General features: G+C 37.6%; 2 protein-coding genes and 2 pseudogenes across 2 annotated transcripts; 1 reads left to right on the top strand and 3 right to left on the bottom strand.

Moving 5' to 3' along the window:
* Positions 1-23,301: 23,301 nt before the first annotated feature.
* LOC100673329 (olfactory receptor 51V1-like) lies at positions 23,302-24,917 on the bottom strand. Its single transcript, XM_003421481.3, has one exon. The coding sequence runs from the start codon at positions 24,244-24,246 to the stop codon at positions 23,302-23,304; it is 945 nt and encodes a 314-aa protein (XP_003421529.1). The 5' UTR covers positions 24,247-24,917.
* A 22,490-nt stretch (positions 24,918-47,407) lies between these two features.
* Positions 47,408-49,194, top strand: LOC100673622 (olfactory receptor 51V1-like). Its single transcript, XM_003421482.3, has one exon. The coding sequence runs from the start codon at positions 48,183-48,185 to the stop codon at positions 49,125-49,127; it is 945 nt and encodes a 314-aa protein (XP_003421530.1). The 5' UTR covers positions 47,408-48,182; the 3' UTR covers positions 49,128-49,194.
* Positions 49,195-55,954: 6,760 nt separating this feature from the next.
* Positions 55,955-57,436, bottom strand: LOC104847056 (olfactory receptor 52A1-like; annotated as a pseudogene).
* Positions 57,437-66,795: 9,359 nt separating this feature from the next.
* LOC100673908 (olfactory receptor 52P1-like) lies at positions 66,796-67,991 on the bottom strand (annotated as a pseudogene).
* Between the last annotated feature and the right edge of the window lie 4,098 nt (positions 67,992-72,089).

Here is a 72,089-nt window from a genome sequence, read left to right as displayed (position 1 = left end):
TTCCAACTACCATTCCTTCTTTGTTTTCCACTTTGGCATTCCAATTGACAGTAATTATCAATGGGTCTTGATTGCATGTTTGATCAATTTCATACTCCAGAAGTTGGTAAAATTCGTCAATTTCATCAGCTTTGGAGTTAGTGGTTGTTGTGTAAATTTGAATAGTAGTTTTAATAAATTATCTGCCTTGTAAGTGTATGGATATTATCCTATCACTGATGGCATTGTACTTCAGCATAGATCTTGAAATGTTCTTTTTGATGATGAATGTCTGACACCATTCCTCTTCATTTGTCATTCTCATCATAGTAGACCATATGATTGTCTGATTTCAAAATGGCCAATATCCATCCACTTTAGCTTACTAATGCCTAGGATATTGAGTGTGGAATAGAGTTACGTTTTATTACCTTTTCATATCAGACGGAGAGCTACCTTCAGTATTTTTTGTGGGAAAGACTTGCTAGCAAAAATTTGCTCTTTATTTGTTCATCTGGAAATGCTTAAAGGGGTATTTTATGGATATAAAATTCTTGACTGACAGTCCCTTTCTTTTAGAATTTTGCATACATTATCTTCATGCTTTATGTGTGTGTGTGTGTGTATGTGCGTGTATCTATAGTCTCAAATCTTGCTGAAGATTCCACGAATGTAATTAATCAGTTTTTCTCTTGCTGTTTTGAAAATTCTCTTTTTCTTTGGCTTTGACAATTTGGCTGTGATGTGTATAGATATGGATATCTTACTCTTATCTTACTTCCTCTTTTTTGAAGTCTTGGATATCTAGATTAAAATGTTTCATTAAACGGGAAATTTTCTGCCTTTATATTTTCAGATCTTTTTTCTGTTTATTTTCCTCTTTCCACTCCTTCTGGAAATCCCATTAGCTGAAATGCTTGATGGTGTCCCACACGTCTCTGAGTATTCTTTCATTTTTATCCATTCTTTTCTCTCTCTGTTCCTCAGAAAGGAAAAACCTAGTTGACTTAATTTCATATTTACTGGTTACTTTTTACTAGCTGAAAACTTCTGTTGAGCCAATCTAGTCGTTTTTAACTTTGAGTTATTTTTCTTTCAAATTCCAAAATTTTAATAAAAATTATTCTCTTTATTGATATTCTACCATTTTTTAATATTTTTAAAATGACTCATTCTATTATTTCATTTGAATTTTTATTATATTTTGACTTAAAAATTTCTATAGATTAAACTTAAAAGTTCATCATACTGTTGTAACTTGCATGTTGCTGTGATGCTAGACACTATGCTAATGTCATTTCAAATACCAGTAGGGTAGCTCTTGGTGGACAGGCTTCAGCAGAGCTTCCAGGCTAAGACAAGCTAGGAAGAAGGACCTGAGATTTTCTTCTGAAAACACTGACTGGTGAAAACCTTATGAATAGCAGCAGAACATTGTCAGATATAGTGTTGGAAGATGACCCACTTAGGTTGGAAGGCACTCAGAATATGACTGAGGAAGAGCTACCTCCTCAAAGTGGAGTCAGTCTTAATGATGTGGATGGAGCAAAGCTCTTGAAAGCCTCATTTCCTGATGTGGAACATCTCAAAATGAGAACAGTTACAAACATTAGCAATCAGAATACAGAATGTATGAAGTATAAATCTAGGAAACTGGAAATCATCAAAAATGAAGTGAAACAAATATTAATATCTTATGCATTAAAAAAAATTTTTTTTTATATGCATTAGTGAGCTGAAATGAACAGCTGTCGGCCATTTGAGTGGGACAGTCATATGGTCTACTATGCTAGGAATGATAAATTGAAGAGAAATGGAGTTGTATTAATGGTCATAAAAAACATTTCAAGATCTATTACCGAAATATAATGCTGTCAGGGATAGGATAGTATCCGTACACTTACAAGGAACACAATTTATTAAAACTACTATTCAAATTTACACACCAACCACTAATTAAAAGCTAATGAAATTGACAATTTTTACCAACTTCTGAAGTATGAAATTGATCAAACATGCAATCAAGATGCACTGATAATTACTGGTCATTGGATTGTGAAAGGTGGAAACAAAGAAGGAGGATAAGCAGTTGGAAAATATGGCCTTAGTGATGGAAATGATGCTGGAGATCCAATGATAGAATTTTGCAAAGCAAGGGCTTACTCATTGCAGATAGCTTTTTACAACAACATAAACAGCAAATATACACATGGACCTCACTGATGGAATACACAGGAATAAAATTGACTACATCTGTGAAGATAGACAATGGAGAAGCTCAATATCATCAGTCAGAGCAAGGCCAGGGGCTGACTGTGGAACAGACCATCAATTGCTCATATGCAGGTTCAAGTTGAAACCGAAGAAAATTAGAACAACTCCATGACAGCCAAAGCATGACCTTGAGCATAGCCCACCTTTATTTAGAAACCATATCAAGAATAGATTTGACCCACTGAATGCTAATGACTAAAGACCAGACAATTTGTGGAATGACATCAAGGACATCATACATGAAGAAAGCAAAAGTTCATTAAAAAAGACAGGAAAGAAAGAAAAGACCAAAATGGATGTCAGAAGAGATTCTGAAACTTCCTCTCTAACGTAGAGTAGCTAAAGTGAAAGGAAGAAATGATGAAGTAAAACAGCTGGACAGAAGATTTTAAAGCACAACTCCAGAAGACAAAGTAAAGTATTATCATGAAATGTGCAAACGCCTGGAGATAGAAAACCAAAAGGAAAAAACATACTCCACTTGACATTTCTCAAGGTGAAAGAACTGAAGAAAAAATTCAGGCCTCTAGTTTCAATGTTGAAGAATTCTTTTGGCAAAATATTGAACAATGCATGAAGCATTAAAAGAAGGTGGCAAGTATACACAGAGTCACTCTTCCAAAAATAATTGATCAACATTTGACCATTTCGGGAGGTAACATAAGACCAAGAACTGATTCTACCGAGGGAAGAAGCCCAAGCTGCACTGAAGGCATTAGTGAATCACAAGGCTCCAGGAATTGATGGAATATCAATTAAGATTATTCAACAAAGGGATACAACTCTGGAAGTACTCACTAGTGGTCTATGCTAAGAACTTTGGAAGACAATTACCTGGGCAGCCAACTGGAAGAGATCCATATTTGTGCCTACTCTAAAGAAAGGTGATCTAAGAGAATAAGGAAATTATTGAACAGTATCATTAATATCACACACAAGTAAAATTTTGCTGAAGGTCATTCAAAAGCAGTTGCAGCCTTACATTGATGGGGAACTGCCAGAAGTTCAATCTGGATTCAGAAGAGGATGTGGAACAAGGGATATCATTGTTGACATAAGATGGATCTTGACTGGAAACAGAGAATATTAGAAATTTGTTTACCTGCTTATTGTCTATGCACAGATATTCAACCACTTGGATCATAAGAAATTATGGATAACATTGTGAAGAATGGGAATTCCTAAACACTTAATTGTGCTCATGAGGAAACTGAACATAGACCAAAAGGTACCCATTCAAACCAAACGAGGGTGTACTACATGGTTTAAAATCAGGAAAGGTGTGTGTCAGGGTTATATCTTTTCACAGTAATTTTTTTTTTTTATTTTTCAATCTGTATGATGAGTGAATATCCCAAGAAGCTGGGATATATGAAGAAGACCAGGGCATCAGGATTGGAGGAAGACTCATTAACAACCTGCAACATGCAGATGACACAAACCTGTTACTCAAAAGTGAAGAGAATTTGAAGAACTTATTAGTGAAAATCAAACACTACAGGCTTCAATAGAGATTACATATCAATATAACCCCCAAAAAAACAATATAAAGAAAACAAAAATCCTCACAGCTGGATCAGTAAGCAATATCATGATAAACTGAGAAAATACTGAAGTTGTCAAGGATTTTATTTTACTTGGATCCACAATCAATGTCCATGAAAGAAACAGTCAAGAAACCAAATGACATATTGCATATGGGCTAATCTACCAGAAAACACCTCTTTAAAGTGTTAAAAAGCAAAGATGTCACCACCAGGACTAACTCAAGCCTGACCCAAGCCATGGTATTTTCAACTGCCTCATGTGCATGGAAAAGCGGACAATGAAAGGAAGACCAAAGAAGAGTTGATTCCTTTGAATTATGGTGTTGGTGAAGAATAATGAATCTATAATGTGGACTACCAGAAAACAAACAAATCTCTCTTGGAAGAAGTACAGCCAGAATGTTCCTTAGAAGGGTGGATGGCAGGACTTTGTCTCATGAACTTTGTACATGTTATCGAGAGGAAACAGTTTCTGGCAAAGGACATCATGTTTGATAAAGTGTCAGTAAAATAGAGGAAGACACTCAAAGGGATGGATTAACACAGTGACTGCAATATTGAGTTTGTAGCAAAGATTGTGAGGATAGCACAGAATCAGGCAGTGTTTGTTTCTGTCGAACATAGGGTCGCTATGAGTCAGAACAGACCTGATGGCACACAACAACCATAACAACAACAAACTTTTTCCATGATAGCCTCCAAATTTCTTTACTCACTTATTTCCACTACATATTTGTAATCACAGTGCCTTCACTATCATTTAACAATTTCGTTTCATCCTTTTTCTTTATCTGTGACTCGTTCCTTGGCCCACTTTTTCTATTACTACTAAACTCCTGTGAAACTGCTCTTGCCTATATAGCACTTGGTATTGATCTGTAATTATTTGTTTTTATATCACTTTCCTTCTGTAGAATGTGAGCTCTTAAATAAATGCATTGAATTATACAAATGTCTCCATAAATTTTGAGTGAGTGTTGGCAGTCTTTATTAGAGAAAAATTTCACAGATTTGCTTTCTATTCTTCAAGCTACGTTCTCATTAGAAACAGTCAGCGTATTGTCATATGACACTAAATTGTTGATTCCTTCAACTCTCTTTTAGAGTATGTCCTTTTAATTTTTTTATTACTATGTTAGATAAAGACTATGATCACTAAATGTTTTATTTTTGAATTTAGTTTCTTGCCACTCTTGTTCCATGGTACTCTATTTTCTTATTAACTCTACTATATATAAATATATAGTAGAGTTTATTTACTTACAAATCAATCCAGGGCAAGAATTACTAGCTAGCCACTGAAAAGTCACACACCTGTTAAAATATGTGTGTTCCACTGGAAAGTGGATGGGCAACTATGGACAATGTTTCCTAGATATTTCCCCCTTGAGTTCAGATGTTACCATGACTTGAGTAGAAGTAATGTATGTCTCTTTTAGGCAACAGACTTTAAAAAGAGGTTAGTGTTTCTTCATATTCTTTTTTCTTTTGTTGTCATGCCAAATCTAAGGGTTCTAAGTTTTGACAAAAAAGCAGATCCACAAGATGGAAGAAGTATGTTTCCCTAAACAAGAATATGGAAGAACACCTATATTTCATTGTTATGTATTTAAGAAAATAAATTTGTGTAATTTAAATACACTGTAATATGAATTTATTGTTAATAGTAGTTAATGTTGGCTTAAATAAGAGATTGTTTTTCCTGATATTCTTTCATCAATTTTAATTTATCTTTTTTAGTTGATTCATTTCTGATCATGATAAAGTGCAATACAGTATCCACTATCTTCACAATTCACTTTACTGTAGACAGTGTCTAGTTTCAGGCACTTATGGTCAAAATATATGAGATCATTGGCTATGAGGCTGTGAGCTATCTGTGGATAAAGCTGATGTGGAAGAATTTTCTAACTTCCAGAAGACACTAAAGTCCAAGGCTTGCTTTTGGAAGACAATGAAGAGAGGTAAAGCAAGCCTAGGATAAGGACAGTGCCTAGAGGTGCACTGGTGACTCCTGAAGCAGCTACTTCATGACACACATCTCCAGATATTTTAGGTGAACAAAGATCTTCTGTTTCTCTTGTGTGAAAGGCAGCCTTTCAAAACAGTTCCGTTGTGCAATTGAAACTGAGATGCTAAGTAAGTAAGTGCATACAAAGCAGAAAATGCCTTGTAAGACATTCAAGAGGTTAAATGGGCTCAGGGTTAATATGTTAACTGAAATTACATTCTTTAATGTCCTGGTTACCAGCTTTGAATTTCTACTTAGGACCATGGGCAAAAATAAAAGCATAGACTGGAAAATGTAAAAGTATATTTCAGACACCCTATCTTCTTCATGGCAGAGCCCTGGCTGCACAGTGGTTGAGAGCTCTGCTGCTAACAAAAAGGTCAGCAGTTCAAATCCACTACCTTCTCCTTGGAAACCCTATGGAGCAGCTCTACTCTGTCTTATAGAGCTGCTAAGAATCAAAATCAACTTGATGACAACAAGTTGGTTGATTGGTATCCTCTTCGTTAATCTGTACTTCTTTTCTCCATTTGTTTTTTAAATGTGCTTAAGTAACTCTCATTTTAAACACAAAGAAACAACCTGAATTAATGGTTTCCTCATAATTAATGTTAAACAATACCCACTCACAAAGTGCTGATAGCCACTATATGCCCTCTGTTGGCCTTAAGATGAGCTGTGTTTATTAAGAAATACCAGAACTCATTTCAAAGTTATAATGTGGTTAGGGTTGGTAACCATGTCTGAAAAAAAAAAATTCTTATCTTCAGGAAATAAAATATAAATAGTTAAATCTTATACAGTCTTAACTAAGCTCCAAAATTTTTATAAGCATGCAATTTGTGCTGACTTATTTAATCCTAGTATTAACCTTACAAATCAGCTCTTTATAATCTACTTTTATAGATAAGAAAACTTATGACACACAACTAGTAAGTGGTGGTGTCAGATTTTAAACCTCATGATTATTCCTTCACATACATTCCTAGACTATATTCTTTCAACATCATGACTATCATGAGATTCAAAACAAGAAACTCCCCTGTAACAGAAACTTCTGAGTTTCTTACATACAGAGTAAGATGGTGGTGGAGCCAACATGGTATTATAGACAGAAGCATCATGCTGTTCCTCTACAGAAAAGACCCAAAGAACTAAGTAAAACAGATATAAACATCAATCCTGGAACCCTAAGTGTCAAATTAAGGTATAAAGAATTCAGCCAAGCACTGAATGGAATAAGAAACTGAGAGGGAACAGAGAATGAGGACAGCTATGGAGCAGAGATTCTCTGCCAGCTAATGCAGTATGGATTTCCCATCTTGGACCCCTCAGTCACTAAGAATGGCAGACAGGGAGTATGGGAAGGCAACTTCATGAAGTTCCCAAGAGGAGACAGAGCACCAGGAAACCAGGAATACATGCTTTCTCACTCCCATTCTTCTCTCATCTACATGCCCTCTGCCACTATTCAGTGGGCCATGGTAGCTTGGCCAGAGAGATGCCACCTCCTGGCTGCTTGGATTCATTCTGCCCTCATAGGCCTGCTCCTGCAGTGTCATTTTTTATGTTGCTGCTGTTATTGTTCTGGCTTGTTTCTTCTTTCTCTTTCACCTTCTTTCTTTCTTTTCTTCCACACAGCGTTGTGTGCCATCTCTGCTTTTTCTCAATGAACTATGCTAGGGAGCCACTTCCCCAGTCTGTGTTGCCATATCTGCGGTCTCCCTTAGGGCACTTTTTTTCTCAGTTTCTTGTCTCTCTCTACCTTCCTCTCTTCCCTTTCTATAACTCCTGAGCTTTTTGACGGGCTTTGCCACACCACTAGGCTAGGGATCCCCTGGAACATGGATGGCTTCCCCAGTTTCCGTTGGCACACAAGTTGGCTTCCCCAGAGGATTTTTTTGTCTTTTCTTGGTTTCTTGTCTCTCTCTACCTTCCTTCCTTTCCTTTCTCCCAACAACTTGGCTGTGCATACTGTGTCCACCACTTTTTCATGGGCTGTGTCACACACTTAGCTGATGAACCACTGGCACATGGCTTCCCCGGTCCACACAGCCACACCAGTGGGCTCTATCTGGGCATTCTTTTTCTTTCTCAGTTTATTCTATCTCTACTTCCCTTCTTTTCCTTTTTCCTGCCCACCTAGTCACTTGTGCTGTATCTGTCCCTTCTGCATGGGCTGTGCCACACTGCCCAGCTAGAAAGCCACTGGTGCATGGCTTCCCCAGGTCCGTGCCACTCCGCCAGTAGGCTCCCTCAGCACCTTTTTTTTTTTTGCCTCTGTTTCTCTCTCTTCTTTCCCGTAACCACTTACCTCCACACATCACATCCTCCTTCTTCCCTCCTGTTTATCTGCAACTTGAGCTGAGCACTGCAAATCTGAGTGGCACAGGCACAGACTGCTGGACCCTGCCCTGCAATGCCCCTTGGCACTGCCCTGTTGGCCTCAGTACATGCAGCAAATGACCCATCACCACCCTTCTCCCTCCACTGGACCTGCCCTGCTGCACCATAGCTGAGCAACCAGGCCTGTTCACTTGGACAAGGTGGTGAGAAATATCATGCCTAAAGAAGAACAATTAAAAAAGAATGTCCTGCCTGCCCAGACATAACTAAATAAAACAACAACAACAACAAAAAAAAAAAGCAGGGAGAAACAAACAAATCTACAATCAGTAAATGAAGAAAATAATTCCTGATTGTTCCAAAGACAGCAGGCAATATCAAAACATGTCTTAAAAAGGGACAGAATGGCTCCAGAAAATGTCCAAAATAAAACAGATGACCTTCCAGTAGAAGAAAAAGCACTGGAACTACCTGATAGGAAACTGAAAACTTTAATATTCAGGGGTCTGCAAGAGATGAAAGAAAGCAAAGACAAAAATAAGAAAAAATAGACAAAATCATGGAAAATACAGACAAAATTATAGAAAAGACATACAAAACAATGGAAGAATTCAGGAAAATAATACAGGAACAAAATGTTAAAATAAACAAACAACTAGAAATCATACAAAAACAGCAATTAGAAATCCAACAGATAAAAAGATTCCAGAAATGGACAGTGCCGTAGAAGGTTTTAGGAGCAAATTTGAAACAATGGCAGAAAGAATAAGTGAAATTGAAGACAAATTCTTGGATACCACTTTGTTTGAGGAAAAATCAGAGAAAAGAATTAAGAAAAATGAGGAAACCTTGAGAATGATGTGGGATACAGTTGAAAGCAAAAATTTGTGTGTTATCAGAATTCCAGAACACAGGGAGAAAAGAGAAAACACAAAGAGGATCACTGAAGATTTGTTGACAGAAAACTTCCCTAATATCATGAAAGATGAAAAGCTGACCATTCAAGAAGCTCAATGAACAGCATATAGGATACACACAAAAAGAAAATCACAAAGACATATCATAATCACACTTGCTAAAACCAAAGACAAGGAAAGAATTGTGAGAGTAGCAGGGAGAAAAAAAAGATGCATACCGAGGGATTAACAATAAGACTAAGCTCTGAATCCTCGGGAGATATCACACAGACAAAAGGGCAATGGAAGGACATATATAAAAACCTTGAAAGAAAAAAAAAATTGCCAACCCAGAGTATCCTTGAAAATATATCCTGCAAAACTCTCGCTCAAATATGATGACAAAATTAGGACATTTCCAGATAAACAGAAATTAAGGAAATATGTAAAAACCAAAACAAATTTATAAGACTTATTAAAAACAGACCTTCAGTTAGAGAACCAACATCAGACAACAGCCTGGATCTAGGACACAAGACCAGATCAGCAAGATACCAACCTAGGTAATGAATTCTCAAGGATAAAACCAAATTAAAAGATTTACAACAGAGAACCACAGAGCTTAACCTGTAAGTGACAACAACATCAGAACAATAAAAGAGGGAATAAACGGTGTAAATTAAAAACTTTCAAAAGAAGGGGAAGTCAAGTCAACAAGGCAATATCAAGTAAAAAAGACTGGTTCCAATGTAAAAAGATAGAAGTAAATTTCAAGGTACCCACAAAGAAAGTTAACAAAACTACTCATCAAAATAAAGAAGAAAAACATAAAGTCTCAGTAAACACAAAATCCACAAAAATAAAACTAATGGAAAAAAAAATCCACAAGCAAAAGAAATTCAGCACAGAAGAGTAAGAAGAACAAAGAAAATGTTAGCATCACAAAAAAAAGGCACTACAAAATGACAGCAATAAACTCACACCTATCAATGATCACACTGAAGTGTAGATGGCTTAATGGAAAATACACCTGTAAAGAGAAAAGAGTGATTGAAAGGATAAAAAAACAGAACCATCAATATGCTGTCTACAAGAGACACACCTCAGAAACAAAGATATAAATTTATCAAAAATCAAATGATGGAAAAAATACATGAAGCAAACAGCAGCCAAAAATGAGCAGAAATTACAATACTAATCTCAGATAAAATAACAAGAGAAGAGATTCAAAAAGTAAAAATATTCCCAACTAATACAACAACAACAAAAAGCCCTGGCCCAGATGGCTTCACTGGAGAATTCTACCAAACATTCAGGGAAGAGTTTACACAAGTACTACTCAAACTATTTCAGAACATAGAAAAGGAAGAACACAGAAAAGCAATTCATTCTATGAAGCCAGTATAACCCGAATACAAAACCAGGAAAAGACACCACAAAAAAAGATTACAGACCAATATTTCTCACACATATAGATGAAACAATTCTCAACAAAATTCTAGCCAATAGAACTCAGCATCATATCAAAAAATAATACATCACGACCAAATCGGATTCATACTAGGTATACAAGGATGGTTCAATATCAGAAAATCAATCAACCTAAACTACCACATAAATAAAAGAATCACATGATCATCTCAATAGATGCAGAATATGCATTCCATGAAGTCCAACTCCCATTCCTGAAAATAACTCTCAGTAAAATAGGTATGAAGGGAAATTCCTCAACATAGTAAAGGGCATCTTTACAAAGCCAACAGCCAACATCATTCTTAATGGACAAAGACTGAAAACATTTCCCCTGAGAACAGGAACAAGACCAGGATGCCTTTTATCACCACTCCTATTTAACATGGTGCTGGAAGTTCTAGCAAGAGAAATAAGGCGAGAAAAAGAAATAAAGAGCATCCAAATTGGTAAGAAAAAAATAAAACTGTCCCTATTAGTGGATGATATGATGCTATACACAGAAAACCCAAAACAGTCCATGAGAAAACTATTGGAACTAATAAAAAGACTCAGCAGAGTGGCAGGATACAAGATAAACATACAAAAATCAGTAGGATTCCTATACATGAATAAAGAGAATGATGAAAAGGAAATCAGGAAAACAATACCATTTATAATAGCCCCTAAAAAAAAAAGAAATACTTAGGAATATATCTAACCAAGAATACAAAAACCCATACAAAGAAAACTACAAAACACTACTGCAAGAAACCAAAAGAGACCTATATAAATGGAAAAACATATCATGCTCACGGACAGGTAGATTCAACATTGTGAGAATGTCAATTCTTCCCAAAGCAATCTACAAATACAATGCAATCTTGACCCAAATACCAACAACATTCTTTAAAGAGGCAGAAAAGCTAATCATTAACTTTACATGTAAGAGGAAGAAGCCCTGGATCAGTAAAGCACTACTGAAGAAGAATAAAGTAGGAGGACTTGTACTAACTGACCTCAGAACCTACTACACAGCTACAGTAGTCAAAACAGCCTGGTACTGGTAAAATGACAGACTCATTGACCAATGGAACTAAGATCATGTGATCTTCTACAAAGTCCTAAAGTCCGCCAAATAGGGAAAAGGTAGTCTTTTTAAAAAATGGTGCTGGCAAAACTGGATATCCACCTGCAAAAAAAATGAAAAAGGCCATAACTCACACCACACAAAAAAACTAATTCAAAATGGATCAAAGACCTAAATGTAAAACCAAAAACTATAAAGATCAGAGAAGAAAAAATAGGATCAACTCTAGAGCCCTAATACAGGGCATTAACAAGATACAAACCATACCTAATAATATGCAAACACCAGAAGATAAGCTAGATAACTGGGATCTTCTAAAAATTAAACACTCATGCTCATCAAAAGACTTCATCAAAAGGGTAGAAAGAAAACCTACAGACTGGGAAAAAATTTAGCTATAATAAATCCAACACAGGTCTAATCTCTAGAATCTGAAGGAAAATCCAACATCTCTACAATAAAAAGACAAATAATCTGATTTGAAAAAGGCAAGGATATGAAGAGACACTTTACCAAAGAAGACATTCACGAGGCTAACAGACACATAAGAAATGTTCCTAATCACTAGCCATTCGAAAACCACAATGAGATACCATCTCACCCCGTCATCACTGGCAAGAATAGACAAAACAGAAAATAACAAATGTTGGAGAGGCTGTGGGGAAATTAGAACTTTTATGCACTGCTGGTGGGAAAGCAAAATGGTACAATTTTGGAAAAATATATAGCTTTTCCTTAAAAAGCTAGAAATAGAAATACCATATGATCCAGCAATCCCACTCCTAGTAACATATGCTAAAAAATATGCTAGAGAATTAAAATCCATCACATGAATAGACATGTGCATACCCATGTTCATTGCAGCGTTATTCATAATAGCAAAAAGATGGAAACATCCTACGTGCCCATCATCAGGTAAATGAATAAACAAACTGTGGTACATCCACACAATGGAATACTATGCAACGATAAAGAACAATGATGAATCAGCAAAACATCTCACAACATGGATGAATCTGGAAGGCATTATTCAGAGTGAAATAAGTCAATCACAAAAGGATAAATATAGTATGAGACCACTATTAATAAAAACTCATGAAAAGGTTTATACACAAAAAGAAATAATCCTTGATGGTTACGAGGGAGGGGAGCAGTGGGGAGGGAAAACACTAAATAGACAATAGAAACCAAACCAAACCCATTGCTATCCAGTGGATTCCGGCTCACAGCAACCCTGTATCACAGAGTAGAACACCCCCACAGGGTTTCCAAGGAGTGCCAGGTCGATTTGAACTGCTGACCTTCTGGTTAGCAGCCATAGTTCATAACCACTATGCTACCAGATTTTCCAGATAGACAATAAATAAGTGATAACTTTGGTGAAGGGTAAGACAGTACACAATACTGGGGAAGCCAGCACAGCTTGATCAATGCAAGGACATGGAAGTTCTATAGACACATCCAAACTCTCTGAAGGACCAAATTATTGGGCTGAGGCTGGGGACCATGTTCTCAGGGAACATCTAGCTCAATTGGCATAAGATAGTTTATAAGGAAAATGTTCTGTATCCTACTTTGGTGAGTAGTGTCTGGGGTCTTGAAAAGCTTGTGAGAGACCATCTAAGATACTCCACTCGTCTCACCTCATGTGGAGCAAGGAAGAATGAAGAAAACCAAAGACACAAGGGAGATCAGTCCAAAGGACAATGGACCACAAGCACCATAGCCTTCACCAGACTGTGTCCAGCACCACAAGACGGTACCTAGCTATCACCACCAACTGCTCTGACAGGGGTCACATTAAAGGGTCCCAAACAGAGCTGGAAAAAAATGTAGAACAAAATTGAACTCACAAAAAACTAAAAGACCAGACTTACTGCTCTGACAGAGAATGCAGAAACCCGGAGAGTATGGTCCCCGGGCACAGTTTTATCTCAGTACTGAAGTCACTCCTGAGGTTCACCTTTCAGCCAAAGATTACACACACACACACACACACACACACACACAACCAAATCCATTGTGGTCAAGTTGATTCAGGCTCATAGCGATCCTACAGGATAGAGTAGAACTGCCTCGCAGGGTTTCCAAGAAGTTGCTGGTGGATTTGAACTGACGACATTTTGGTTAGCGACTGTAGCGCTTAACTACTGCACCGCCAGAACCCCAAAGTTTAGATAGGCCCATAAAACAAAACAAGACTAAATATGCACACCAGCCCAAGGGCAAGGATGAAAAGACAGGAGGGGACAGGGAAGCTGGTAATAGGTAACCTCCTAAGGTCAAGAAGAGGCAAGTGGTGACATGTCATGGAGTTGGCAATCAATGTCACAAACCAATATGTGTATTAATTTGTTTCATGAGAAACTAATTTGCACTGTAAACCTTCACCTAAGTACAATTAAAAAAAAAAAAACAGTAAAATGCTGACCAGTACTTTCTAACCTCAGAATATTTGCTTCCAATTCTCTAGTACCAAAACATATTACTCAAACGCCAGTTCTGTGTCTTATAACCTGTTATGTGTCAAAGAAAAAAATTAATAACAGAAATCTTACTTTGTTTTTAGGGTTTGCCATGAAAACAATCACTAACTGTAAAAATTTCTGCCAAAATCCTGCTGGCAGCTGGCTTTTTTTCACCCAAAGTTGCCACATGTTCTTTCCTGTTTGAAGCCAGGCTTACTTCATTTAAATTTCAAAAGATACCATGGTTGCAGGTGGAAAGAGGGCCAGAGATCAACCTGTGACCAGGTATCAGTTGATCTCAGTGAAACAGGGAGGGCCAGGTTCAATTAATCATGTTAAGATTAGCCAGTGGTTGATCTTCTATTCTTCTACCTCCTCTTCTCTTTATAAACCTCATTGTAACCAGCCTACTTTAAGTCATTTGTTTTTTTTTGGAAACATAATTAAAAACCCCCAAACCCTTTGCCACTGAGTCTACTTCAACTCATAGTGACCCTAATGGACAGAGTCGAACTGCCCCATAGTGTTTCCAAGGAGCAGCTGGTGGATTGGAACTGATGACCTTTTGGTTAGCAGGCAAGCTCTTTAACCACTTCACTACCAGGGCTCTGGAATCAAGATAATCTCCCTAAACGCATATAGAATAAATGGTCAGAATAAACACTGTGTTTCAATTTCTTTGAGATCTGATTATTTTTAACATAAGCATATAATAGAGTTTATCTGTTTACAAATTTTTCTTTCCCATTTTACTCCCACCTGCTTTATCTCAATACCTCATATAATAGCATGAACTGCTGCTCTCTGCAAATCCTCAAATGACTGTTTTCCATTGTAGTGTCTAAACTAGCCACATACCTGGGAAGGGTTAAAATATATGATAGAGGTGACTTTGCGGGCGTTAAGGGCTCTGTGTACAAGCTGGTAGTTACAGTTGTTTAATAATGGGATATTCCAATGCTCGGGAGTCTCCTCAAGTTTTGGTAGGCCCAGATATCCCCTGATTTTATGTTCTTTTTGTTGTTAGGTGTCATCTAGCCGGTTCCGACTCACTGCGACCCTGTGTACTACAGAACGAAATACTGCCCAGTCCAGTGCCATCCTTGCAATCATTGTTAAGCTTAAGCCTATTGCTGCAGCCACTGTGTCAATCCATCTCATTAAGGGCCTTCCTATTTTTCTCTGACCCCCTGCTTTACCTAGCATGATGTTCTCCAGGGACTGATCCCTCCTGACATGTCCAAAGTATGAGACATAGTCTCGCCATCCTTGCTTCTAAGGTGCATTCTGGTTGTACTTCTTCCAAGACAGATTTGTTTGTTCTTTTGGCAGTCCATAGTATATTCAGTATTCTTCTCCAACACCACAATTCAAAGGCATCAATTCTTCTTCAATCTTTTTTATTCATTGTCCAGCTTTTACATGCATAAAAGGTGATTGAAAACACCATGGCTTGGGTCAGGCATACTTTAGTCTTAAAGATGACATCTTTGCTTTTCAACACTTTAAAGAGGTTTTTTTGCAGCAGATTTGCCCAATGCAATGTATCTTTTTATTTCTTGACTGCTGCTTCCATGGGCGTCGATTGTGGGTCCAAGTGAAATGAAATGCCTGACAACTTCAATCTTTTCCCCGTTTATCATGATATTGCTCATTAGTCCAGTTGTGAGGATTTTTGTTTTATGATGAGTTGTAATCCATACTGAAGGCTGTGGTCTTTGATCCTCATCAGTAAGTGCTTCAAGTCCTCTTTACTTTCAGCAAGCAAGGTGTGTCATCTGTATAACGCAGGTTGTTAATAAGTCTCCCTCCAATCCTGATGCCCCCGTTCTTCTTCATGTAGTCCAGCTTCTCAAATTATTTGCTCAGCCTACAGATTGAATAGGTATGATGAAAGGATACAACCCTGACGCATACGTTTCCTGACTTTAAGCCACACAGCATTCTCTTGCTCTGTTTGAAAAACTGCCTCTTGATTTATGTACAGATTCCTCATGAGCACAATTAAGTGTCTGGAATGTCCATTCTTCGCAATGTTATCCATAATTTGTTATGATGCACACAGTCGAATGCCTTTGCATAGTCAATAAAACATAGGTAAACATCTTTCTGGTATTCTCTGCTTTCAGCCAGGATCCATCTGACATCAGCAATGATATCCCTGGTTCTCAGTCCTCTTCTGAATCCAGCCGGAAGTTCTGGAAGTTCCCTGTCAATATACTGCTGCTGCCACTTTTGAATGATATTCAGCAAAATTTACTTGAGAGTGATATTAATTACAAAAGAAATTGTTTGATAATTTCCACATTTGGTAGGATCACCTTTCTTGGGAATAGGCATAAATATAGATCTCTTCCAGGTGGTGTGGCCAGGTAGCTGTGTTCCAAATTTCTTGGCATAAATGAGTGAGCGCTTTCAGAGCTGCATCTGTTTGTTAAAACATCTCAGTTGGTATTCTGTCAATTCCTGGAGCCTTGTTTTTTGCTAATGCCTTCGGTGCAGCTTGGACTTCTTCCTTCAGTACCACTGGTTCCTGCTCATATGTTACATCCTGAAATGGTTGAAAGTTGACTAACTCTTTTGGTATAGTGATTCTGTATTTCTCCCATCTTCTTTTCATGCTTCCTGAGGCATTTAATATTTTCCCCATAGAATCCTTCAACATCGCAACTTGAGGATTGAATTTTTTCTGCAGTTCTTTCAGCTTGAGAAATGCGTAGTGTGTTCTTCCCTTTTGGTTTCCCATCTCCAGGTCTTTGCACACATCATCATAATACTTTATTTTGTCTTCTCACGCCGCCCTTTGAAATCTTCTGTTCAACTCTTTTACTTCACCATTTCTTCCTTTGGTTTTAAATATAATTTTTTTTTTTTTTTTTATTAGCTACTTGATATTCAAGAGCAAGTTTTAGAGTCTCTTCTGACATCCATTTTGGTCTTTTCTTTCTTTCCTGTCTTTTCAATGACCTCTTGCTTCCTTCATGTATGATGTCCTTGATATCATTCCACAGCTTATCTGTTCTTTGGTCACTAGTGTTGAACACATCAAATCTATTCTTGAGAAGGTCTCTAAATTCAGGTGCGATATAGTCAGGGTCATACTTTGGCTCTCCTCCACTTGTTCTAATTTTCTTCGGTTTCAACTTGAACTTGCATATGAGCAATTGATGGTTGATTCCAAGGTCAGCCATTGATTGTATAGTACAAACTATAATGTAAACTAAACCAAAATCAAACCCCTTGCCATTGAGTTGACCGGATTCATAGTGACCCTGCAGAACAGAGTAGACCTATCCCACAGGGTTTCCAATGCTGTAATCTCACAGAAGCAGACTACCACATCTTTCTCCTGCAGAGCCACTGATGAGTTTGAACTATCAACTGTTCAATCAGCAGTCAAGGGCTTAATCACTGTACCACCAGGGCTCCTTGGTTATGCACATAAGAGTCATAAATACAGAGGAAAAATAACACTGTACTAGGCCTATGCACAAACATACTAATACTAGGGAGGGTGTGTAAATACTGCAAACTCCCCGGAGCTGGTATGTGGATAGAACTCATCTGTTTCTCTTGAAAAATGCAGACCCAAGAGACAGTCCCATGGTGGTCAATGTTACTGAGATGTGGGTCAAATGTATCGCCCGTAGGAAAATCTTGTATGAAGACAAGTGCTGAAGTGTTTAGTGATGCAATACAGTGTGCAAATACAGAGGACATTGCAAACTCTAATTCCGCGATAAGTAATACTGAATTCTAATTTAGGACCCAGAAAAACAATAGGGCTGACAAGATTTGAAAGCTCAGGAAATTTTACAGTCTTAGTTCTGCTATTCTTTAACCCTTGTACCACCGTACTGTGATGCAATTTCCATGTTCCCAGTCATGTCATCCCTCTTCTCTCCATATTCCCATATGCCCATATAGGCACTCACATATGTATTTGCAGTTTCTTCAGTTAGTCAACAGCTAGATGCTCTCTAGAATTGTAGCACCCTTCTATTCTCTCATCAGTAGTTCATAAGTCATCATATTTCTTATATCTCTGGAAATAGTTAGCTTCAATATTTCTGGTGTACTGTGGAAATTAAATGAAATTTTAAATAATGCATTTCTGTCATTACTAGCACATTTAAGCCAACCCCACAGTGCCTCGAAAGAAAGGCCTGGTGACCTACTTCAATAAAGCCTAAATCCATTGCTGTCAAGTCCATTCCGAGTCACAGCAACCCTATAGGACAGAGTAGAACTGGCCCAAGAGGGTTTCGAAGGAGGGACCTGTGGATTCAAACGCCAACCTTTGCTTAGCAGCTGAACTCTTAACAACTGAACCACCAGGGCTCCTCCGTAAAGACAAGAAAACCCTATGGAGCAGTTCTATTCTGTAACCATGAGTCAGAATCGACTTGAGAGCAACAAGATTTTTTGTTTGTTTGTGTGTTCCATATACTGGAGAGTCCTTTGTGACTTTTCTCTTGTAAAGTTGTTGATTTAACTCATTGTTTACTTTCCTTATTGAGCCTTAGTTTTTCTTATTGGCTTGCAAGTTTTTTTTTTTTTTTAATATTCTAACCTAAAAGAAGAAAAAAAAATTCTAACCTATAACATGTAAATGGTAAGTACTGCTAATATCTCTTAATTTTTAATCCAGCTGTTAACATCGCCTACTATGCCCTTATTGGAAAAAAAAAAAAAAAAAAAACCTCGATTTTGAAATAAAGTTATTCAAATTTTGCCTATTGTTTGTGCTTTGGGTTTTTGTTTATTTTTTATTCCTTTTACATATCTACATCACAAAGTTATCCTCCTGCATTCTACTCAAATTTTATTGCTTAAAAATTCACGTTTTAGCCTTTTATTCATCCAGAGTCTTTGTTTCTATGTGGTATTTGAAGGATCTGATACAGTGTTGTTTTCCTATGCACTATATATGTATAAGGTACCTGTTTTTCTCTGGCTACATTTAAGATTTTCTCATTATCTTTGGTCCACAATAATTTTCATATGATACATTGAGATGCAGTTTTTAATGTTTATTCTTCTTGTAGCCTCATATTTTTTAACCAAATTTAAGAACCTCTTTTGAAATTAATTTTTTACATTTTTTTTTTCTGCACAATTTGTCACTCTTTGATCTTAAAAAAAAAAAAAAAGCCTATTTCTTTTGAATCAATTCTGACTCATAGCTACCCTATAGGTAGCGAACCGCCATATCTTTCACCCAAGGAGTGGCTTTGGGCTCAAACCACTGACCTTTAGGTCACTTAAACACTATCAAGATTTTGTTCATTTTATTTTTCAGTCCTTTCTCTCTATGTGGTTCAGTTTGTCGAGTTTCTATTGTCCTGTTTCCAAGTTCATTGATTTTTTTTTCTTCTTCAGCATCCAGTATGGTATTAGGTCTATTATAATCTGAACTCTATATGTTACTGCATAGAAAAATTCAAGTGGAAAATAGTAGAAAAATAAAAGGCATCAAAAGCCACATTCCACAGCACTAATTTATTGATTACTAATTCTACAAGTTTTTATTGAATTTCTGTCATGTTTCAAAAATTGTGCTAAAAGCAGGATATACAACAATGAACGAAATGGGTACTGTCCCCAGGCTGGCAATCTAATATAGACTTGTAGTGTGGACAAGTTAGAGAGAGATTTTTGCAGACACCAGTACCTAAGATGAAAACTAAAAGGTTCTTCAGATATTACAGCATTCTCCCACCATTCCAAAGCTATGAGAAGCTGTGTAAAAATTTTATTACTGTTTCAAAATTAGTAATATTAGTCAGCAAACCTCAGGTACAGAAAGAGATGGTATACATTTTAACAATTTCCAATCATCATTCCCTGCCACTGGATACCATCCTTAGTTATTTTTCAATCCAAAATAAATAAATAACATCCCTTTAGTTCGGTAAATATAAATCTACCACTTTTGTAATGTCTGCATAGTTTAAATTTTGTGGACTTAATATATGTATTTTAACCACTTCCATATTGATTGATAGTTTCTTTACTACCAGTTTTTTTTTTTTTTTAATGTTACAAACAATCCTTCGATGAATATATTTCAGCACACAACTTTGTTATTTACTCAGGTATAAATAGAGGAAAAATCAAAATAAGTAATTTTAGTACTAAAGTGTATGCTAATTTAATATTTGAATAATGTTGACATATTTAATTCCAGACGGTTTTCTTTAATTTACATCCATTCTGAAAACATGAGAGTCTTTATAATACCTTAAATGATCAGTAACACTGGATCCTGATGGTAATATTTTATTTTCCCAATTGGACTATTTTTTAATCTTGTAATTTTGTAGTTACTTAATTTTAAATGAGGTTTAACATATTTTAGTGTTTATTGGCTGTTGGATTTCTTTTCTAAGGAGTGCCAAATTCAATTATTTGTCTTTTCTATCGAAAAAAAAATTTTTTTCTTTTTTTTATAGGTCTATTTTGTTAATTTACATATTGATTTGTAAGAATATTTTTCCTAAGTAATCCTTGCCATGTCCTGAATTGCAAATGTTTTAATAGTTTGATATTTCTTTTATTATATGTATTATATACATATAATTTTATAGTTTCATTTTTATGTGTATACAATCGATACAGCTGGAAATTATTTCAAAATATTTGTATTTTGGTTAAGAAATTAGTTATATATACAGCTTCATATTTTTCCAAATGCCTACTAAATTATCTGTATTTTCCATATGGTATAAAATACTACTACATTTTCATGAAAATTATTCACTATCTTTCTATGTATCTGATATTATTCTGTATTCAAAATTCTGTTGTGTTAAGTTGTTTGAATATTCTTTATTCATAGCCCTTGTGGTATAAAACACTTCTTCGGATTGTGATTTATTAACTTTAAGAGCTAATCCAAAGCATTACTCGAAATATATATATTTTTAATTTCCTGTATCTCTGACATTTAGTCTTTCTTAAGATGTTATTTGGTTAAAAACTGTTGTTATTTATTTAATCACAGTGAGCCTGTAGATATGTTTTAGGAGGACAGATAAAGTTAAATAGAGTTAGAAATGTGTTTCCATTTCTAAAGTGTATTTTTTTTTTACATCTCTATAGTACAGCCTTGTTTTCTACATATGTTTATACTGGTTTCTATCTATTTTATCTTTTTATTTATTATAGTTGCTTCATTTGTGAACAGTATTTCTATTCTGTCTCCTAATTGTTTTTTTTGAGTGTAAAGGAAAGGCTAATTTTTAGAACTGGCTACTACTTGCTGAATATAATTAAAAAAAAAATGATTAGCAAAAATTTGGGGTCATATACATGTGCAGTAATTTTAAAGTAAATATGAACATCAAATTCTTCTATCATATATGAACATCTTCATTATTTTCTGATTTTAAATAATAGCATAATTAAATTTTCTCAATACAATCAGCATTTCTGACATTTTCCATACTTAATGGGAAGTATGACAACATTCTATAAAAAGTCGATTATTTATGAGCAAAATAATCATTGCTGTTTTAAACTCCATCTTTTTAATTGTGATTTGGAATGGAAGAATACTTATTTCCCTAATTAGATTCTAGCTGCTGATTCTACTCAGTTCACAGAGTAAAGTGGGATAAGCTATTGATTGTATGTTTTAACTTAGCTTTGTTTACAACGTAGCTTGTGGAAATGACTTCCGTGTTTGTGAACAGTTGATTATGTTTTCCTCATTTTCAAAGTTGTTGGGAATTCTTGCCTTTTCTATGTATGTGTAAGTGCATGTTTTGGAAATTGGGGAAGGGTCTTTTGATATTGTTCCCTGAATGCCATATTACCCTTTAAGACTGGAAGCTACTTTTATTTATCATGCAACACACCACCTATAATTTGTTCAAATCTGGAATTTTCAAAACATAAGTTAGGACCCCAAAGGAATCTAATATTAAACTAACACTGTGGTAGTGTTTTTTCCTTTTTTTTTTTTTTCCTATCTTAATCATTTTCTGATTAAGATTGGACCTTAAATGCTGTTTATTTATATATTCATACGTTTGCTACTGGTCAGCTTGTCTCACATATAACTATGCTTCTTATCCCATTTCACATTTATGTTAAACCTAGACTGTTCCTTGAGTAATACATGCTATAAAGATTGGATTATGGGATTGGTAACCCTGAATCTCCAGCCTAAGATTCTCCAGCCTAGAAGAGGAAAGATGACTTCAAATTAGAATATTGGGAATACTTCAAGGTGAAATATGTCCCAAATTTGTTCTCAGAAATTCATGGGCAGAGTTTTAAGAAGTACTCAAGATTAGCTACATGTAGCAGCATATATGTTAGTAAGTTTCCTTTATTTTTTGGAAAAACGAAGATAATGAAGGTGATTTCTATGTAGAAATGAAAAAGATTATTTCTTCTCTTATGAAGATCCTCATTAGGGACAGACAATGCCACAAAGCTTATAGTGGAGACTAGATGTTATTATTTTCCCAACCAGCTAGCCAGCTGACCTCCCATTAGTTATTAAGGAATACATATTTTCCCCACCATTATAAAATGCCCCTACAAAAAAGTCTTTCTTGCTGTTATTTACTAAACCCATAAAAAAAAAAAAAGATCAGATAAATCAGATAAGTGAAGTACTTAATCTGAATAATAAAAGGACATCAGTTTCTCTGAGACTGGAATTAAGATTGTAAAGTTGTAAAACGGTGATAAAAGTTCCTCCGAGAAAACAAGAAACTGTGTTGTCTGTCAAGGGATGAGTGAAGACAGAAGAGTAGTGATATTTTTGAATGGCTCTTGGACAGACAGACTATTTATCAGTCTGGTAACATCAATATGACCTTAATGACCAATTGTAGCTTCTATGTTGATCAAGGCAACTGTCCAAGTGGTGATTAAATTGTACTTTCATTGATGGGTATAAACTGTGTGTTCGCGTGACTTGTTTGTAGATATTTCTTGCAAGATAAATGTTCTGGAGATTTATAAATAGTATCTTTCTTGGACAGAAACAATATGGACATTCATAAATGATTCTACTATCAGAACCTCCAACATTGTACTTGGATTGAAAAACATGAGTTTATTACCTCTACTGATACTTATAAATTTTTTAGTAAGTCGCAGGTCATACACAGTTAATGTTCAATTGCATTATTTTTCACTTTCTTAATTAAGCTTATTTGTTCACCTTCCCTGGCCAATTTTGTGCATCTAAACTACTTATGCCTATCTGATCCAGGGTATTTTACTCTCTCTTCATGGAGAACCACCTCTGAATCCTGCTACGGATCTGTTGGGTCTTCACACTGTAGATGACGGGGTTCATCAGAGGTGGGAAGATGATATAGATGTTGCCCATGAGAACATTGACTACAGGAGAGAGGTGCTTCCCAAAGCGGTGTACCATGGTCAGTCCAATGATTGGGATGTAGAAAACCAGGACTGCACAGATGTGGGAGACACAGGTCTGCAAGGATTTCAGACGCTCCTCCCAGGATGCAATAGACACGACAGTATGCAGGATCAGGATATAGGAAGTGAGAATTAACATGGAGTCAAACAAAAGAGTACAAATCACCAGAGCTAAGGCATAGAAACTGTTGAAGCTGGTATCAGAACAGGCCAGCCTCAGTAGGTCTTGATGCAGGCAGAAAGAGTGAGAGAGGACATGAGAATGGCAGTAATGAAAAAACTTCAGGCGGACTATGGGGGCAATGATGAACATAAAACTCCTTCCTAAAATCCCCAGCCCAGTTTTTATGATCTTGGCATTAGTTAGAATAGATGTATACCTCAAAGGATTACAAATTGCTGTAAAACGATCAAAAGCCATGGCGAGAAGAACTCCTGACTCTGTGAGGGACAGACCGTGGATAAAGTAAGTCTGTGCTATACAGGCATCGAGGCTGACTCCTTGACTGAGCCCCCACAGGATCCCCAGCACCGTGTGTACTGTGGACAGTCCCATACACAGGTCAGTCAGTGCCAGCATGGCCAGGAAGTAGAACATGGGCTCATGTAGGCTTGGCTCAGTCCGGATCACATGGAGCACTAGGCAGTTCCCCGAGAGCACCATAATATAGATGCAGGTAAAGGGAATGGAGATCCAGGGATATTCCTGTTCCAGGCCAGGGAAGCCGGTGAGAAAAAAGGTTGAAGAATTGGAGGCATGAGCAGAAAATGCAGGCATGAATAATTTGTGGTGCTTTTTTTTTTTTTAGTGAGTCAGAGATTATATGCATTTGGTAGATTACTTTCAAACAGCTTATTCTCTCATTCAGCACAGATTTGAGCAGAGGTGGGGTATCACATAACACAGATACTTTAGGATTCGAAAGCCACAATTCCTGCTGTTCCTACCCACTATCCAAGTGAATCCCCACACTAGAAATCTTTCTTCTATTTTTACCTAGTAAAGCATTGAGGCTAGAGAATAGAAAAAGTGACCCCAACAGATTTTACCTTTTCTCAAGCAATTAAAGATTGTGATAGAACTTGATTGCCAAATGATGTTAATCTTCAGTATCTTTGTGAAAAGTACCCTTCGTCCTCCAAAGACTTCCTCTATCTTGATTTAGTCTGTGTCTTCCACCCAGCAACTACAGCCCAAGCCTCAACTCAACTGTAAAAACCCAGAAATGTATTTTCTTCTCTGTTCCCAGGAAAGTAGACTGCCTGTTTTCAATCCTTGCATGAAGAGAGAACTATGGGGCTCTGACATCATAAGAAGGGGGGACTAATATGTATAAATTGACCACATGTCCCCCGGGGAGCATTTGGTTCATATGTTAAAGAGAATGATGAAAATAACTATTATGTGACTTCCATCTGGGAATTATCTAGGGGCAGTTAAACACTTACACACACACACACACATTACATAGTCTATTTGATGTGCCAAGGACTGTTCTAAACATTTCAAAAACATTAGATAATTTAATACTTGCACCAACACTAAGCAATGGGTGCTATTATGAGCCATGATTTACAAAGGAGTAGGTTTGAGTCCACAAGAGTGTAAGTAACTTGGTAAAGTCATGCAGCTAGTAAATGGTGAGGATTTGAACCCAAGCAGTCTTACCCCAGTATCCATGGTCTTAACTACTTTGCTCTGTCTGATGTTTTCATCTTTCCTGGGATTCCCTCAGTTCGACTTTAATACTCACATACTGAGCCACAGTAAACCTTACTTTTACTTTTCTCAGTATTCATTTGGAAGTGATAGTTCCTTTCCCTGAGCCTTAAACACATTCTATCATTTGTATGACAGGCATAACAGTTGTAGATATAAGTATGGGGTTAAATAGTACTGTAGACTACAGAGCCCTGTTGGCAAAATGGTTAAGTGTTCAGCTGGTAATCTAAAGGGTGACTGTTGGAATCCATCAGCCTCTCCTCGGAAGCCCTGCTGGACAGTTCTATTCTGTCCTAGAGGGTTCCTATGATTCAGAATCTGTTGATGGCAGCCTTTTTTAATGACTACAAAATGTTATAAACAAGTTAACTATTATACATTTACAGAAAAATATCACCAGACCTGTCCATGTCTTATTCCACTTATCAGAACTAGTATCTTTCTGACCATGAAATTGACAAGGATATTTGTTCTTCTTGATTTTTGTCTAAACTTACCTCAGCCTCAAAGATGTTCACACTGTCAAAGATGCTGAATATAACTTCGTTTGTAAAATAATTATCTTGTACACATGCACCTCAAACCCAATTAAAATATCCAGCTCCTCTTACTCCATACTCATGAAAACCCTAAATAAACACAAGCCATTACAATTGTATGATATTACCACTTTCACTACCAGCAAGTGGCTCTTTAAAAATTTCACAATTTTCAAATTATTCTGTCAACAAATTTACTATTTTAGCTGGACAATATTCTTGTCAGAATATAACAAGAAAATTAGAATAGTAATATGCAGAAGAAAATAAGATTTATACTTTATTAAACTATAAATTCAGCCCTCATTAAAATGAATGAAATGTTACGCCAATAGATGATGACTTCATAATATTAATAAATACTGTAAATCAATATGAGTATGAATTTTCTTTAAAAAGGAATAACAGACTTGATTTGTAAACGTTCACTTGAAGCTCAATAAAAGTTAATAAAAAAAGGAATAACAGAGACACAATAGATTTTTTTCAGTTAGTAATGTGCCTAATAATAAAATAAACATATCCTTTTGATTTATTCTTATTTCCCAAGAAGAATTCTACATACTGAAAATATAAAAATGAGTTACATTTTGAAAACATTATGAGGTATCATTTCCCCCCTAATATTACAGATGAGAAATCTGAAATACTGAAAGATTGAATAACTTGCTTAAGTCACACAGCCAGACTTGGATTACTTGAATTAAAGAAAATGTTGGGAAAACTTTCAGAGTACATTTCCTTTAATTGACCCCTCTTCCTAACTATCCCCAAATTTACCTACATATTAACTCCTTTCAAAATAAGCATTGAAGAATGCTTTCAATGGGGCCATTAGTAGACTAGATGCAGCTAAGAATAATTGAGGTTGAAGATAAGTCAATAAAAACTTTCCAAACTGAAATGCTGAGAGAAGGAAAAATAAAAAGAAGAGAAGAGAACTATGAGATAATATCAAATGCACTAGAAAAAGAAGAAGGGAAGGAGGAAAAGAAAATAGTGAAGAAGATGATGAAGTCAAAGATGATGAAGAAAAGAAAAACATGAAAGAGCAGGAGGAGATAGAGAAGGAGGAGGAGGAAAAGAAGAGGAACGACAACAACAGAGGAAGAGCAATAACAACAATGAAAGTGGAGAAGTCACACTAACTGATTTCAAGATTTATTATAGAGCTACAATAATCAAGACAGTATGGCATTGGCAAAATAATACACACACAGATTAAACAACAGAAAATAGAGTCCAGAAGCGGACACACAAAAATATAGTCAACTGATTTTTGACAAAGGCACAAAAGCAATTCAATGGGGAAGGAATAGACTTTTCAACAAATGGCCCTAGAACAATTGAATGAATAAAGGCAAAAAATAAACCTAGACATAGACTTTATACCTTACTCATGAGAAAACAAAATAGATCATAGACCTACATATAAAATGGAGAACTATGAAACTTCTAGAAGAGAACATAAGGGAACTTTTATATGACATTGTGTTTGGTGGTAAATTTTTAGATACAACACCAAAAGCATGGTCCATAAAAGAAAAAAAATGATGTTAGACGTTATCAATTTTTAAAAAAACATTCTGTTCTGCAAAAAAAAAAAAAAAAAAAAAAACAGTTAAAATAATAAAGTAAGCTTCTGACAGAGAGAAATAGTTTTCTGCACTATACATATAAAGGATACGTATTCTAAATGTAGGAGACCCCGGGTGGCACAAATGGTTAAGCACTTGATTACTAGGTGAAAGGTTGGTGGTTGGAATCCACCGAGAGGTGGGTAAGGAGAAAGGCCAGGTAATCTACTTCTAAGAGGTCACAGCCTTGAAAACCTTATGGAGAAGTTATACTCTCCACACATTGGGTGGTCATGAGTTGGCATCAACTTGACAACAACTAGTAACAACAACAATAACAAGATTCTAAATATAAAATAAACTCCTAAAACTCAACAATAAGAAAAGAAACCAATTAAAATTTGGTAAAAGATTTGAACAGATTTCTCACCAAAGTCAATGTACAGATGGCAAATCCAGAAGGCAAATATGCATGTGAATGGATGCTCAACATAATTTGGCATTACAGCAATACAAATTATAAAAAATTTATATACAAGTCATCTCAGGCTTACGATTTATTTGAGTTACAAAAAACTGCACTTAGGGCCATCCTTTTTTTTTTTGTACATATTATTCTTAGTAACATGTTCTACATATGATCCGCTCAGTGAGAGAATAACATCCATACACTTATAAGGAAGATGAGTTAATAAGACTATTATTCAAATTTACACGCCAATCACTAATGCCAAAGATGAAGAAATTGAAGATTTTTACCAACTTCTGCAGTCTGCAATTGATCAAACATGAAATCAAGATACATTGATAATTACTGGCAATTGTAATACTAAAGTTGGAAACGAAAAAGAAGGATAAATAATTGGAAAATATGGCCCTGGTGATAGAAATGATGTTGCATATAGAATAGAATTTTGCAAGACCAACGACTTCTTCATTGCAAATATCTTTTTTCAACAACATAAATAGCGACTATACACGTGGACCTTGCCAATGGAATACACAGGAATCAAATCAATTACATCTGTGGAAAGAGATGATGGGAAAGTTCAATATCATCAGTGGAACAGATCATCAATTGATCATATGCAAGTTCAAGTTGAAGCTGAAGATAATTAAAACAAGCCCATGAGAATCAAAGCATGACCTTGAGTATATCCCACCTGAATTTAGAGGCCATCTCAAGAATAGATTTGACCCATTGAAACTAACGATCTAAGACCAGATGAGCTGTGGAATGACATCAAGGACATCACACATGGAGAAAGCAAGAGGCCATTAAAAAGACAGGAAAGAAAGAAACGACCAAAATGGATGTCAAAAGAGACCCTGAAACTTGCTCTTGAACATTGAGCAGCTAAAGCAAAAGGAAGAATGATGAAGTAAAAAAAAAAAATGCACAAAAGATTTCAAAGGGCAGCTCGAGAAGACAAAGTAAAGTATTATAATGACATGTGTAAAGACCTGGAGATGGAAAACCAAAAGGGAAGAGCATGCTCTGCATTCCTCAAGCTGAAAGAACTGAAGAAAAAATTCAAGCCTCGAGATGCAATATTGAAGGATTCTACAGGGAAAATGTTAAGAGGCTGAGGAAGCATCAAAGATGACACAGAATCCCTATACCAAAATAAAATTAGTTGGAGTTCAACCATTTCAGGAGGTACCATAAGAGCAGGAACCAATGGTACTGAAGGAAGAAGTCCAAACTGCATTGAAGGCATTGGTGAAAAAAAAAGGCTTCAGGAATTGATGGAATACCAATTGAAATGTTTCAACAAATGGATCCAGCACTGGAAGTACTCACTCAACTATGCCAAGAAATTTGGAAGACAGTTAACTGGCCAATTAACTGGAAGACGTCTATATTTATGCCTATTCCCAAGGAACGGGATTCCACTGAACGTGAAAATTATCAAACAATACCATTAATATTCCATGTAAGGAAAATTTTGCCGAAGATCATTCGAAAGTGGCCACGGCAGTATATCAACAGGAAACTCAGAAATTCAAGCCAGATTAAGAAGAGGTTGTGGAATCAGGGATATCATTGCTGATGTCAGATGAATCCTGGCTGAAAGCAGAGAATGCCAGAAAGATGTTTACCTGTGTTTTATTGACTATGCAAAGGCACTGGACTTTGTGGATCATAATAAATTATGTAGACCATTGTTAAGAATGGGAATTATAGAACAATTAATTGTACTCATGAAGAACGTGTACATAGACAAAGAGGCAGTTGTTCCAACAGAACAAGGGGATACTGTACGGTTTAAAGTCAAGAAAAGCGTGTGTCAGTGTTTTATTCTTTTACCACATTTATTCAATCTGTATGCTGAGCAAATAATCCCAGAAGATGGGCTATATGAAGAAGAATGTGTCATCGAGATTGAAGGAACACCCATTAACAACCCACGACATGCAGATGACAACCTTCCTTGATGAAAGTGAAAGGGATTTGAAACACTTAGTGATGAAGATCAAAGACCACAGTCTTCAGTATGCAGCCAAGATGTCACTTTAAGGACTTTAAGTGTGCCTGGCTCAAGCCATAATCACCCCAAACTCAAGCCATGGTGTATTCAATTGCTTCATATGCATGGTAAAGCTAGACAATGAATAAGACCACCAAAGAATTGACACTTTTGAATTATGTTTTTTTTTAATAATTTTTATTGTGCTTTAAGTGAAAGTTTACAAATCAAGTCAGTCTATCACATGTAAGCTTATATACACCTTACTACATACTCCCATTTACTCTCCCCCTAATGAATCAGCCCGCTCCCTTCTTCCAGTCTCTCCTTTCGTGACCCTTTTTGCCAGTCTCTAACCCTCTCTACCCTCCCATCTCCCCTCCAGACAGGAGATGCCAATACAGTCTCAAGTGTCCACCTGATACAAGTAGCTCACTCTTCATCAGCATCTCTCTCCAGCCCATTGTCCAGTCCCTTCCATGTCTGATGTGTAGTCTTTGGGAAAGGTTCCTGTCCTGGGCCAACAGAAGGTTTGAGGACCATGACCACTGGGATTCTTCTAGTCTCAGTCAGACCATTAAGTCTGGTCTTTTTATGAGAATTTCGGGGCTGCGTCCCACTGTTCTCCTGCTCCCTCAGGAGTTCTCTGTTGTGTTCCCTGTCAGGGCAGTCATCAGTTGTGGCCGGGCGCCATCTAGTTCTTCTGGTCTCAGGATGATGTAAGTCTCTAGTTCATGTGGCCCTTTCTGTCTCGGGTTCATAGTTATCCTGTGACCTTGGTGTTCATTTTCCTTTGATCCAGATGGGTTGAGACCAATTGATGCATCTTAGATGGCCGCTTGTTAGCATTTAACACCCCAGATGCTACACTTCTAAGTGGGATGCAGAATGTTATCATAATAGAGTTTATTATGCCAATTGACTTAGAAGTCCCCTTAAGCCATAGTCCCCAAACCCCCGCCCTTGCTCCGCTAACCTTTGAAGCATTCAGTTTATCCTGGAAACTTCTTTGCTTTTGGTCCAGTCCAGTTGAGCTGACCTTCCATGTATTGAGTATTGTCCTTCCCTTCACCTAAAGTAGTTCTTATCTACTAACTAATCAGTAAATAACCCTCTCCCACCCTCCCTCCCTCCCCCCTCTCATAACCACAAAAGAATGTGTTCTCAGTTTATACTATTTCTCAAGAACTTATAATAGTGGTCATATAAGGTATTTGTCCTTTTGCATCTGACTAATTTCACTCAGCATAATGCCTTCCAGGTTCCTCCATGTTGTGAAATGTTTCACAGATTTGTCACTATTTTTTATCAATGCATACACATAGTATTCCATTCTGTGAATGTACCATAATTTATTTAACCATTCATCTATTGATGGACACCTTGGTTGCTTCCAGCTTTTTGCTATTGTGAACAGAGCTGCAATAAACATGGGTGTGCATATATCTGTTCGTGTGAAGGCTCTTATTTCTCTAGGGTATATTCTGAGGAGTGGGATTTCTGTGTTGTATGGTAGTTCTACTTCTGTCTTTTTAAGAAAACACCAGATAGATTTCCAAAGTGGTTGTACCATTTTACATTCCCACCAGCAGTGTATAAGAGTTCCAATTTCTCTGCAGCCTCTCCAACATTTATTATTTTGTGTTTTTTGGATTAATGCCAGCCTTGTTGGAGTGAGATGGAATCTTATCGTAGTTTTAATTTGCATTTCTCTAATGGCTAATGATCGAGAGCATTTTCTCATGTGTCTGTTAGCCACCTGAACATCTTCTTTAGCGAAGTGCATGTTCATATCCTTTGCCCACTTTTTGATTGGGTTGTTTGTCTTTTTGTGGTTGAGTTTTAACAGAAAATCGTATAGATTTTAGAGATCAGGCGCTGGTCGGAGATGTCATAGCTGAAAATTTTTTTCCAGTCTGTAGGTGGTCTTTTTACTCTTTTGATGAAGTCTTTAGATGAGCATAGGTGTTTGATTTTTAGGAGCTCCCAGTTATCTGGTTTCTCTTTGTCATTTTTGGTAATGTTTTGTATTCTGTTTATGCCTTCTATTAGGCCTCCTAACGTTGTCCCTATTTTTTCTTCCATGATCTTTATCATTTTAGTCTTTATGTTTAGGTCTTTGATCCACTTGGAGTTAGTTTTTGTGCATGGTGTGAGGTATGGGTCCTGTTTCATTTTTTTGCAAATGGATATCCAGTTATGGCAGCACCATTTGTTAAAAAGACTATCTTTTCCCCAATTAACTGACACTGGTCCTTTGTCAAATATCAGCTGCTCATACGTGGATGGATCTATGTCTGGGTTCTCAATTCTGTTCCATTGGCCTATGTGCCTGTTGTACAAATACCAGGCTATTTTGACTACTGTGGTTGTATAATAGGTTCTAAAATCAGGGAGAGTGAGGCCTCTCCCTTTCTTCTTCTTTTTCAGTAATGCTTTACTTATCCAGGGCTTCTTTGCCTTCCATATGAAGATAGTGACTTGTTTCTCCATCACTTTAAAAAATGTCATTGGAATTTGGATTGGAAGTGCATTGTATGTATAGATGGCTTTTGGTAGAATAGACATTTTTACTATGTTAAGTCTTCCTATCCATGAGCAAGGTATGTTTTTCCACTTATTTAGGTCCCTTTTAGTTTCTTGCACTAGTACTTTGTAGTTTTCTTTGTATAGGTCTTTTACATCTTTGGTAAGATTTATTCCTAAATATTTTATCTTCTTGGGGGCTACTGTGAATGGCAATGATTTGGTGATTTCCTCTTCGATGATCTTTTGTTGGTGTAGAGGAATCCAACTGATTTTTGTATGTTTATCTTGTATCCCGATACTCTGCTCAACTCTTCTATTAGTTTCAGTAGTTTTCTGGATGATTCCTTAGGGTTTTCTGTGTATAAGATCATGTCATCTGCAAATAGGGATACTTTTACTTCTTTCTTGCCAATCTGGATGCTCTTTATTTCTTTATTTAGCCTAATTGCTCTGAGTAGGACTTCCAGCACAATGTTAAATAAGAGTGGTGATAAAGGGCATCCTTGTCTGGTTCCTGATCTCAACGGGAATGTTTCAGGCTCTCTCCATTTAGGGTGATGTTGCCCATGAGGACATGGATAATAGGAGAGAGGTGCTTCCCAAAGCGGTGTACCATGGTCAGTCCAATCACTGAGATGTAGAAAACCAGGACTGCACAGATGTGAGAGATGCAGGTCTGCAAAGACTTGAGCCACTCCTTCTGGGATGCAATAGACAAGACTGAGTTCAGGATCAAGATGTAGGAGATAAGAATAAACACAGAATCCAAAAATAGTGTGCAGATTACCCAATGCATGTACCTCTACAGATTGGTAGATATCACTATCCTTAGACCCCTAAGGCAGGAGGTTAGGTGGTTTGGGTGGAGCTTCAGCCCTCAGTTCTCCATTGTGGGACAGTGAGGGCTCTGTTTAATAGGTAGAGATATGAGGCCTGGGAAACTTGTCTTTCCAGTAATCCGCTAAAACAATTACAGTCAGATCCCTATCAGAATTGCCTTTGCATTAAAATAGCCACCTTGTTCCCTGTAGGGATGAAAGCCCAAGACTGTGGATCTCAGATGCTTGGCTGGAGCTGGTTCTGTATTTTTAGTCCAATTTTGGGAAGTCAGGGAAGGATTCTTGGTCCCTGGGTTTTTTGTAGCTGCTTCTCTCAGGCCAGGAGAATGGGTTAGGGAAAGACAAAACAAACAAACAAAGAAAAAAAAAAAACCTCAGAGCACTTCACTCTCTGGTCCAGGAAATTCCAATGTTAATGAAGCGGCCTGGGAAGGGGAGGGGAGGGATCAGATAGATAGGAGAGAGTATCCCTCCGGAATATAGACAAAGTTACTTATGTTGCTTGGGGTGACTGTTTTAGCTGAGATTTCCGAGGGGCACGTTGACTGTGTGCACTGGCTGGGTAGAGATTGCCCCCGAGGGTCAGGCCCATGTCCTGTGCTTGTGCTGTCTCAGAAGCCATGGTCAGTTCCTCCGCTCCCAGTCCAAAGCCCAGTGCCAAGATTCCCCAGCTAGGACGCCGCACTCCTGGCTCTAAAACCAGTCGCTGCCTCCCGGTGACTTCTCCTTCTGTCAGCCGTGTCACTGTGCTGCCTGCGTGCACTGGCTGGGCTTCCCCCACGGTCACTTCTGGGGGCTAGGGCTGTGTCCTGTGTTTGCACCATCACAGGATGCCGTGCACAGCTCCCCTGTGCCTAGTCCAAAGCCTGGCGCCAAGTTTTCTGACCGGGACGCTGGCTCCAGTTTCCGAAAACAGTTGCTACTTCCCCGTGGTTGTTCTCTCGTTAGCCCCGTCAGTGTGCAGCCTGCTTGTGATGACTGAGTCTCTAAGGAGGTTACCCCAGGGGGCTAGAGGTTAAGGCTGTGTCCTGTGCCTGCCCCACCTCAGCAAGCCACAATCAGCCCCCCTGCTCGGCACCAGGGAACCACTGGGGCTCAAGGCTGTGGGGTGGGTCACGAGTTCCAGAAGTGACTGCTGGTTCGAGATGCAGCTTTTCTCTCACCTGTCACTAAGGTCAACTCGTCAGATCTGTGTTGGTCAGGGTTCGTAGATTGTCATGTATGTGATCAATTCACTTGTTTTTCTGAGTCTTTGTTGCAAGAGTGATCTGAGGTAGCATCTGCCTAGTCAGCCATCTTGGTATTCTCAGTATGAATTATGGTGTTTTTGAAGAATATTGAATATACCATTGGACTCCCAGAAGAACAAACAAATTTGTCTTGGAAGAAGTACAGCCAGAATACTCCATAGAAGTAAGGATAACAAGACTTCCTTTTACATATTTTGGACATGTTATAAGGAGAGACCAGTCCCTGGAGAAGGAAATTATGCTTGGCAAAGTAGATGGTGAGCAAAAAAGAGGAAGACCCTCAACGAGGTGGATCGACACAATGGCTGCAACAATTGGCACAAGCATAACAATTGTGAGGATGACACAGGACTGGGCAGTGTTTAATTTTTTTGTACATAGGGTTGCTATGAATCAGAACCACCTGGATGGCATGTAACAATAACAGCAACATACAATATTGCAGCTTGTAATTTGCTCATGTTTTCATTTTCTTGCCAACAACCAAAGACAAAGAAAAATCAGATTTATAAAGATACTGTTAATAAAAGGGAATACTAATGAAAACTAAATGAAAAAAAAAAAAAGAAATGATGCATTCGAATTGACTTACAAAGGAGTCTTTAGAACAGAACATATATTGGGGACTACATATACCTCTATGCACCTATTACCCATTGCCATCGAATCGATTCTGACTCATAGCTACCCTATAGAACACAGTAGACCTGCCCTATAGAGTTTCCAGATAGCACCTGGTGGATTCAAACTGTCGACCTTTTGGTTAGCAGACGTTGCTCTTAACCACTAAGCCAGCAGTGTTTCCATGCACCTATTAGAATAGTTAAAATCCAAATAACTGATGTTACTAATTGCTCACAATGGTTTGAAACAACAGAACTCTCACTCATTGATAGAATAAAAAATGGCTCAGCAACTTCATAGAAAACTTGGCATTTTTTTACAAATCCAAAAATTGCCTTACCATAAGATCTAGCAATCTCACTCCTAGGTTTAAACCCAATTTTATTCAAAAAGTCATATGTATACAAAACCCTGTGCATGAATATTTATAACAGCTTTATTCATAATCGCCCCAAACTGGAAATAACCAAAATACCCTTTAGTAGATGAACATTTAAAAAAAAACTGTCGGAGGCGGAGCCAAGATGGCGGACTAGGCAGACGCTACCTCGGATCCCTCTTACAACAAAGACACGGAAAAACAAGTGAATCGATCACATACATAACAATCTACGAACCCTGAACAACAAACACAGATTTAGAGATGGAGAACGAATATGGGGAAGCAGCGATTGTTTTCAAAGCCTGGAGCCAGCGTACCAGTCAGGTACGGCACAAGCACAGAGAGCTGCTCCACCCCCCTGAACTAACCCTGGGGGGGGACCAACCGGTTCTGCGGGCGGCATGGAACGCAGCTGGTAGGAGAAGTCCCCGGGAGGCAGTGACTGGTCTTGGAATGGGGAGAGCAGCGTCCCAGCCGGGGAACCATCCCGCCGGGATTTGGACTGGACACAGGTACGGCATAAACATGGAGAGCTGCTCCACCCCCCTGAACTAACCCCGGGAGGGGGCCCAGCCGGGTCGCGAGGGCGGTGTGGGACTCAGCCGGTAGGAGAAGTCCCCGGGAGGCAGCGACTGGTATTGGAGCGGGGAGAACAGCGTCCCAGCCGGGACACTCGGTCAAGGAACAAGCACGGGGAGCTGCTCCACCCACCTGAACTAACCCCGGGAGGGTGCCCAGCAGGTTCTAAGAGGCGGCACGGCGACGCGGCTGGCGGGACGAGAAGTCCCGGGAGGCAGTGACTGATTTTGGAGTCGAGAGTGCACCATCCCAGCATGGGAGCCTTGACACTGGGCGTGGGGCTGGAAGCAGAGGATCTGACCTTGACTCCAGCGGGCCAGACCCCCCGGGGGCAATCTCCACACAGCCAGCACACATAGGCGACACGCCCCATGGGAATTTCAGATATATTAGTCTTTCCAAGCGAGACAACCAACTCTGGCTATATTCTGAGGTGCTACTCTCCTATCTCTCTGTTCCCTCCCCCACCCTCCCCAGGTGGCTTCATTAACATCTGAATAGCCTGAGCCAGAGGGAGAACTCTGATAGGGATCTGACTGCATTTTTTTTTTTAAGCGGATTTTCTGGAAAAACTAGTTTCCCAGTGATGGCTCGGAGACAACAATCCATATCAAACCACTTAAAGAAGCAGACCATGACAGCTTCTCCAACCCCCCAAACAAAAGAATCAAAATCTTTCCCAAATGAAGATGCAATCCTGGAATTATCAGATGATACAGAATATAAAAAACTAATTTACAGAATGCTTCAAGACATCACAAATGAAATAAGGCAAACTGCAGAAAAAGCCAAGGAACACACTGATAAAACTGTTGAAGAACTCAAAAAGATTATTCAAGAACATAGTGGAAAAATTAATAAGTTGCAAGAATCCATAGAGAGACAACATGTAGAAACCCAAAAGATTAACAATAAAATTTCAGAATTAGACAATGCAATAGGAAGTCAGAGGAGCAGACTCAAGCAATTAGAATGCAGACTGGGACATCTGGAGGACCAGGGAATCAACACCAACATAGCTGAAAAAAAATCAGATAAAAGAATTTAAAAAAATGAAGAAACCCTAAGAATCATGTGGGACTCTATCAAGAAGGATAACCTGCGGGTGATTGGAGTCCCAGAACAGGGAGGGGGGACAGAAAACACAGAGAAAATAGTTGAAGAACTCCTGACACAAAACTTCCCTGACATCATGAAAGACGAAAGGATATCTATCCAAGATGCTCATCGAAGCCCATTTAAGATTGATCCGAAAAGAAAAACACCGAGACATATTATCATCAAACTCACCAAAACCAAAGATAAACAGAAAATTTTAAAAGCAGCCAGGGAGAAAAGAAAGGTTTCCTTCGAGGGAGAATCAATAAGTTCAGACTACTCAGCAGAAACTATGCAGGCAAGAAGGGAATGGGACGACATATACAGAACACTGAAGGAGAAAAACTGCCAGCCAAGGATCATATATCCAGCAAAACTCTCTCTGAAATATGAAGGCGAAATTAGGATATTTACAGATAAACACAAGTTTAGAGAATTTGCAAAAACCAAACCAAAGCTACAAGAAATACTAAAGGATATTGTTTGGTCAGAGAACCAATAATATCAGATATCAGCACAACACAAGGTCACAAAACAGAACGTCCTGATATCAACTCAAATAGGGAAATCACAAAAACAAACAAATTAAGATTAATTAAAATAAAAAATACACATAACAGGGAATCATGGAAGTCAATAGGTAAAAGATCACAATAATCAAAAAGAGGGACTAAATACAGGAGGCATTGAACTGCCATATGGAGAGTGATACAAGGCAATATAGAACAATACAAGTTAGGTTTTTACTTAGAAAAATAGGGGTAAATAATAAGGTAACCACAAAAAGGTATAACAACTCTATAACTCAAGATAAAAACCAAGAAAAACGTAACGACTCAACTAACATAAAGTCAAGCACTATGAAAATGAGGATCTCACAAGTTACTAAGAAAAACACCTCAGCACAAAAAAGTATGTGGAAAAATGAAATTGTCAACAACACACATAAAAAGGCATCGAAATGACAGCACTAAAAACTTATTTATCTATAATTATGCTGAATGTAAATGGACTAAATGCACCAATAAAGAGACAGAGAGTCACAGACTGGATAAAGAAACATGATCCATCTATATGCTGCCTACAAGAGACACACCTTAGACTTAGAGACACAAACAAACTAAAACTCAAAGGATGGGAAAAAATATATCAAGCAAACAATAAGCAAAAAAGAAGAGGAGTAGCAATATTAATTTCTGACAAAATAGACTTTAGACTTAAATCCACCACAAAGGATAAAGAAGGACACTATATAATGATAAAAGGGACAATTGATCAGGAAGACATAACCATATTAAATATTTATGCACCCAATGACAGGGCTGCAAGATACATAAATCAAATTTTAACAGAATTGAAAAGTGAAATAGATACCTCCACAATTGCAGTAGGAGACGTCAACACACCACTTTCGGAGAAGGACAGGACATCCAGTAAGAAGCTCAGTAGAGACACGGAAGATCTAATTACAACAATCAACCAACTTGACCTCATTGACTTATACAGAACTCTCCACCCAACTGCTGCAAATATACTTTTTTTTCTAGCGCACATGGAACATTCTCTAGAATAGATCACATATTAGGTCATAAAACAAACTTTTGCAGAGTCCAAAACATGGAAATATTACAAAGCATCTTCTCAGACCACAAGGCAATAAAACTAGAGATCAATAACAGAAAAACGAGGGAAAAGAAATCAAATACTTGGAAAATGAACAATACCCTCCTGAAAAAAGACTGGGTTATAGAAGACATCAAGGAGGGAATAAGGAAATTCATAGAAAGCAACGAGAATGAAAATACTTCCTATCAAAACCTCTGGGACACAGCAAAAGCAGTGCTCAGAGGCCAATTTATATCGATAAATGCACACATACAAAAAGAAGAAAGAGCCAAAATCAGAGAACTGTCCCGACAACTTGAACAAATAGAAAGTGAACAACAAAAGAATCCATCAGGCACCAGAAGAAAACAAATAATAAAAATTAGAGCTGAACTAAATGAATTAGAGAGCAGAAAAACAATTGAAAGAATTAACAAAGCCAAAAGCTGGTTCTTTGAAAAAATTAACAAAATTGAAAAACCATTGGCCAGACTGACTAAAGAAATACAGGAAAGGAAACAAATAACCCAAATAAGAAATGAGAAGGACCACATCACAACAGAACCAAATGAAATTCAACGAATCATTTCAGATTACTACGATAAATTGTACTCTAACAAATTTGAAAACCTAGAAGAAATGGATGAATTCCTGGAAAAACACTACCTACCTAAACTAACACATTCAGAAGTAGAACAACTAAATAGACCCATAACAAAAAAAGAGATTGAAACGGTAATCAAAAAACTCCCAACAAAAAAAAGCCCTGGCCCGGACGGCTTCACTGCAGAGTTCTACCAAACTTTCAGAGAAGAGTTAACACCACTACTTCTGAAGGTATTCCAAAGCATAGAAAATGATGGAATACTACCCAACTCATTTTATGAGGCTACCATCTCCCTGATACCAAAGCCAGGTAAAGACATTACAAAAAAAGAAAATTTTAGACCTATATCCCTCGTGAACATAGATGCAAAAATCCTCAACAAAATTCTAGCCAATAGAATCCAACAGCACATCAAAAAAATAATTCACCATGATCAAGTGGGATTTATACCAGTTATGCAAGGCTGGTTTAATATCAGAAAAACCATTCATGTAATCCATCACATAAATAAAACAAAAGACAAAAACCACATGATCCTATCAATTGATGCAGAAAAGGCATTTGACAAAGTCCAACACCCATTTATGATAAAAACTCTTACCAAAATAGGAATTGAAGGAAAATTCCTCAACATAATAAAGGGCATCTATGCAAAGCCAACAGCCAATATCACTCTAAATGGAGAGAACCTGAAAGCATTTCCCTTGAGAACGGGAACCAGACAAGGATGCCCTTTATCACCGCTCTTATTCAACATCATGCTGGAAGTCCTAACCAGGGCAATTAGGCTAGACAAAGAAATAAAAGGTATCCGGATTGGCAAGGAGGAAGTAAAATTATCACTATTTGCAGATGACATGATTATATACACAGAAAACCCTCAGGAATCCTCCAGAAAACTACTGAAACTAATAGAAGAGTTTGGCAGAGTCTCAGGTTATAAAATAAACATACAAAAATCACTTGGATTCCTCTACATCAACAAAAAGAACACTGAAGAGGAAATAACCAAATCAATACCATTCACAGTAGCCACCAAGAAGATAAGATACTTAGGAATAAATCTTACCAAGGATGTAAAAGACCTATACAAAGAAAACTACAAAGCTCTACTACAAGAAATTCAAAAGGACATACTTAAGTGGAAAAACATACCTTGCTCATGGATAGGAAGACTTAACATAGTAAAAATGTCTATTCTACCAAAAGCCATCTATACATTTAACGCACTTCCGATGCAAATTCCAATGTCATATTTTAAGGGGATAGAGAAACAAATCACCAATTTCATATGGAAGGGAAAGAAGCCCCGGATAAGCAAAGCACTACTGAAAAAGAAGAAGAAAGTGGGAGGCCTCACTTTACCTGACTTCAGAACCTATTACACAGCCACAGTAGTCAAAACAGCCTGGTACTGGTACAACAACAGGCACATAGACCAATGGAACAGAATTGAGAACCCAGACATAGATCCATCCACGTATGAGCAGCTGATATTTGACAAAGGACCAGTGTCAATTAATTGGGGAAAAGAAAGCCTTTTTAACAAATGGTGCTGGCATAACTGGGTATCCATTTGCAAAAAAATGAAACAGGATCCATACCTTACACCATGCACAAAAACTAACTGCAAGTGGATCAAAGACCTAAACATAAAGACTAAAACGATAAAGATCATGGAAGAAAAAATTGGGAGAACCCTAGGAGCCCTAATACAAGGCATAAACAGAATACAAAACATTACCAAAAATGATGAAGAGAAACCCGATAACTGGGAGCTCCTAAAAATCAAACACCTATGCTCATCTAAAGACTTCACCAAAAGAGTAAAAAGACCACCTACAGATTGGGAAAGAATTTTCAGCTATGACATCTCCGACCAGCGCCTGATCTCTGAAATCTACATGATTCTGTCAAAACTCAACCACAAAAAGACAAACAACCCAATCAAAAAGTGGGCAAAGGATATGAACACTCATTTCACTAAAGAAGATATTCAGGCAGCCAACAGATACATGAAAAAATGCTCCCGATCATTAGCCATTAGAGAAATGCAAATTAAAACCACGATGAGATTCCATCTCACACCAACTAGACTGGCATTAATCCAAAAAACACAAAATAATAAATGTTGGAGAGGCTGCGGAGAGACTGGAACTCTTATACACTGCTGGTGGGAATGTCAAATGGTACAACCACTTTGGAAATCTATCTGGCGTTATCTTAAACAGTTAGAAATAGAACTACCATACAACCCAGAAATCCCACTCCTCGGAATATACCCTAGAGATACAAGAGCCTTCATACAAACAGATATATGCACACCCATGTTTATTGCAGCTCTGTTTACAATAGAAAAAGTTGGAAGCAACCAAGGTGTCCATCAACAGATGAATGGGTAAATAAATTGTGGTATATTCACACAATGGAATACTACGCATCAATAAAGAACAGTGACGAATCTGTGAAACATTTCATAACATGGAGGAACCTGGAAGGCATTATGCTGAGCGAAATTAGTCAGAGGCAAAAGGACAAATATTGTATAAGACCACTATTATAAGATCTTGAGAAATAGTAAACCTGAGAAGAACACATACTTTTGTGGTTATGAGGGGGGGAGGGGGGGAGGGTGGGAGAGGGTTTTTTATTGATTAAGCAGTAGATAAGAAACGCTTTAGGTGAAGGGAAAGACAACACTCAATTCATGGAAGGTCAGCTCAATTGGACTGGACCAAAAGCAAAGAAGTTTCTGGGATAAAACGAATGCTTCAAAGGTCAGCGGAGCAAGGGCGGGGGTCTGGGGAACATGGTTTGCGGGGACTTCTAAGTCAATTGGCAAAATAATTCTATTATGAAATCATTCTGCATCCCACTTTGAAATGTGGCGTCTGGGGTCTTAAATGCTAACAAGCGGCCATCTAAGATGCATCAATTGGTCTCAACCCACCTGGAGCAAAGGAAAATGAAGAACACCAAGGCCACACAACAACTAAGAGCCCAAGAGACAGAAAGGGCCACATGAACCAGAGACCTACATCATCCTGAGACCAGAAGAACTAGTTGGTGCCCGGCCACAATCGATGACTGCCCTGACAGGGAGCACAGCAGAGGACCCCTGAGGGAGCAGGAGATCAGTGGGATACAGACCCCAAATTCTCATAAAAAGACCAAACTTAATGGTCTGACTGAGACTAGAGGAATCCCGGCGGCCATGTTCCCCAGACCTTCTGATGGCACAGGACAGGAACCATCCCTGAAGACAACTCATCAGACATGAAAGGGACTGGTCAGCGGGTGGGAGAGAGACGCTGATGAAGAGTGAGCTAATTATATCAGGTGGACACTTGAGATTGTGTTGGCAACTCTTGTCTGGAGGGGGGATGGGAGGATAGAGAGAGAGGGAAGCCGGCAAAATTGTCAGGAAAGGAGAGACTGAAAGGGCTGACTCAAGAGGGGGAGAGCAAGTGGGAGTAGGGAGTGAGATGTATGTAAACTTATATGTGACAGACTGATTGGATTTGTAAACGTTCACTTGAAGCTTAATAAAAGTTAATAAAAAAAAAAAAAGAACTGTCGCATAGCCATAAACTGGCATTCTATTCTGCAATAAAAATAAATGATCTCTCAAGCCATGCAGAGGCATGGATGAACCTTAAATGCATGTTGCTAAATAGAGGAAGCCAGTCTGAAAAGACTACATATTGTGTGATTTGATTTATATGGCATTCTGGAAGAAGCAAAACTATAGACATGATGAACAGATCAATGGCATGGGAAAAGATTGAATAAGTAAAGATAACAGGTTTTTTTTTTGGAGGTGAGACTATCCTGTATGATACTGTAATGATGGATACATGAGAATATTAAAACCCATAGAACCTGGTAGCAGGAAGAGTGAACCTTAGTAGTATGCAAATTCCAAAAACTATTTGAGAGATAAGATGCAATGCAGATTGTGACAAAAGAATCTAACTGTACTGCAAATGTTTGAAATCACATTACTGAAGGAGTGTGAGGAAAAGGGGCTAATTGAAGTAAATATGGAAATGATGCTATCTGTAAGACTAAAAGCAAAATGACCTAGACAGAAGCACTGTACTCATGCTTTCTGTGTGGGTATGGTTAACAATTTTGAAAACAATATATACATATACTGAAATTGAGCAATTAAGTAAATGGCTGCTGGTTGGTAGGAACTAGGTTTTTCACTGTGGGAGTGGAAGGTTATAGACAAGAAAGATTATAAGGCTACAATGATTCATCTTATACATTTTTCAAAACTGTCAGGGAATGGAAGAGAAGCGGACAAAAGAAAGGGAGAGAAGAAAAAAAAAAAAGGGGATATTTTTCCATGCAGATCACTATCAAAATGCTTGTCATCACTGTTGTTCTTTTTGTTGTTGTTCCTATGAAAGGGAAATTTTTTCTTGCTCCTGATTTTTCTAAATTGCATCCAATCAACATCTTGATTTTAAATAGAAGCACAGTTCCAATTTCCCAAATGTTTTGTCTATATTCGCCAAATGGATATGGTAGCATAAGTTCCTCGATTGCCAAGACCAACCAGCAATTCTAGCCAGAGTAAACATAAGGTCAGTTCTGTCACATGGCCCTGTGCTTTTCATTCACCTGTTCAGTCCTGCTCCTGGACAAGATTAAAAAAAAAAAAAAAAAAAGTTGTATACGTTTATCCATTATTTCTAGGTATTTGTAACAGGGAGGCTTTCAAGATTTCATGTCCTCAATACTGAAGAAAATCAAAGTCTTTCCAAAAACCTTCCAAACCTATCTTGTCACAAAATGTTAAAGATGATCAGTTTAGATGACTTGAGTATTCTCAATAATGTACATCTTGAGATTGTTTCCTAAGATTGAGGGATAATGCATTAGGGACAGAAAACTCAAAACATTAATGCCATTATAGCTAGTGTAAGGGGTAAAGTCATATCTATGTAATCCTGGGAAAGTCTCCTAGCACCTATCTCTAAATCACTGTTATTTAATTCAAACAGAATGCAAGCTGCTTAAGTAATTTCAAATGTTCTACTAATTATATTTAAAAAGTAAAAAGAAACTGGTGAATTAGTTTTAATATATTTTATTCAACCAATCATTCTAAAATATTATCATGTCAATAGGCAATTCATATAAAAACTATTAAAGAAGTATTTTTTGATCAGGAACTGATGGTACTGAAGGAAGAAGTCCAAGCTGCTCTGAAGGCATTGGCAAAAAACAAGGCTCCAGGAATTGATGGAATATCAATTGAGATGTTTCAACAAACAGATGCAGCACTGCAGCACTGGAGGTGCTCACTTGTCTATGCCAAGAAATATGGATGATAGCTTCCTGGCCAACTGACTGGAAGGGATTCATATTTACACCTATTCCCAAGAAAGGTGATCCAACTGAATGTGGGAATTATAGAACAATATTAATATCACAAGCAAGCAATATTTTGCTGAAGACACTCAAAAACGGTATATCTACAGGGAACTGGCAGAAATTCAGGCCAGTTTTAGAAAAGAACGTGGAGCCAGAGATATCATTGCTGATGTCAGATAGATCTTGGCTGAAAGCAGAGAAGACCAGAACGATGTTTACCTGTGTTTTATTGACTATGCAAAGGGATTACACCGTGTGGATCATAACAAATTATGGATAACATTGCAAAGAATGGGAATTCCAGAACACTTAATTGTGCTCATGATAAACCTTTACATAGATCAAGAGGCAGTTGTTCAGAGAAACAAGGGGATGCTGATCGGTTTAAAGTCAAAAAAGGTGTGTGTCAGGGTTGTATTCTTTCACCATACCTATTCAATCTGTATGCTGAGCAAATAATATGAGAGGCTGGAGTACACGAAGAAGAAAGGGGCATCAGGATTGGAGGAAGACTCATTAACAACCTGCATTATGCAGACGGCACAACCTTGCTTGCTGAAAGTGAAAACGACTTGAAAAGCACTTACTAATGAAGATCAAAGACCACAGCCTTCAGTATGGATTGTACCTCAACATAAAGAAAACAAAAATCCTCACAACCGGACCAATGAGCAACATCATGATAAATGGAGAAAAGGTTGAAGCTGTCAAGGATTTCATTTTACTTGGATCCACAATCAACAGCCATGGAAACAGCAGTCAAGAAATCAAAAGATTCATTGCATTGGGTAAATCTGCTGCAAAGGACCTCTTTAAAGTGCTCAAGAGCAAAGTAGTCACCTTGCAGACTAAGGTGCGCCTGACCCAAGCCAGGGTATTTTCAATCACATCATATGCATGCGAAAGCTGGACAATGAATAAGGAAAACCAAAGAAGAATTGAATATACCATGGACTGCCAAAAGAACGAACAAATCTCTTAGAAGAAGTAGAACCAGAATGCTCCTTAGAAGCAAGGATGGTAAGACTGCATCTTCCATACTTTGGACATGTTGTCAGAAGGGATCAGTCCCTGGAGAAGGACATCATGTTTGGCAGAGTACAGGGTCAGCAGAAAAGAGGAAGACTCTCAACGAGGTGGATTGACACAGTGGCTACAACAATGAGCTCAAGCATAACAATGATTGTAAGGATGGTGCAGGACCGGGCAGAGTTTCCTTCTGTTGTGCATAGGGTCACTATGAGCCAGAACAGACTCGACGGCACCTAACAACAACAATAACAAAAAAGTATTTTAAATCCTTTTTTTTAATACTAAGTCTTTGATCCAGTGTATATTTTATATTTACATCACATCTCAATTTGGAATCACCATATTTCAAGTGCTGAATGTTATGGGATTCCTAGTTACTGTGTTGAATAGTGCAGTTCTAGACCTCTGTTTCCTCATCTCTAAAATGGAAATGATAGCATTTCCTCTGTCTTTCACTCTTCTAAATTCTTTACATAGTTATCGAATTTAATTATAAGGACAACCCTATGAAAAAGGTAATATTATTATTCCCAGCTTTGGTTGAGAAAACTGAGAGGAATGAAGATTAACTATCTTGCCCAAGGACTCAGTACTTAAGAGTGCTGTAGGCAGCTTTCCAACTCAGAAAGTCTGGCTGTATAAGCACACTATTTGTGCTTTATTGCTTATTAAAGTAAAAGACATGGCTCTTAAAGAATTCTAACAGTCAAGTTAGATAACACAAATACTTCAATTCTGAGAATTAAATTAAATAATGCTAAAATTCCTAGAATAGAGTAAATGCAAAAAAATTAAAAAAAAAAAAAAACAGTGACATTATGTTATAAAAATAGGGGTTCTGATTTCAAGCACCTTGTAGAAAACTGTTTAACTTATAAATGATTGTTTTTACGAGCACATAAAGTCCTCTGAATACTTAAGCCATGGGGTTAAAAAAATGGAGAGATGATTTGTAGTTGAAATAAGGTGAAGTTTTAGGTTAAAAACAAATCAAGAGCCCTAGTGGCAAACTGGTTGAGCACTTGGCTGCTAACCAAAAGGTTAGCCGCTTGAAGCCACCAGCTGCTCCAAGGGAGAAAGGTGTGGCAGTCTACTTCCATAATTCTACTCTGTCCTCCAGGGTTGCTATGAGAAGAAATGAAGTCCTCATACATGCTACAACATTCATGAACCTTGAAAGCCTTATGCTGAGTGAAGTAAGTCAATCACAAAAGGACAAATACTGTATGTTCTCACTCATATTAAATAGCCAGAATAGGCAACGTATAGATACCAAAGTTTATTAGAGGTACGGAGAGGGGTGTAGGGAGGGAGGGGGAAAAGTGGAGTCATCGTCTAGGAAGCAACGAGTTTCTGTTTATGGTGATGCTAATTTTGCAATGGATATTGGTGATGAGTGGGCAATGTAATTAACAAAATTGAAGTCACCAAATTTTACTCAAGAAAAATGTTAAATTGACAAATGGTGTATGTATTCTTACAGCCATAAAGAAACAAAAACAAATACTAACTTACTTTATATAGGATGTATCTGCAAATGTTCGAAAAAAAGATGAGTGCCACTTGGAGAGGAAGCAAAATACCGGAGGTTTCTGGCCCTCTCTGTCTAATTATTATTTCCTGGAATCCCTAGATGAAAGAATTATTTTTATTAACTTGCACTTGTAACAACATACAAATTTTGTGGGGTGGGAAAGTTTGCTGTGCATACACTGTCCAAAAGTCTTCCCTCATGCTCCCTAGAGGCACCAGCTGCAGATGTTAATCACTCGCTCTCAGAAGCCCGCAGGACCCTAGATTTACTCCAATGGCTATAACCCTTCTTTAATCTGCATAAATCTCCAACCTCTTGTAAACTCAGTGTCATTGTGACAAAAGAAAGAATAGGATCATCTCTCAAGATTGGCAAAAAAAATCTCTACTGTGAGTAACAGCTGTTTCCTATTAATTTCCTGAAATTTAAGTGTACGAATGATCAGCATGGCTGAGAAATGACTCCTACCAATGGCCTATGTAATAACTAGAGATTAGTTTAACAAGCCATATGAGTGACTTGTGATTTATTTTACCAGGTTCGAGATGTGAACAGTGAAATGTTTTCCTTTTTCCTGCTTTATAGGTTCGGACTACATTATTATACCTTCAGAAGCCAAGAACAACTTTGCTCGGATATCTGTAATGAGAAGCATTGAGGTAGAGAGTGATGGTGGTGTTGTGAATATGAATACTGTTTCCTGTGATGGACCAGGGGTCTGATTACAAGGTAGCTTCATATGCATTCATAAAGTAATCTAGCCTCTGTTTCAGAGCAAATTAAGTACTGGTCTCATATCCAATGAGATATCGCGATAATTTAATGGTTCTTGGAGTAGCAGTCACTTCAGACTTTTCACTAAGGCAGTGGAAGATACATATGCATTTAATCAACCGTTACATACAATAGTCCTTGAGAATTTTCTCTTTATCGATCCATGTCCTTTCAGTCTGATTCCAAAATCAGTAACTCCACCTTCCTCCTCACGGGTTTCCCTGGCCTGGAACAGGAATATCCCTGGATATCCATTCCATTCTCCTGTATCTATGCTATAGTGCTCTCAGGGAACTGCCTGGTGCTCCATGTGATCCGGACTGAGCCAAGCCTGCATGAGCCCATGTTCTACTTCCTGGCCATGCTGGCCCTGACTGATCTGTGCATGGGACTGTCCACAGTGCACACAGTGCTGGGGATCCTGTGGGGACTCAGCCAGGAGATTGGGCTGGATACTTGCATTGCCCAAACCTTCTTTGTTCATGGTCTCTCATGCATGGAATCGGGAGTCCTTCTTGCCATGGCCTTTGATCGCTTTACTGCAATTTGCAATCCTCTGAGATATACATCCATCCTCACCAATACCAGAATCATCAAAATTGGTGTGGCCATTTTAGTGAGGAGTTTCCTGTTCATTACTGCTCCCATCGTCCGGCTGAAGTTCTTCCATTATTGCCGTCCCCACATTCTCTCTCACCCTTTCTGCCTACACCAAGACTTACTCCGTCTGGCTTGCTCTGACATTCGATTCAACAGCTTCTATGCCTTAGCCTTGGTAATCTGTACACTATTTTTGGATTCTGTGTTTATCTTCATCTCCTACATCTTGATCCTGAACTCAGTCTTGTCTATTGCATCCCAGAAGGAGCGGCTCAAGTCTTTGCAGACCTGTGTCTCTCACATCTGTGCAGTCCTGGTTTTCTACATCCCAGTGATTGGACTGACCATGGTACACCGCTTTGGGAAGCACCTCTCTCCTATTATCCATGTCCTCATGGGCAACATCTATATTCTTTTCCCACCCTTGATGAACCCCATCATCTACAGTGTCAAGACTCAGCAAATCCATAGCAGGATTCAGAGATGGTTTATTCTGAAAAAGAACTGAGTACTAGAGATTAATGTGCTTTAGGGAAAGAAGGTAGTAGTTGTAAGAAGAATGACTAATATATAAACAATTCATAACAGTGATAATTGATTTTTATGTAGTACTTTACAGGTTAAAGGCAAATCTATAATCATTTTCTCATTTAGTTCTCCAAAGACACAGGAACAGGCAGAGAAAGTGTTACTGACCTTACTTCCTTATTTTAAAACTATGGATAATGTTAACTAAGGTGAATTATGTTCAATAATGTGCCAGTGAACACCTGTTTAGGAAGTTATTAATTTGTAGTACACCCATGTTTTCTGAATCCTAGAGTAGGATATGATTTTATTTTTGCAACTAACTGTTCTATGTGGGCATTTATTATTATTCATGATATAAGCAGCTTATACATTTTCTTACTATGTGTCACAAATTAACATTATTGGGGTTATTCTTCTCTCTTCTACATATCATTGAGGAAAAGCATCCCCCAAGCCCACTCTGTTCCATCTAATAGAATATCTGATGTTGGTTCCTTAGACTATATAGCTTAATACAAAAGATTTGGTGAACTCTAACTGAATCTCTCCATATGCAACTTCTTTACCCTGAATATGCACAGAGTGGTACACTGTAGTGAATGCAGAATGATTTAAAATACTCACGAAGGCTGTAAATTGAATTTTATTTTGGTGTCAGCATACACAAAATTTTGAAATCAGCATGTTCAACCCATTTTGAACCTATGTTCAACCTATTTTCCAAGATAGATGCTGAGGTACTGAGATATGAAGTAAAATATTACTAGTTAAGCTGGAGATAAGATTGTGGTTTTCAGAATGTTTTGGACATATTTTCTAAGTCTCATCCTTTCTGAAAATAAGGGAATTCAACTCCATGATCAAATCCGAGTGTAAATTTCTTTGCTTCTTGCTTTTTCAACAAATACTGATAGATACACAATCCCCACAATCCCCCCATTTAAAAAAAAAAATTTAAAGCCATGGTATCAGCCTCAATTTTTTATTTTGTTGTTTGTTTTCTTTCTGTATATTGTCATTTAACCCTTTTTTATACAAAAAAAAAAAAATTCTTTTTCTTATACAAAAAAAAAAGTGTATAATAAGAATATAAGTTTTATTATACACTAGCCTTGATTGGGGTAGCAGAGGTATCACAGAGCCTAAATGCAGTTAAACTATGTAGGAGGGAAAAGCAAAGTGTCAAACATTTACCTTCAAGAGTATAAAATCCCACCAACAATACTCTAAAGATTTGAACATATTTTTACTAAGAAATCGACTTTGAAAATTAATATTTGATTTTTTTTTTAGTTTGTCTTTTAGTAAATTCATCCTGAAAATATTCCTAAAAACATGGTTTTTTTAATTTGATTTAAAGACCCAAAGTGATTTTATGTTTGTAACTCTTGCCTTTCAAAACCATTATCACTCATCCACAACACATATCCTCACAGCTTAATCTACTTAAACAGCTCTGCCTTTGTCTGATTACAGGTAGCCCCCGATTTACAACATATTCGAGGTACGACAAACCGCACTTAAACAATCATCTGTTTTTTTGTGTGTGTGTACATATTATATATGTACTACATACAGTCCTGCAACATGTACTTTGCTGATGTTATCATTCTGAGGTGTTCACTCACAGTTATTCAAAGATCAGATTTATAAAGATCTGATAATAAAAGGCAATAATAATGGAAAATAAAAAAAAAAAAGAGATATTCGACTTAGAACCAACTTATGACAGAATCATTGGAACAGAACCCCGTCGTAAGTTAGGGACTACCTGTACTTTGCTTTAACGGATTTTTTTCTATTCAGCTCCCTGGAAGGGAACTGCTTTATTCCAGAATGCTTCTCTTTCCCACCATTCCTATCTCTCTTCATGTAGCAAAGTTCCTACAGATCCTACTTGCAAATTGTTGTTAACCTGTTCCAGTTACAGTAGAGAAGTACACCATGTATCCCTCCTACTTCTTAGGCCTACTGAAGTTCACATGGGAATTTGAGAAACAGGTGGGAGGGAACTTTTACATTCAATGATGATATCGATTACTGATTGTAATACAAATTATCCCTATCATACACATTGACAGCTATATTAAACAAAATATTTTTATGTACAATAAAACTTAGATTCTGAGGTTACAATTTGCATCTGCAGTATCCATGGAAAATATTATTGTCCCCAGTTTATATAAAAATGAAGGGAGTCTTAGGAACTTTAATTTTTTTTTATAAGTTGAGTTTTTTTCTCTGTATTTCCAAGAAAGGAGAAAGTTTTTTCTGTATTCAAGCCTATGCAAAGTTTCATATTATAAGGTGTCCCCTCAATATCTTTACTATAAAAAACTGCCTGGGAGACACATTAGACTGAAATAAGCCCAAAACAGTAGTTGTGAAAAGTAAAAAGTTTAAATAAAACTGGTTGATGAAATGTCAGAATTGAAAAGCTGCTTCCATATTAACATTTTATTTCAACTAATTTATAACTTAATTGAAAATTTACAATTAGAAATTATTATTTCTTAATGCACAATGTGTGTGTATGGAGATATATACCTATTTATGCATATATATGTATGCGTGTATGCTTACATACGTGTGTATGAAGAGTGGTTCAGGTGGTTAAGCATTGGATTACTAGTGGAAAGGTTGGCCATTTAAATTTACCCAGAGGCACTTCAAAAGAAAGGGCTGGTGATCTGCCTCTAAAAGGTCACGACCATGAAAATCCTATGGACCAATTCTACTCTGCACACACGGGGTCACCTTGAATAGGAGAGTAGGAATCAACTCAATGGCAAATAACAACTCTCTCTCTCTCTCTTTATACATATATATGTGGTCAACTTGGTTTTATTTTTTGTCTCTTCTCTTAAGGCACAAAGAGGATACCTTATTAGACAGATATCTACCTATAGTATATTTTCATTTTCTTTCCTCAAGTTCTTTATGATAAAAACACACACAAAAATAACAAATTAGACAATACACAAATACACAAATATGGAAATAAATGCAGTTATAGATAGCACAACACTCATCAACTAAAGAATTCAAATTCCTTTCAGTTGAACACTGAGTTTTACAAAACTAGACTGAAGACCATGTCCTAAGACAAGCTTCAACTTTTGTTTCTCTAAATGCATTTTGGGCCGATATTAGTAAACTACATGAAAAGCAGAGGCAAAATATTTCTACTCAAAGAGGACAAGAATAATGATTTTCATCATGAAAACAACATAGGAGATTATAATTACAGTGATAATGCCTCACCTGTGTTGAGTCTTGGTAGGCTACAAAGTTCCATGGGAAAAGTCTTACATAAATTAACAATGATATTACACTATTACAAACACTAGTTCTACTTCCAGTGGTTAAGAGCTCAGCTGCTAACCAAAAGAAGCACAACTCAAAATGAGAAGAAATAGCTATAAACATCCACTAATAATCAGAACATGGAATGTTATAAAGTATGAATCTAGAAAAATTTGAAGTTGTCAAAAATGAAATGGACTACATAAAGAGCAATATCCAAGGCATTAGTGAGCTGAAATGGACTGACATTGGTCATTGTGAACCAGGCAGTCATATGGCCTACCATGCCAGGAATGATAAAGTGAAGAGAAATGGTATCTCATTCACTGTCAAAAGAACATTTCAAGATATATACTGAAGTACAATGCTGTCAGTGATAAGACAATACCAGTATGCCTACAAGAAAGACCAGTTAATATGACTATTATTCAAATTTATGCACTAACCACTAAGACCAAAGATGAAAATAGTGAAGACTTGTACCAACTTCTGCTGTCTGAAATTGATCAAACGTGCAATCAAGATGCATTGATAACTACTGTTGATTGGAATAGGAAAGTTGGAAACAAAGAAGAAGGGTGTGTAGTTAGAAAGTATGGCTTTGTGATAGAAATGATGTCAGAGATCACATGAAAAAATTTTGCATGAACAATGACTTATTCGTTGCAAATACTTTTTTCAACAACACAAACTGTGACTATACAATGGGCCTCACCAGATGAAATACACAGGAATCAAATTGACTACATCTGTGGAAAGAGACTATGGAGAAGTCAATACCATCCTCCAGAACAAGGTGGGGGCTGTCTGTGAAACAGATTCTCAATTGCTCATATGCAAGTTGAAGCTGAAGAAAATTAGAGCAAGTCCACGAGAGTCAAAATATGACCTTGAGTATGTTACATGTGAATTTAGAGACCGTCTCAAGAATAGATTTGATACATTGAACACTAATGAAGGAAGACTGAACAAGTTGTGAAATAACATCAAGGACATCATACAAAAAGAAAGAAAAAGGTTTTTAAAAAGACGGGAGACAGGCAAGAAAGAAAAGACCAAAACTGATGTCAGAAAAGACTCTGAAACTTGCTCTTGAATGTACTATAGCTAAAGCAAGTGGAGGAAATGATGAAGTAAAAGAGCTGAACAGAAGATTTCAAAAGGCTGCTGGTGAAAATAAGCTCTTATAATGAAAAGTGTAAAGACTTGCAGTTAGAAAACCAAAAGGGAAGAATATGCTCAGCATTTCTCAAGCTGAAAGAACTGAAGAAAAGATCCAAGCCTCAAGTAGAAATATTAAAGAATTCTATGGGCAAAATATTGAAAGACACAGAAAGTATCAAAAGATAACAGAAGGAATACACAAAGTCACTGTATCAAAAAGAATTGATAGACGTTCAGCCATTTCAGGAGTTTGCATATGATCCAGAATTGATGGTACTGAAGGAAGAAGTTCATGAGCACTGAGGAAATGGAGAAAAAAAAAGGCTCCAGGAATTGATAAAATGCCAACTGAGATGCTTCAGCAAAGGGTTGAAACTCTGGGAATGTTCACTTATCTATGGCAAGGAATTAGGAAGACAGTTTCCTCTCCAACCAATTGGAAGAAATCCATATCTGTGATCATTCCAAAGAAATGTGATCCAACAGAATGTGGAAATTACTGAACAATATTGTTAATATCACACACAAGAAAAATTCTGCTGACGATCATTCAAAAGTGGTTGCAGCACAAAGAACTACCAAAAATTCAAGCCAGATTCAGAAGAGGACATGGAATAACGGATATCAGTGCTAATGTCAGATGGATCTTGACTGAAATCAGAGACTACCAGAAAGATATTTACCTGTGTTTTATGGACTATGCAAAGGCATTGGACTGCGTGGATCATAACAAATTACGGATAATATTTTGAAGAACAGGAATTACAGAACACTTACTTGTGCTCATGAGGAACCTGTACATAGACCAAAAGACAGTAGTTCAAACAGAAAAAGGGGATACTGCATGCTTTAATGCCAAGAAAGGTGTATGTCAGAGTTGTATCCTTTCACTATACTTATCCATCTGTATGCTGAGCAAATAATCTGAGAAGCTGGCCTATATGAAGAACAGAGTATTAGGGTTAGAGAAATACTCATTTAACACCCTGTAATGTGCATGGAAACCCTGGTAACATAGTGGTTAAGTGCTATGGCTGCTAACCAGAAGGTCGGCAGTTGGAATCTGCCAGGCTCTCCTTGGAAACCCTGTGCGGCAGTTCTACTCTGTCCTGTAGGGTGGCTATGAGTCAGAATTGACTCGATGGCAGTGGGTTTTTGTTTTTGTTTATTTTAATGTGCAGATGACACAACCTTGCTTGCTGAAAGTGAAGAGGACTTGAAGCACTTACAGATGAAGATCAAAAACTACCACCTTCAGTACGGATTGCACTTCAACTTAAAGAAAACTAAAATCTTCACAACCGGACCACTGAGAAATATCTTGCTAAACAGAGAAAATATTGAAGTTGTCAAGGATTTCATTTTACTTGAATTCACAAACAACACCCATAGAAGCACTGGTCAGGAAATCAAATGGTGTATTGCATTGGGCAAATCTGCTGCAAAAGGCCCCTTTAATGTGTTAAAAAGCCAAGATGTCACTTTAAAGACTAAGGTGTGCCTTACTCAAGTCATGGAATTTTCAATAGCCTTTTATACTTGCAAAAACTGGACAATGAATAAGGAAGACTGAAGAATTGAAGCTTTGATGGTGTTGGCGAAGAATATTGAGTATACCATGGACTGCCAAAAGAACAAACAAATCTGTCTTGGAAGAAGTACAACCAGAATACTCCTTAGAAGCAAGGATGGTGAGACTTTGTTTCACATATCTTGAACACATCATCAGAAAGGACAAGTTCCTAGAGAAGGACATTGTGCTTGGTAAAGTAGAGGATCAGCAAAAAATTAGAAGACTCTCAACCAGATGGATTGATACAGTGGCTATAGCAGTGGACTGAAGCACAACAACGATTGTGAGGATGGCATAGGATGAGGCAGTGTTTCATTTTGTTGTACATGGGGTCGCTATGAGTTGGAACTGACTCTATGGCACCTAGCAACAACAACATACAAGCACCTTAATGCAGAATAATATTAATTTCTCTTTATAAAAAAAAATTCAGAAATCAATAAAGTGAGGATCACAGCCTGAAAAATTCCTGCCCAGTATTCTTAGACTTCCAAAACTTAATTCAAAGTTGTTGTTTGATGATTCAGGAAGAAGACTGCAAAGAAATTTAGAAAACTACTGTCTACAGTAAGTCTCATACCTGCATGAACATTAATAAAATTGACCAGATAGCAGAGTTTTGTTCAAATTGCTTTCAGAAGACGATAATGTCTAGAAAGCCTTAAAAACTAATTTGGACATTCATTAATATATCAGTATCATGATTATACCTGCCAGCATTCATGGGAGATCCAGATTACATAGGGTGACTAGATAATCCATTAAACCCATAGACAGAACAATTTCAATGAAATGTCAACCCTGTCTTTGCAATAGAATATTTTTACTACCTGATCTCAAATCTGCTTGGTCTTCACCCCATAGACAAAGGAGTTGAGGAAAGGTGGAACCAGTATATAAAGAATGGACGAAGTGATATGTATATATGACAGGATATCAGATCCAAATCTGTGAGTAAAAAAGGAGAAGAAAGCAAGGAGATAGACTTGAAAGAAGACGCATTTGTGGGGAACATGTATTAAATGCCTTAAGACGAGCCTTTTTTAGGGGCAGGTGGAAGGCAGTTATAAATACCTTGATATAGCAGAAGGTGATTAAAATGAAGTCAAACCCACCAACAAGGAAAGCATCAAAGAGACCATAGGACTTATTGATGTAACCATCTTCAATGGCAAGCTTCACGATAGCCATGTGCTCACAGTAAGTGTGAGATATTATCTTGGTTCGATATAGTTTCAGACGACACTTTATAAGCACTATCATTGGCAGTGCCAGGGTAGCAGTCAGCAATGCCATTCCAACTGCAATATAAGAGACTATGTGGCGAGTGAATATGGTAGCATGCCTTAGAGGGCAACAGATGGCCGCATAGCAGTCCGGAGGCATGGCCAGCAGGACTCCTGATTCAATACCCTGAAATGTATGGATGAGTCACATCTGAAAGAAGCAAACATCAAAATAGATCTCTGGCAAGCAAAACCCCAAAATCCAAAGCATCTTGGGTACAATGTTGTGCTAAGTGCAATGTCTGTGGCTCCTAGCATGGCCAGGAAAATGTACATGGGCTCATGGAGGCTCTGCTCAGATTTGATGATGATCGAAAGTGGAGTATTTGCAATCAAAGTAATGATGTACATACCACAGAATGGAATCCCAATCCAACACTGCACAGGTTCCAGGCCAGGGATACCAACAAATGTAAGTATAAAAAAAAAAACCAGTGCCAGAGGGCATAAACACAGTGCTATTGGTAATAAACATGGCAGTCCAGGGACCTTCTTAACAAGCATACAAAGTTTGATAATCTACGATTCTCTGTACTGTTACCTATGTTATTTGCACCTAGTCATAAAGTTATTTAGTAAGAGAATTAGCAAAATAAACATCGTTTCTTCACTATTGTCATTATGGAGATTATGGAAAGAGTTACCGGTATTTACTTTGGCAAGAATACCCACCCAACCTCAGTAATTCCACGGTATAAGAACTGAGTATTTGGAGACCATATCTGTGATGAAGTCGATAGGATCAGCATATTTAGTGGTGCTCTCTTGTCTCTCCCAATCCACCTTCTCTTTCTGTTTCTAACCTGTTCATGGAAATGAGGACAAAATATTATTTGGAAACTAGACTTCAGACAGAGAACTTTAATTTTAAATTTCCCAGTGCCTTTAGCCCCACTGTTCTCTCCACTCTACTTTCTCTCTCCTCTGTAGCCTCTATCCACTTGAGACTACCAGGGCTAGAAATCCCTACACTGTACGTCAGCACTTCATTGATGCAATATAATGACAACAACATCTGTTTAAATATGAGATTGCTGCAAGAACCAGACCCTATCTCAATAGGCAGTGACAGTTATATAATTCTGGTGTACTACCAAGGTAGGTCTCACTCCGGAGAACAAGTCTGATATATGAACACTTCAGTGAATATATCGTTACATTCAAGCCCTTAGACACTGCCTCTTTCTACAGAAGAGGAGGACAAGATCGGGGTTAACGTATCAGTTATTAAAGTTAAGTGAACTCAACTGTGTCTACTGTGGAAGAGGAGAGCTCTTGGGTTTTCATAAAGGAGAACAGTGGGGATGATATTGACGTGACTAGAAGAAAAGTTGTGTATAACTTTGGGGTCTCCATTAGGGGGCAGTTTTAATGGAGATAATCTTTATAGACAAATCAAGGGTACTTACTGCTGAACAAAAGTAGAGACTTATAAATTTGTAGTTTATAGAATAACTGACACAAATAATACATTAAAGAGTGTGTCTCTTCTGAGAAATGCCCAAGAGATTCCATGAAGAATAACTGAAAAACACAAGAGGTATATTCAGGTAGAAATTCCTTAGAAAGCAGCAGAGATAGAAAGAGAATTTTCCAAAAGAAAATTTTCATTGCAATATAATGATTTGGCACTTTCCAATAAATAAACACTAGGAGAGAATTAAAGTTCAGTCTCAGGCCTCATAAGAGTATGCATAAATGAATATTTATTTTTCAAGTAAAAATAAGTGATTAATTGCCTGGGTCTAAATCAAGGTGATCTATAAATCTTGTATGTGTTGTTCTCCTAAGCATTCCTAACAACTTCTCCACAAATCAAATCATCACCTTCAATATTATTCTGGGTTCTTCTCTGACTCCTAAACATCCCAATTCCTACTCGAAAATTTTAAAGTTGAAAACTTTTGGAGATTTTTCAACCAAATCACTCTCCCTAAATAGAATTCTTTATTACAGCTTCCTGGCATCTGACTACAGGTATTTTCATGCTCTCCAAGCCTGTATGTCTGCTCATTATCACTTCCAGAAATGCCCAACTTATATTAAGCTATAAATTGACCTCTGAGGACTGCCTTTGCCATGTCCCAAAGGTTTTGGTATGATGTGTTTTCGTTTTCTTTTGATTCTAGGAATTTTTTTTTTTTATTATTATTCCATCTCTGATTTCTTCTATTACCCAGTGGTTTTGAAGCAGGATGTTATTCAGCTTCCATATAATTTTTTTTTCCTTGCTCTTCCTGTTGTTAATTTCTACTTTGATGGTGTGGTCAGAGAAGATACTTTGTAATATCTCAATGTTTTGGATTTTGTTGAAGGTTGCTCTGTGGCCTAAGATGTGGTCTATTCTGGAGAATGTTCTATGTGTGTTGGAAAAGAATGTGTAATTTGCAACTGTTGGGTGAAGTGTTCTATATAGGTCTATGAGGTCAAGTTGGCTGGTTGTGCTTTTTAGCTCTTCTGTATCTTTGTTGTTTCTCTCTAGATGTTCTGTCCTTTACCAAGAGTGGTGTGTTGAAGTCTCCTGCTATTATTGTGGAACTGTCAAGTTCTGTCTTCAGTGCTGTTAGAGTTTATATATTTAGGAGCCCTGTCATTGAGTGCATAGATTTTTATTATGGTTAAGACTTCATGATGGGTTGTCCTTTAATCATTATATAGTGCCGTCCTTTGCCTTTTATGGTGGATTTTGTTTTAAAGTTTATTTTAACTGAGGTTAGTATTGCCACTCCTGCTTTTTTTTTTTTTTTTGGTAGTTATTTGCTGGATATATTTTTTCCATCCTTTGACTTTTAATAAATTTGCATCTTTGTTTCTAAGGTGTGTCTCTTTAGACAGCATATTGATGGATCCTGTTTTTTATCCATTCTGTCATTCCGTGTCTATGGCTACATTTAGGCCATTTACATTCAGTGTAATTATTGATAGGTATGAGTTTATTGCTGTCATTTTGTAGTGCTTTTTTTTTTTTTTGTGGTGCTAACATTTTCTTTGTTACTCCTACTCACATGAGCTGAGTTTCTTTTGTTTATGGATTCCTTTTTCATCTCTTTTGTTTTTGTATATTTTGTTTTTATTGAGGCTTTATGTTTTTCTTCTTTATTTTGATAAGCATATTTGTTAACTTTCTTTGTGGTTACCTTGAAATTTACCCTTACCTTCCTAGGTTTTAACCAGTCTACTATTACTTGGTATCACCTTGCCTGCCTCTCCATTAGAAATTTCTATACCTACACTGTTTATTCCCTTTTTTATTTTTCTGATATTGTTGTCATTTACAGATTAACTTTTCTGGTTCCCTGTTGCAATTCTTTTGGTTTTGGATAATCCTTGAGAGTTCATTTCCTACTTTGGTATCTGGCTGATACAATTTTGCATCCTAGAGTCAAGCTATGGTCTGATATTGTCTGTTCTCTGACTGAAAACCCAAAACTAAGCCCACTGCCATCGAGTCGATTCCCACTCATAGCAACCCTATATGACAGAGTAGAACTGACCCCACAGAGTTTCCAAGGAGTGCCTGGCAGATTCAAACTGCCGACCTTTTGGTTAGCAGCCATAGCACTTAACCACTATGTCACCAGAGTTTCTGTTCTCTGACTGAAGGACTCCCTTTAAAATTTTTTGTAGGTTTGGTTTGGTTTTTACATATTCCCTTAATTTCTGCTTATCTGGAAATGTCCTAATTTCACCATCGTATTTGAACCAAAGTTTTGCAGAGTATATTATCCTTGGCTGGCAATGTTTTTCCTTCAAGGTTTTATATATGTCATCCCATTGTCTTCTTGCCTGCATGGTTTCTGCCAGATAATCAGAGTTTAATCTTATTGTTTCTCCTCTGTATGTGACATTTGGTTTTTCTCAAGCTGCTCACAGGATTTTTTCTTTGTCTTTGGTTTTAGTGAGTGTGATTATGATGTGCCTTGGTGTTTTTCTTTTGGGGTCTATCCAATATGGAGTTCATTGAGCTTCTTGGCTGGTCAGCTTTTCATCATTCATGATATTAGGGAAGTTTTCTGTCAGAAATTCTTCAATGAGCCTCTCTGTGTTTTCTGTTTTCTCTCCCTATTCTGGAACTCTGATTATTCTCACATTTTTGCTTTTGATTGTATCCCACATAATTTTAATGGTTTCCTCATTTTTCTTTGTTCTTTTTTCTGATTTTTCCTCAGAGTTGTATACAAGTGTTTGTCTTCAATTTCACTAATCCTGTGTTCCATCATTTCAAACCTGCTCCTCAGCCCTTCTATGACACTGTCCATTTCTGAAATCTTGTTATTTACCTTTTGGATTTCTAATTGTTGTTTTTGTATTATTTCTAGTTGTGAATTTATTTTGGCATTTATTTCCTATATTACTATTATTGTCCTGAATTCTTCTCTTTTTGTCTGTATTTTCCATGAATTTGCCTGCCTCTTCCATAAATTTGCCTATTTTTTCCTCATTTTTATCTTCTTTTTGCTTCAACTCTTGGATAACTCTGAATATTAGAGATTTGAATTCCCTACCAGGTAGCTCCAGTGCCTTTTCTTCTACTAGAAAGTCATCTGGTGTTTTATTTTGGATGCCTACTGGAACTATCCTCTCCTGTTTTCTTATTTGTCTACTATGTTCAGGACATTAAGTAGTTATTTCCTTCATTTCTTGATTGTAGATTTGTTTGTTACATCCTGGTTTTTTGTTTTATTTGGTTATGTCTGAGCAGGTGGGCTGTGCATTCTTTGTTGTTTGCTTGTCTGTAGTCATGATAATTTTCACCTCTTTGTCCAACAGGCTGGGTCAGTCACTCAGCTATGGTGCAGTAGGACAGGTCCACCTGAATGGGAGGGGCTGGGATGGGTTGTTTGTGGCACACGCTAGAGCCCACAGTGCAGGACAGGAATCAGTGCCTAGGTTCTGGTAAGCCATGACTGTGCTGCTCAGAGGTGTGATGTGCAGCTTACGGTGAAGGTACAACAGGATAGGGGGGAGGTTGTGATGTATGCAGCTATTATGGGTATGGGAAAGAGGAGAGAGAAACAGGAGCCTCCCCCCCAAAAAAAAACCCACACATCCCAAAAAAGAAAAAAGAGTGCAGAGGGAGCTTGCCATTAGAGTGAAGAGATGAGAACCCAAGAAATGGAGAGAAGGAAAAAGGAAAGAAAAGAAAAAGGGAAAAAGAAAACTAGAGAAAATTTGGAAAAGAAAAAAAAATGTGGAAGAGAAAAGCCCCCAAGTGTCCCAACCATGCAGTCTGGAAAACCTGGGAAGTCTCTCAGGTTGTGCAGGATAGCCTGGCTAGAGGGGGTATAGATGTCACACAGCAGCAGGTATTCAGGAGACTGGAAAAGAAGGTAAATATAAATATAGCAACTGAGAAATGAAGAAACAAAGGGTGAAAAAGAGAAGGTTAAAAGAAAAAAAGGAAAAGAAATTCCCCCAGGGATCCCGACCATGCAGCGGTGCAGACTGGGGGAGTGCCTCTTACGTTGTGCAGTGCAGCCTGGCTAGAAAGGGCTCCCAAGTGTGAAAAGAGAAAGAAAACAAACAAAACAAAACAGAAAAATGCAAAACAAAACAAGCAAAAAAAAGAAAAGCCTCAGGGATCCCACCGGTATGGTGTCACAGGCTGGGGGAGTGGATCCTCAGTTGAGAGGGGCCTCACAGCCTTTCAAGAAGAAGCAAAGATGGCGCAGGGAGCCAAGCGTTTGAGAGAAAGGAGGGGAGGTGATGGGAGGCGTGGAAGAAACCAAAAGACAGAAAGAAGCTACACCAGCTCCGGGACCCAGCCTGTGTGGACACGTCGAATCTAAGCAGCCCGGAGTAGAAGCTGTTGCCTCCTGGCCAAGAGACTGTGGCTGGCGGGAAGCAGAAGAGGCCAAAGAGGGAGGGGAAGAAGGGTGGGAGCTAGGAAAGCATATATCGCTCCATACTGGGTTTTCTGTCTCCTGCTGGGAACTTCATGAAGCTGCTTTCCCACACTCCCTGTCCGCGGATCTGTGATGTGCATGGGGCAAATCCAAGCTACACTGACGCTGCACTTCCAAGCTGGCCAAGCCACTGCAGTCGTCCAGGAAGCTCGGAGGTAGAGGAGCAGGCAGAGGATAGGGGGTTGGGAAAGCTTGTATACCTGGTTACTGGGTGCTCCGTCTCCTGCAGGGAGTTCTGTGAAGCTGTTTTCCCGTGCTCCTTATCTGCCGATCTCCAACAGGAGGCCAAGATGGTGAATCCGAGCTGCCTTAGCTGATAAGGAATGTTGGCAAGTAACTCTCCTCAATCTCAGTCCTCTGACAGTTTCTTATTCCATTCGGAGTTTGGCTGAGTTCTTTATCTCTTCATTTGACACTTTCAGTTCCAGGAATGACATTTGTCTCTGTTTTACTTAGTTTTTGGGCCTTTGCTGTGGAGGGAAAGAGTGATGCTTTTGTGTATGGTGCCATGTTGACCGGAAGTCTGAAAAGGTTTTTTTTTTTTTTTTAAAGCCATATTTCTATACTCCTTGGAAGGTAGTCACTATATACAGACCATACTTAAGGAGTGTGGTTTTATGCTGGTCCTTCTTGAGGGAGAAGTATGTAGATAAATTATTTGGAATTCTTCTACATGAGAGATTTTGTTATTCTCCCCCATTTATTAATTCATTCAGTCTTTTATTTATAGCAAAATGGGCTCACGGACACTTACTTTGTACAGTAAAACCTCTGGGAGCTGGAACTCGATGGGACTGCCTAGTTTTTCCAGGTCTCATAAGTTTCGACCTTGACAAGATGCAGTCTTACTGGTTTTCTATGGCTCATTTTAGTGGAAAATATTTTTTTTCCCCCTCAGGTTTCTTTTCTGCCTTGCACAGGTTACAGTTTTCACGGGTTTTACTGTACTTTATATAGTCATCCCTCAGGGTCCAAGAAGGATTTGTTTCAGGATCTCCAGGCATATCAAAATCCTATTTTACCTATGCACATCCTCCCATGTACATTAAATCACCTCTAGATTACTTATAATCCTTAATACAATGAAAATGCTATATAAATAGTTGTTTCATCACAATTGAAGACTTGGTCTGGAGGATAGCCTTTCTATTCTGTGAGTTATTTCAGCTCTTCTGGGAATGCTGATGCTACCTGGGCATCAGTGATGACGGTTCTTCCTTGATCTTGAAGTTCTTGAGGCTGTAGTGTTTTGAGTAGCTAGCCAGCCATCCTTTACTAGCCTGAAACTCCGCTTCTCACTCTTCCCAATCCCCTCACACTTAGCCTTTGAAGGATTTCTTTGACCACTTAATTGCTTTTTAGGAGCTATTTTTCACAGAAATAAAGGGTGTACACAATGCAAGTAGTAAACAAAGGAGATGTGAGGTGAACAATGCTCAAACACTGAGTGCTGGAGAGAGACTGAGGATCTGTGAAATGGTGGGAGACTACAGCAGGGTATGCCTACACATCACTTCATTTGCACGGATTCAGCATAGTGTTTGACGTGTGGCAAATTCAAGTTTGGCTTTTTGGAACTTTTTTTTTTTTTAATATTTTTGATTCATGGTTGAATCCACTGATGCGAAGACTGACTGTAAAACAACACTACTGTATTTGTTTTATTATTCAATGAGTTCTATTTCGGCTGTTGGGAGGTCCTTCAGTTCGCTCCTCTTCCCCTTTGACGTATTGACATTACTTTGTGTATCTGTGCATATGTCTGTGCATTTCTTACTTTATGGCATTTTTAGATGCTCTAGGCTCATCTTGCATATTTCCTACCCCAGCCCTAGAATTAGTCTTTTCGCTAAGAATACACCATTTCTTTTATTAGTTAATGATATTAGAAACCAAAATCAAGGCCCTAGCTATGATGCAAGTTCCCACTTTAAGAGTGAGAAGCTGGAATCTGACTTTCCACCATTTATGTACTTGTCAAATTTCAGTATACATGAAGAGCAGTATCAGAATTTTTAACCACTGCCCCTGTGAGATGCAACTTTATCAGCTAGAGTATTGTACTTATGTGCAGTTCCTTTTCCCTTTAATGCTGCACTCTACTCATTTTAAAGATTCTTAGGACAGTACCTTTTCCCACCATATCTTTTACACCTTCAGTGAGGTTGTTTTATAAATTCTTAAAATAGTTATATATTCTTGTCACAATCTGCATTTCTCCATGGAACATGTTCTGTATGAGATGCCAAGAGAAGGCTGTGCCAAGGTTGAAGAGGGAAGATGATTTTATGATTTTACAAGGTATGGAGATGGGGAAAGTTTTCAAAGTAGAGACAACATCATGAGGAGAGCAAAAATTAATAATAAATAATAAGAGAAGTGAAAATAAACCCAGAGAATCATAATATCATAAAAGCAAGAAGAAATGAATGGAACACTTTCTAACTCATTCTATAAAGCCAACATCACTTTAAAGCCAAAAACATATAAAGACATTAAAAAGAAAGAAAACCCCCAATACCTCTCCTGACAACAGATGCAAAAATCCTCAACAAATTAACAAATTTCAAGAAAAAGTTTGGAATTAAATTAAAAAGTACAATTAGAAAAACAACAGAGACAACCATAAGAAAGTATCTGGCTATTGGCCATGGCATTAATTGATCACCTTGGAAATTCATAAAGAATGCAGTGGTAATGGGAAAACACGGAACAAATTGACATAAGATGGTTGATGTTGGCTCCAGGTAATATCTGTAGTGCAAAACATGATCTTTTTAATTAAATGGACACTTTTTTTTTTTTTTTTACTTATAGAGCCTAACATTACAATTAATCAACCACACAGAATATGAATATGTCAGGCCTATGACACATAAAAAAAAAAAATTTTTTTTTTTTTATGACACATAGGCCAAATCCAGCTTGTTGCCTTTCTGCAATTAAAGTTTTACTGGAACATAACCACATCCATTCATTTATGTATTGCCTAAGGGTATTTTTGCACTACAATATCAAAGTTGAATAGTTACTACAGAGATTACTTAGTCTACAAAGGTTAAAATATTTGTTACGTGTCCATTTACATAAAATGTTTGCCATCTATGATTTAGACAAACATTGGGCAAAATAGTGTTTTGAAGAGGGCATTTGTACATATGCATGCAGGTAGTTTCTGTACTCCATGCTTAAATCAATGTTCTCAATTAAATTAAAAAATGAATGGTTTAACTGAATATAAAGATGTGTTTCCAATTTTATTTAATGAAAGTGACAAAAATTGATGTTGACTAAGGCTAAAGAAAAAGAGAATTGCATATGAAAAAGTAAGATTCTCAGACTCTGCAAGTTTGTCTCATATTTGGGAAGCATCATCATAATGTTACTAGGCTGCATGGATCGGATATTTCTCTAATAAAATAGAAGCAATAATTCTTTGACATTTTGCCAAAAGATTGTAATAGAATCTAACAGGTACAAGGTATTTGAGGGTGGCTCAAGCAATCTACCACAATATCAAAAACAAGATCAGATGTAAGGGAATAAAAAAGTAAAATATTTAGAGGAATATGCTTCCGTATTCATAAAGTAAATAATAAATATAAGATTTCTGTTAAGGTGGACAACATGGTGTAGTAGCTAAGAGCATGCATTCTAAAGCCACAGTCTGTGGTTAAAGTTCTACTCTACCTTATCCTAAGTGATTCTTTGAGTGACTTACATAACCTTTCTGTGCCTCAGTTTTCTAGCTGGTACAATGAGAATAATATAAACATGAGTCTCATACGATAGTCTTGTAGATAAAATGAGTGAAGAAACAGAAAAAGGCCAGGAGCAGAGGAATCATTATTCGAATGTAAAGTAATTATAACTGCTTTGATAATAGTAAAAACCCACCCAGTACCGTCAAGTCGATTCCGACTTATAGCAACCCTATAGGACAGATAGTAAAAAGGAACTTGAAAATAATTATTTTTATTCAAGAGACTTTAATCAGGGTTTGCAAGCAGTTTGAATTGGAAAAAAAAAAAAAAAAGCCTTTGTAAATTGTATTGTCCAATATATTGAGAGTTTTTACATTCTCACAATAATTGGCATATTCATTTTATATTTGTGCATATATCAAGATAATGATAAATATGGAATATTAAATATTAATGTTAATATTTATGGAGGAGCTCTAGAGGCACAGTGGTTAAAGCACTCAACTGCTAACCAAAATGTTAGTGGCTTGAACCCACCAGCAGCTCTATGGGAGAAAGATGTGGCAGTCCACTTCTGTAAAGATTTACAGCCTTGGCAACCCTACTGGGCAGCTCCACTCTGTACTATAGGGAGGCTATCAGCTGAAATCAACTGCTTGGCAATGTTTTTTTTTTTTTTTTAGTTACTGTCAGTAATAAATAAAAATAATTGCCTATGTTTCCTGAAAGATTCTTTCATTTCTAAAGAAAAGAAACTGAAGTTATGAAAAAAATGAAAAGAGATGGAGAGAAAAAATAAACAAATGCTCAACACCATATATCCCCACTCTAAGGAATGGCTTAAATGTGAAACTAAAGGATAGGGACAGACTAGGTTGCAACTACTAATTAATGTATCATGACTTCAGAAGCCAGATTCTACCTACATGGAAGACTAATTAAATGCTTTTTCGTTTTCAGAAATTTTTCTGTTTGGGGAGAAGAGACTCACCACTCGGTAACGAATCTGCTTGGTCTTGACACCATAGACCAGGGGGTTGACTGTGGGGGGCACTAGAAGGTACATACTTGCAAAAATTATATGGACACTTGGGGGTACCTTCTTGCCAATGCGGTGAGTTAGGAAGCTGAACAGTGCAGGTGTGTAGGAAACGAGTATAGTACAGATATGGGCAGCACAAGTGCCCAGTGCTTTAGAGCGGGCATTCTGGGAAGAGAGAGACGAAAGACTGCCTGGAGGATTTTGATATAGGATATAGCAATAAGCCCTAAGTCCAATACCATCACTGAAAGGGCCACAGAGATACCATATGTTCTGTTAATGAAGGTATTGGCACTGGCCAGTTTCACCACAGCCATGTGCTCACAATAGGCATGATTGATGACATATTTAGAATATGGCAGTCTCTTAATGAGAAAAGGGGAAGGCAAAACCATAAGGACAGCTCGGGTCATTCCAGCTAGCCCCATCCTGATTACCATTGCTGTAGTTAGGATGGTTGTATAATGCAAAGGGATGCAAATAGCTACATAATGATCAAAGGCCATGGCAACAAGGAGGGCTGACTCAGTAACGCAAAATGTGTGGATGAAGAACATTTGCACTAGGCAGATATTAAAGTCAAACCAGTGAGCATCCAACCAGAAAATGCCAAGCATCTTGGGAGCTGCAGAAGATGCAAGAGCCATGTCATTCATTGCTAGCATGCAAAGGAAGAAATACATAGGCTGGTGGAGGCTTGGCTCTAGCCTGATGGTAACAATGATCACACTGTTCCCCAGCAAGGTGAGGGCAAACAGGAGACAGACAGGAATGCCAATCCAGCAATGAAAATCTTTCAAGCCGGGAATACCAACCAGGTAGAAAGATGAGATGTGGTGATGTGTAGCATTGTCTGCCATGTTAAAAGTGGAGAGGTTGCATGCTCACATAACAAAGCAGCCAGGCAAATCCCCTGTGGGCAGAAAGCAGGATGACCTTGTGACTCTTTCATGGCCCTGCATGTAGGGGTCAGACACATTCTGTGATAGCCTCTGAAGATGGCTTTTCTCCTAAACCTCCTTAAATCCTTGTGTAATTCACTTCACCATTCATAGTCCCAAGGTATGCATCTGAAAATGAGAAGATTGAGTTCCTTTATTAATTTATTTTTCATATTTCTGAAATTTTATTCAATTCTTCTCTGTCATTTTTAATTCATATTTAAGGAGCAGTTAGAAATAAAACGACTTCTTATTTTTTGCCTAAGGCATCGTTGGATACCAGATATAAATATTCTTAGAACAAAACCCAAGGGTTCTGTTCTTAAAGAAATTAAGATCACATGTGGAGACACAGCCATTAAAAACACAGACACATACATACACACAATAGTTAACAGAATATTCAAAATGTAATGTAGTCATTATTTTGATAATATTGTTATTCACAGGTTGTATGACTAAATAAATAAGAATTTCGAATAAGAGCCCAATGCTAAAACATAAGAATTAAGCTTGTCAATAACAGTATATGCCTTATTATCAGTCAAAGGCTAATCTAATCTTATATTAGGCTAACTCCTTGAGAAGATCTTGAGATGAACAGGATGGTACAACTATATAGTAAACAGGGAAAATAACTGTTGGAAAAAAAAAAAGTTGGAAGTTTTTATTCCTTCATCCTGACTAATTATTTAAAGATACTGCAAATAAGCGCATCAGATATAAATTAGATTATGTAAGATCAGTCTATTTTCTGCAAACACATGAGCCCCAGCTGTATACTCAGCCCTACCTCTTGCTCTATTATCCATCCTGCCTAATTGCAGTGAAGACCAAAGCAACCACAATCCAGCACTTTAGTTATCAGCAGCATAAGTAGCTACGTGTTCTAGCTTTGTCTTTTCATTTTGATAGCTTCCCTCTATCCTTCTTCCTAGGATCCAGTGTCTACCTAGTGTAATAATTCTGGAATATGTACCTCAATCGGAATCTCTGGTGGCATAGTGGTTAAGTGCTATGGCTGCTACCCAAAGGGTCGGCAGTTCAAATCCGCAGGCGCTCCTTGGAAACTCTATGAGGCAGTTCTACCCTGTCCTATAGGGTCGCTATGAGTCGGAACCGACTCAATGGCACTGGGTGGTAGTGGTGTACCTCAATCTTCATAACGTGATTTTTTAATTTCTAATTTTTCTCAGTCTCTCGATTCCAGCTCTTGTAACCCATGGATGTGAAAGCCCAAGAAACGTTGATAAATATTTCCAACAAAAATATCTTGTCAGATCAGAAACTGGAATGCTCGCTTAATTGACCCCCTGAACAACTGCTTCCTTCATCATGAGACCAGGAAAACAAGACGGTACCCAGCTACAATTAGGAACATTTTTGATCAAAGATTGTATCAAAGTTTCTGTAATAGAATCTTTGATCAATAGGGGAATACTGTGAAAAAGAATTTCAAATTATCATGGAATCCAGAATTTCTGGAGCCATTGTGGCTGAGTGAACCCTCAAAAGTATTGCTCTGAGGTAATTTTTAGATCTTAAGCCAAAACTATCCTCTGAAGTCAAGTTTAAAATAAACAATAGTTTAGGTTGATTGTTGTTGTTAGGGGCCATCCAATCGATTCCGATTTATAGTAGCCTTCAGCAACCAAATACAATTAAAAAAAAAAAAGAAAAAAACTCCTTGTCTGGATGCCCAAATAATATCTGTGTGGAAAGACTTCTTGGTTACAGAATGCATATTCTCCTATTAAAGATATGCTTCTCTGGGTGTATGTGAGTGCATACCTGAGCTGTTTCATTGTAAGAAATTGAGAAATATCAAATTAATTATTATGAAGTATTTCATAAAATTTCAGAGCTAGAACTTTAGCCAAAATGCAGAAACTTAGTGTTGTAGAAATTGATACTTAAGAGATGAGGCCTATAACCCTGGAGAGAGATAAGAATTTAAGATAAAATCTACAAGTATTACAAGTTAAAGATACGAAAATTTTTTAAGTATTAAACTTCTGTTTTTGAAAATCCTTTGATTGTGATTTTCCATTTGGAAACTTGATTTGCCGAGTTTTATTCTTTAATCTGCTTGTGGAAGAATCCTACAGAGGCTGATGGAAAATGACGTACATGGCTTAATGACAGGTCGAGAACTAGGAATGTAAGAAGCAAAATAACACACCTAGAAATAAATGCATACATTTCATGCAGAAAATATCATTTGAGATTACAAAAAAGTGTAACTTCTATTGGTAAATACATGTAAAGTTTAAAAACTGTTATTTTTTTAGTGTTCAATAAATTTATTTGTAAAATGGCAGCATATCTAATCTATATCAAGAGAAAAGAAATAAAATAACTCCTTCTGAAACAGGAATGCCTCCTTCAGGGCTCTGAATATGAACACAAAGCAAATTGCAGAGAACTGCCCCAAAACATGGTCTGCTTCTAAAGGTCACATCTTACTCTCAGGCTTTTTTTTTTTTTTAATAATTTTTATTGTGCTTTAAGTGAAAGTTTACAAATCAAGTCAGTCTGTCACGCATAAGGCTATATACACCTTACTACATACTCCCATTTACTCTCCCCCTAATGAATCAGCCTGCTACCTCCCTCCAGTCTCTCCTTTCGTGACCATTTTACCAGTTTCTAACCCTCTCTACCCTCCCATCTCCCCTCCAGACAGGAGCTGCCAACACAGTCTCAAGTGTCCACCTGATACAAGTAGCTCACTCTTCATCAGCATCTCTCTCCAACCCATTGTCCACTCCCTTCCATGTCTGATGAGTTGCCTCCGGGAATGGTTCCTGTCCTGGGCCAACAGAAGGTTTGGGGACCATGACCGCCGGGATTCTTCTAGTCTCAGTCAGACCATTAAGTCTGGTCTTTTTATGAGAATTTGGGGTCTGCATCCCACTGTTCTCCTGCTCCCTCAGGGGTTCTCTGTCGTGCTCCCTGTCAGGGCAGTCATCGGTTGTGGCCAGGCACCATCTAGTTCTTCTGGTCTCAGGATGATGTAAGTCTCTAGTTCATGTGGCCCTTTCTGTCTCTTGGGCTCATAGTTATTGTGTGACCTTGGTGTTCTTCATTCTCCTTTGATCCAGGTGGGTTGAAACCAACTGATGCATCTTAGATGGCTGCTTGTTAGCATTTAAGACCCCAGATGCTACACTTCAAAGTGGGATGCAGAATGTTTTCATAATAGAATTTATTTTTCCAATTGACTTAGAAGTTCCCTTAAGCCATAGTCCCCAAACCCCCTCTTTGGCTTATTTTGAATGAATTTATTGAAAAAATCTGTTTCGATAAGGTTGTTCTTTATATTATCTTCAATTGGCACTCTGTCAGGGCATCCATAAAAAGCTTGCCATACATCTCTAACTTCCTTTTGGTACTATCACTTCATTTGTTTGTGAATCACATAAATATAAATACTATGTTTCTTCTGATAGCCTGGACTTTGACATTTTGCCCATGTTCTGGTCAGTCAGCATTGCCTTCACCTGGAATCTGCCACTTCAGAATAGGTGGTTCTATGGGAATATCATGGTATTTGCTATACTGTCTTTTTTAAAGGCACAATATATTTTATATTAATATATCACAATAATGATACACCAAGCTTGCCGAAGCTAAATTCTCACAAAACACTCCCACTGGTCTGATTCTATCTTATTTGCTTGCAACAGTAGCCACCCAATCAATCAAGCAAGAAATCTCAGAATTATCCATACCTTCTCCGTCTTTTTAACTCTAATACTTCAGTCAAGCAGTCATAATTTTTATATTTCTATTAGAGCTCTTACAGTATGTTTAGTGTCTATTTACATGTCAGTCCCTTTCATCAAATTGTGAGCACCAAAGCAAAAGTACTAAAACCCAGTAAACTTAATAAATTCTGAAGAAAGATAGATATTTCTGTTTATCCTCTACAATCGCAAGAATTTTACAGATTATTTTCTTTCTACCCAAGCTTCCGATCTTCCTTAGATGGTCAGTCAGTTCATACTGATTGTC

The sequence above is a fragment of the Loxodonta africana genome, chromosome 7, assembly GCF_030014295.1.
Source record: "Loxodonta africana isolate mLoxAfr1 chromosome 7, mLoxAfr1.hap2, whole genome shotgun sequence".
Lineage (NCBI taxonomy): Eukaryota > Metazoa > Chordata > Mammalia > Proboscidea > Elephantidae > Loxodonta > Loxodonta africana.
This window is presented reverse-complemented; position numbering and strand designations above follow the sequence as displayed.

Bases quoted from the DNA above. Each gene is read 5' to 3' on its own strand.
- LOC100673329 (XM_003421481.3), bottom strand. From the start codon at position 24,246: ATGCCTGCATTTTCTGCTCATGCCTCCAATTCTTCAACCTTTTTTCTC.
- LOC100673622 (XM_003421482.3), top strand. From the start codon at position 48,183: ATGTCCTTTCAGTCTGATTCCAAAATCAGTAACTCCACCTTCCTCCTC.